The sequence below is a fragment of the Seriola aureovittata genome, chromosome 16, assembly GCF_021018895.1.
Source record: "Seriola aureovittata isolate HTS-2021-v1 ecotype China chromosome 16, ASM2101889v1, whole genome shotgun sequence".
NCBI lineage: Eukaryota > Metazoa > Chordata > Actinopteri > Carangiformes > Carangidae > Seriola > Seriola aureovittata.
In genome coordinates, this window is record NC_079379.1 from 19257210 (window position 1) to 19329298 (window position 72089).

A 72089-nucleotide genomic window follows, 5' to 3' on the forward strand; every position below is an offset into this window, starting at 1 on the left:
GTAAAAGTTTTGAAACTTTTTTTTGAAGTTATACAAAATTACATATCATTAAAAATAACCGTAAAGGGTTGTTTCAGCTCAGGAGGGCAAGTGACAAAACAGGATGATAAATGAGTAGCGTGCTGAGTGTAAATGATCAATGATCCTCCCTATCTGTCATGCTTAATGGGACCCATTGAACCAATGACATTGATTTGTTAAACCTCCCACCTTTGACCTCAGTTTGGGCTGCAGCCTAAATAATTCTTCATTATAACTGTAACATTCCTGTGCTGAAATCATATTTCTACCAAAAATATATTAAAAAACAAGGAAACAACCAAAGTCCTTGCTGGCGAGTTTTAGCTTTCTTTCTCCCTTTCATAATCTCTCTTGTGTACCGTTTTCGACTCAGAAGTTTGCTGAGTTGTGTTGTTCTGCGCGTCAAAATTATATGTTACCCACCCCTTTGACAGCCAGCATCATCTGTAGCTTTCCACCGACAGGGATGATTCACAGCCAAGACAAAGATGAAAGAAGAGAGTGACAGTAGGGAAGGAAAATGAAGGGAGGAAAAACACAAAGAAGAAAAGAGCACAGAATTACAAATCTATTCCTTTCATTTGGTGCTCATGTGCTGTTCCCATGTCACTGCCACGCCTGGTCTTAAGTTCAGGGAGTAATGCTTATTATGACAGGAGGAATATTTTCACACACTCTGTCACCAGCAATCAGTGGAAAGCAGAGGGCCGTAATCAGAGAGATGCTTGACTGCAGAGAAGCTTCTCCTCCAACAATTCAAACTCTTTCTGATGCTGAGATGGGTATATAGGTCTGGCATTTCAATGGGGACATTTACTTGAGTCAGAGTGAATGTTATGGACTGTGAGTTTCAAAGTTTTATTTATTACATTCTGCACCCACAGTTTGGTCACTGAATGATTTAAAGCAGCTATTTGTAAATTTTGCTATTGCTACATAGCCAAGATTAGCATTAAAAGCTGTTAACTTACCAGTCTAGAAGTTGCGTTGCAAGTTCAGTATCAGACTTCATTCCTTTATTCGCCAAGAGCCGTTTCCAGCTGTTGAAGGCAACACTCTTGCTTCTATTTCTATCTTTTCTTCGGCTTGTCACGTCACTTTCCGATACCGAGTCAAGGTAGCGTCCAGGCTGCCCTGAAGAAGTAATGCTGTTCAGAGGGCATATTACAACATCTTGTCTTGTAAATACATTAATGGATGATGCTTTTGGAAAGACTGTAAACAGCTGTTAATACTAACATTAGCTATTCAGCAATAGCAAAACTTTCAAAAAACTCTTTAAATGGCTCTGTAGATTAGTCTAGAAAAATACCTTGCATACTATTGTTAAATGAGGTTGCTAGCAAGAAACTTTTACACCATACTGCCATTGCGACTCCAACTCTTTCTTGATCTGTTTACTTATTATAGCATCAAAACAATAGTAGCTTTTAAATCTTATTTCTCCAGATTATAAACTTTGGATTACAAAAATCACTTTTCATCATCAGTATAAGATAAATTCATCTGTAATATTATTTCTAGTATAAAATCATGCTGCACTTTTGCATTGTGTCTTGATTACATTAGCATACATACATTATATTTTTTCATCTTTTTAATTCAGCTCCATGCTTTAGTGGTCATAGGAGATACGTAATTCTACATTTCACTTATACTTTGATCTACAATCCTCTCCGCTGCTGCTACTACCAACCTGTCCTCTCCACCCAAAAATACTAAAATAATTGTGTCCAAAGCTTGCACTTGTCTCAACCTCAGGGCAAGGATCAGCTCAGCCAAATCCTCAACTAAACCACTCCATAAAGATCTCTGATCAGTGGCAAAACGGAAAATCCCTGATGAGAAGGCATGCCAGTGGGAAAGTTAGCCAATATCTTTGAATGGTTTCAATGTAATTCAAAAGGGCTTAGCAGAAGGTGGTGTATCTTCTGATATGGCAATGGATTCAGGGTAAACACTGTAACTTTCATTTGTCTTCCCTGGTTCTTTCTTCTGCATCTTATTTACAGTAATAATGGAGACATAACAGTGAAAAAAAAAACGGGGCAGCTAATCAGTGTCCAACGAAACTGTCACTTGATCACTTCTTCACAGATGTAAGATACCGTACTTTGCTTAAGGGCATTAGAGGAGTTTGTTGTATCTGGATATTTAATGCTTTAATCAGTGAAGGTTGATGGCAGGAACTGCCACATGAACAGTTTCTCAGATACCAGAGGAGCAGATGGGAAATGTTGCCTCGTTTAGATAATTTGTTCATTTCATGGCCATCCATCCCCGAATACAAACCTATATAAATCTATTTCCTAGTGCTACAGATCCAATTTGTGAGCATGTGTTTAAAAAGGTGGATGAAAACAAACACACTGCCTGAAGTTCATAATTATCTCTAAAATACAGAGCGGCCTTAAATTATTCATAAAAGAAATAATTTCTGGGTTAATATGGTACCTGTATGCTGTCCCCACTCTTTGGTATTCAGTAAGGTTAAATCAATCCAGACTGTAGTGTAATATTCTTTGTCTACTACAGTATTTTTCTGTGCAGACGTCATGTAGCATTCACAGCATGACAGTGAGAGGCATCCTGTCAAAGTGTCCTGTATCACATGATAGTATGTTGCAATCTCTCAACCAGGACAGACACTCTCTAAATTTCTATTTTTAGAGGAGCTATTTGTAAGTTTTGCTACAGCGCCAGTGTTATCATTAACAGTTGTTTACTCACCAGTTTAGAATAAATGTTGCAGTTCAGCATCAAACTTCATTTCTTTACTCGCCAAGAAATGTCTCCAGAGGTGGGAAACATCGCCAGTGCTAACCTTTATTTTGCTCCTATTTCTTCTACTGAATGCTAAGGAGCTAGCTCCAGCCCGGCCAGACCGTCTCATCATTTCCAACACTGAGTCACTGGCAAGTAAATACAGCTGTTAATACTATCTGGCCGCCCACTGGGTCCCCCTACACAGGGTGTTTCCATACGTGTGGCTCCTGTTGCTACTCATTGCTGTGTTAAAAAAAGAGATGATGGCTGTACATCTGGCCTCTTGTAACATTGGCTATGTAGCAGTAGCAGAGCTTATGAATGGATAATAACAAAATACTTTTAAAGAATTGTAACTTTAGAGAATGCGTACACACATTCAGGTATAAAGAGACAACGGAGGCTATAGAGGCAGACAGAATGTGGACTGATATGATGCGGGTTCGAGGTGAGCACCAAGACATTGTATTACTCAAACAACACTTGTCTGACAATATTGGTGGCAGCATAAGCATGAGGCAGCATGAAGCCTTCGCTAAAAGATTGGTGATCACTGATAACTAGTATCATGAAGCTAGTTATCACCTCTCTGTTAAGATTGGGGTTTTCAGCTATGAGCGGAAGTTGTTAACCGCAATGTTACAAGCATGATCAGAAGCATGAATGAAGTGTAGAGATGAGATAAAACAGTATTCAGTAGTGATTAGTTATTATTAAATGTCAACATTACATATTAAGTTGCTGATAAGTATTATTGAAGTTACATTGAAATTAGTCTCAGTTCATGTCTACGAGTTAAAAACCTCACAAAAATGTTTTGAGCTGTTGCCTGGGCCAACACACCAGCGAGACTTGGAGTCCAAATGCTGACAGAGAAAATCGATGGCTGTCCGATGATTATTAACAGAAAAAGGAGCATGACAAAGTGTGTTTTATTTGTCAATAAACCTTTGAAATCCTAAACTAGTCTTTCTAGATTGACTGAAAAAGCCAAAAACAAACAGCAATTAGCACCAGCGGACAAAACAACACACCACACAGGGAAACCGAAAAGTGTGATGTTTGGTGTCTTGTTCCTCACTCAGTCGATGCAGCACAATTCGTCCAATCAATACAGTAATAAAAGCATTCCATGCTTTTATTACTGTAGCATGGAATGCTTTTATTATTGGAATAACCCAGTGAGCATGGCGAGGGGGTCATCACTGCCTCCATTCCCCTGCAAATTGGTCGTCCATTCCACTTATTACACATATGCATTCGGAACGCCGCATTTTGACCCCAAAACACTCCTGTCCCCCCCGCTAATCGATGAGGGATGGCTCTGCAGTTGTTTAACCTGCCTGGCTCTCCCTCTTGAGCGTGGAGCAGGTGACACATCACGTTAATAAATAAATAAGCAGGGGGGAGTGGAGCACTCATCACAGCGCCACTGATGGGCCAATTATCTCATGGCAAACAACGCTCTGCCATCACCTGCCGCAATCGAAGGAATCAATAGGGCTTGGAGGGGAGATAGAAAAAGGGAGGGGAGGGGGAGAGGGGAAGTCGGGGCTGGATGTTGGAAGACGGAGGTGAAGCAGTAAGAAGGAGCAGGAGAAATGCAAGATGGAAACGAACATAGAGGTAGAGCACTTTAAAGTGATATAACAGACCCTCTGGTGGCCATATTGGAAGTCACAGCTGTTAGCCTCTAATCAATCAATTAATTACTTAATCAATCTCGAGCTTCGACTTGAGTGTTTCCACAGAATTAAGCATAACATTTGTTTGTGCGCTGATTTTACTCAAAACTGATATTGCACTACAGATACTGTGGTGAATTCCTAACGTTATTAGCGGTATTTCATGTTTATTTCAGTTATTAGTGATTATCAGCTCTCTCCTCAATAAGAGATGTTAGATATTCAAGAGCTGTGATATTCATGAACCATTTCTGCGTGTTTATTTCAGAAACTACTATGTACTATGATGTACCAGCTTGTCACTGCCTTGTCAGTGCCTGTAATTACGTTACCACCTTACAACTTACAACCTGTAGGGGCCAATACACATCATCCAGCTACTTCAGGGTTAGTTCCCAACAGATACAAAAATTCATTTTTTGTTCATGTAACTTGACAAGTCAGTGTCAACTCAAGGTCCATTTACTAGCGTTTACTGTAGCTTTCAATTATACATACACTCATCTCCTCAACAGTAGATGGAATTTGTCAGCTGTCCCACTCAGCAACTGAAATCATTGAAAGTGTTCATAAAAGCCCGGAGAAAGGCTAATATTTGGACCTTGATTCTGGACTGCTTCGTCAAATGACTTTTTCCAGGATCAAGGAGTAGTTGATACTAATAGACAACAGTAGACACTAGTTCCTGGTATTCAGGGGTTTTTTTCTGCCTATGAAAAAGTGAAACATGATTTCATGATGTGAGAATCGTATTCAACACCTCAACAATAAAGTAGTTCTTACTTTTAAATGCCACAAAACTTGGTCGGTTTGGACACAAAGGACATTATTATTTCAGCGGGTTTCGTAAGCAGTCTGTCTGGCAAGCTTTGAGCTCAGCCAGCAGTCCACAGCAGGACTGGGATCAAATTGCTCTACTGGAGGCCCCTCCAGGCTGATCCTCATCAAGTCTTCAGCTGTGGACACTCCAAGGAAGTTTCTTGTTGAATTCTTGGTGCGGTTTTGGAAATAAAAGCTCCTTTTACAGTGGGCAGGTGAAATGGAGATAAGGGAGAAGATTTTAAATTGATTTTAACTCTCAGGTCTTTCACTAATTGAAACTAATAGGCAACTTTGTAATTTTATAATGTTGAAAGCTCAGCTTAAAAAAAATATACATACACAATGTGGTCTATTTAGGACTGCTCTGCTTTACTTGTGTAGGTTTTGTTCCTGAAGCTCTAGCTCACCAGGATGTGGAGACCTTGCAAGTCATCCTAGATTGTAATTATATTGCTCTGAAGGACAGGACAGAGCAAATGAGTTTGCACATATGCAGCAAGTATCCCAAATGACAATGCAGTGTCTTATCAAATAATGTCATACCCTGTCAGAGGCTTCAGAAAATGCCTCACTAGGTCTAGGCCATGCTGTCATCTCCGAAGGAAAGTAGGTTGGGTTTGCTCTTTGGCCACGTGTAAGGTTTGAGCACTCTGAAAGAATCCAGTTTTGTCTGGATGCCCTTGTCCTTCACCGATCCACCAGACCTCGCTTTGACAGCATCCAAACTGATGCATGCCGCATCAGCTGTGGATGTGTGAGGCCCGTGACAATCCTCCTCAGTCTTAATCCCTTCAAAAGACAAACATAAACACATGTAAACACTTAAAATATTCGCTGTGACCTCAGTTACACTGCCCTCATACTCAAACGCTTCAGCTGTGCATCCAATGCAATAATTCTTGAAGGTGCATATGGTAATCCTAAAGATGATCAATTTCTCTTAAATCCTCCACACTGACTCATCCTATACACACCTGGAATCTCATCTCATCACCCTGCTGCTGAGCAAATGAGGTCTGGATCTTCTCAAGGACACCATCTGGCTTTAGCTTTATCTTGAGTTCCTCCAGTCTGGTTACAGTTTTTTTTTCAACTCTGAGGTGACTTGAGGGACACTAGAAATTGTTCCGTAGTGTGAGGCCAATGGTAGCTAGCTAGCTAAAATGTACTGTCCATTTCCATCTTCATCTGTTGAGTAGTGAAAGTGTACTCCCTAGCCATAATTGATTATGAAAGTTATGTTTGACTCTTCAACCTACACTTCTACTACAAATATTTAAATTTTGAGAAGTGAATTTATCAACCAGATGTGGCTAATGAACATCAGCAGAAAACTGACTGTTTTTGCCATCCTTGAACTTCAATACAAGTGGATATTGAGGCTGCCAGATGCTCCATATGTTGAACAGTATGTTGTTGAGTATTGATCATGGTAACATGCGAGGTCCTACTCTCATTCATGTTACAGGAACAACTTAAAAGCTCTGTGTAGGTGGAGGATCCATCGAGTTCCCTTGACACTGCTGGGGCTGCAGATGTTCTGGTCCCAGAACACAGAGCTCTTGTTTTGACTTGTCACTGAAGTGGTAGTTTTTCCAAATTAGATGCATGAGATTGTAGACTACTGGCAGTTTCCATCTTCTGCTGCATCAGTATCACAATTTCAATCTGTGCAAGAAGCAGACAACATTTCCTATGTAAGACTGTTCCAACACAATACACTCTGTCTCACTTACTCACACACTGTGTTGCAAAACATTTATTACTAATTTGATGAGAGAATCATTATAACCATTAATTGTGATTACAAACCTGTGTGACATACAGGGGATTTGGATTATCTGGCTTCTTACCTCGCTCTGCAGGTGGGCAATCACACCCCCACAGGTGCCCATGTTGACAAAGGCCCCATCTTCTCTGAAAGATGCACTCATCTGCCCTCCGTGGCCTCATGTGGCATTAAAGCTCCCTTGAAGCAAAACATAAAATCCATAAAGATCAAAGACAAATTGACAATTAGTTCCCTAAATTACAAATACTGTTAACTTAAATACTTAAATACTGATAACTTTAAAATGTTACAATTAAAGAGAAATAACTTTCTTACCAAGGGTATGTAAGTGGTCAAGGGTCTGTTGTCCAACCAGGAGGTTTATTGGGTTTCTGTTCTCCAAGAGTCACACATACACAATTCCACATTATGTGTTTGAAATATCACCGTGTCCGTTGATCAGAACGGCCTCATAATGTGCCGCCTTCAGCTTCACCGAAAGACTTTCTTTCATTGTTGCTGCAATTTGTACAAACATTTCTGCTCACCTTTTGACACACCATTGTTGCATCCTGGATTTATTTGCACTCCATCTTCCATACGTGGGGTAATAAGTGGTCTGAACTTCACAAAGGGGGGCTTAAAGAGACAGGAGCCAAAATGGTCTGTTTCAGACAGAAGCTGAAAACAGGTGCAGCAGAAATGGACAGTATGAGAAAAGGAATGTGTTAAAATTATTGCATGTAAACCTGAAAATGAGCAGAATGTCCCTTTTAAGAATGACTATGAAGTTTGCTCTTTCAGTTAATTATTTTGGTTTCATGGCCAGCAATGTTACTGTTTTCATTCACTCTCTTGGCTCTCATCAGTGTGATGTTCTGTGGAAAATGTATAAATGGTCCTACCCTCCGTGGACTACCTGAGGGCACACAAAGGTTGTCAGACACATTTAACGTCTTGCTGGTAAAAACAGAGGAGAAGGGCTGCTAACACGCATTGAGTGTAAGACTCACGCAATTGACACAGATCTCACAATACTATGCCACACATGCCTTTTCCCAGGCTAACTTTTTGACACCCAGAATAAATCAAAGTTCATCTTTGGGAAGAGAAGAGAATCGGGACAAGAAGAGGGGAAAAGAAATAAATTGCGATGAAAAATGCTAAATGGGCTGCTTTAATATAAGTCAGCATCTTGCTCAAGGACCTGGAGACATTCTCAAACGAGGAACCTTCCGTAAATAATAAAAAATACTATATTGCTTTAAAAAATATCATGAACCCCTGTCTAGATAGATGTAGTAAACTGCACAGAATATAGAAAAATGATGATGTAGATATATGTATATATGTGTAATTTTGCGCAGATGAGTCTTTTTACTTTTGGAACAGAACCCGGAAGTTCCTGCATCACTTTGGTTCTGTATGGGCAATTTTCAGGAAATAGCAAATTAGTTCAGTGGGGAGGATGAAGGTGTGAATAAAGTTGGACATTACATACGAATATGAATGTTTGCTCAGTTTTCAAAGCAGAACATGTGTTTAAGATAAATAACCAAATGAGAAAAGAGTTTTAGTGTGAAACGAATGTTCAGATTGCACTTTTCCGCTTGTAACAGGCCTATTACTCAGCTGACCTGCACCCATACTGCAGCAAGACTTTATTAGGTATCTATTTTTCTGTCTGGTTGTTAGAAATATAAGCATTATTTTAACACAGTAAGTGTTACTCCAGGATAACGCCTACTGTGGTTGCTATGTGACACAACTGTAAAGCCTCTATATACGTACCAACATATCTGCGCGCTACATAGGGTAGAGATGGAAAGATTTACAAAGAGCAGAGCCATGACAGGGAGAAATGGATCAGAGGGGAGAAGGAAGGGAGGTTGAAAGATTGTGGTGCAAAGATAAAGGCAGACTCTGGTGGAGACTGAGAGTCAGACTGACTAACAGAGTTTAAAAGAAAATATCCTCTTAACATGGTGTGTGTGCCACAAACTATAATCTTCTCTGTAGGTGTTGAGCGCCTATAGCCACATACAGACTTTAATCCAGTTTTGATGAAGGTGAGAGGGACAGTTTTACAGGTTTCTCTTTGTTATAAATGGCTTCAAGTCGGGAACAGCTCTCTTGTAACAGGCCATTTTATGCATTGAGGCCATCGGGTGAATTTCCATCCTTTATTCTTTCAGCCTGGGAACTTGGCTGCAGTGAAGGAAAAACAGCACGGTGGTTATATTGTCCTCTTTCACTGTTGCTTCCAATATATTTTCATGAACTTGTAATATGTGTCTTGTTTCGAGCAAGCTGTTAGGAGGCATTTAATAGTCATTAGGCAAAGTGTTCAACACACCAGAGTGCATATTTCACTACACTTGGTACTGTGTTACAGTGCGTGTTCATGCTCAGACCATTTTATGCCAACATTATTACAAATGGATTCTGCAATATTACAGTGAAGATGAAGATGTGGCATAAGAGTATATTTAAGTCAATTGTATTGTAAGCTTTACATAGTATATCATAAATGTGTTTTAAACACACTAATTGTGGAATAAAACAAGTTCTAAAACATGATTTATATACAGTGACTTTCTGACAAAGGCAGAATACTAATGTCAGACACCCCCTCCAGACTAGGAGGCTGAACTTCTAAGACTTAATTGTTGACAGTGTGCTTTTATTGTTAATTTGATATTGATAAAAGCTTAAATTAAGGCTGCAGACTCGGCACTTGAGTTTGCCTTCTCAAAGTCAGGCTGATGAGCCGTGAGGACTTGTCATTGTAATGAGCGAGCCTCATTATGAACCAAATCACCCCGTTCTCTTAGGAATTCAGCATGAAGAGCACTCTTTTAGGTAATTAATCCTGTACAGTGGTTTATAAAAGCTGTTACTGCTATCAGTACACACACAATACTGTATAATGCTCCATTTGCTCACCACCTCGGTGAAGGGTCAAGAATATGTGAAATGAGACCAACGCAGCTTCTATAGGTATTACCACTTAAGGACTGAATCTATTGAAATTTCATAATAACTGTTCTGCAGATTAAAAGCAATGAGGGAAGGAAGAAAATGCACGACGGGATGGACTGAAGAAAGTTTTCTTATACAAGAGGACACCCTTGACAAAAACAAGGACAAGGAACATCATTCATTGTTTAAAAAAACATATGTACTCCAAGAAGAAGGCAAAATATTTAAGTGTCAAGCAGGAGAGCTGTCACTTTCCAAACATCCATTTTAACTTCTCCCATGCGACACCAATTCTGGGTATCATTCAAGCTGTCTTGTTTTGTTTACTCCTCCATTCTTGCCAGTTCAAATGACAAACAAGTGAAAAGCTGGAAAAGGAAAGCTCGAGAAAATCTCTGCTCAGGGAAAGCTGTCATCCAGAGTGCTGATGTGAAAGTAAAGCAGGACAGAGGGGATTGTTACATGTTACGATAAAAGACGCATTTACTCTCAACATCAATGTTTAATATGTCAGAGCTACGGCCACTCCGACTCCACTTTAGATTTAATTATTAACAGAACAGCGCTGATGACAGCTCCGCTTCCTGTCAGATGTAGGGAAGAAAAGACAGATGCAGAAAGAAAGGATTTTAAAGTCATAGCTCTCAAGTGTTCTTCTCTGATGCAAACTGTGTATGAGTGTGTTTGTGTGTGGAAATGGACGCACACCAGAGTGTGTTTAGATGAGGTTGATGACTGTGCTTGATGTGGTGGCATCTCCACACCTGCGCTGCCATCTGTGCCCCTGCACCCCCAGTGACCGCTGTGCCTCCTGGCACACGACACGTGTCGCACAGAAACCTTGATGAACACGTCTCACTCTCCTGTCCTCTGGAAGGAACAGACAAAAACTTTGGGATCCTTATGTGATTTGATAGATGGAACAAAAAAACAAAAAAGGAATAACTTGATATTTTGGCTAACGCTTATTTGTTTTCTTTCCAAGAGTTAGATGAGAAGATAAATACCTCTCTTATGTCTGTAGCAGCTAGCAGCTGTTTGGTTTAGCTCAGCATAAAAGACAAGCAGAGGGAAGAGGCTAACCCAGCTCTGTTTGAAGGTAACATAATCCACCTGCAGCAGCTCTAAATCTTACTAATTAACATGTTATATCGTCACCTTCCTAAAATAATGGCCTAAGTCATGTTTTGACAAAAATGTTTTTTTTGCCTAAATCACCCCCTCATGATGCTGGCCACCTCTGGTAAAATCGCCTGAATCCTCAGTTGAGGGGAACATGCAATTCTACCCCCGGTTGTATAATGGCCTATGTCAAAAGTGTGACTCTTTTGTTGAGTTTTTTGTGTTTCCTGAAAAACCTGAAAAAATGACTTAGGCCATTATTTTAAGAGGGTGTCGATATTTGGTTTGTTTACAGCAAAAGGAAAGGAAAAAGCTATTGTTTGCCGGGAGCATTTTCCAGGCGACCAACAGAGACTCCAGGAAATTACTGGTCATTTTCACACTTTTTTCACTTTCACTCCCCCATTCTTTATGAGACACAAAGTGTAAGGCCCAATCCCAATGTCCAACCTCGTGGACTGACAGACTTTAAGGCGCGTTCCTGATAAGTCAACGACGGCTTAAGGCTGTCCGTATTTCCGCCTGATGGAATTACTCAAAGTTGTGTTGTGATGTTAAACATGGGGTTACCATAGATGTCAGGGGATGCCCAGAAGCATTAAAAACAACCGCCATTAAAAACAAGTGCATGTAAGGATAATTTGGTCTGTTTCCCCGTGGTATAAACTCATAGGTCACTGGTGAGTCAGAGCCAGAACTGTTATTTGTCCTGTGATGGCATGATGACGAATTCCAATTATTCCTTCATTAGATCTTATCCAACATTATTTTTTCATTTACAAACAGGCAGCGAAGGGAGGGAATAAAAAAATGCAAATGTGAAAAGTGCTGTCTCATTCCTCTTTATACCATTTTAAGCCCTTGCAGCTTCTCACACTCAATCACTCACCAGGTGACGTCAATTAAGCCTGTGAGGGTTCAGGGTTTAGGCCTGGGGGGGGGGGGGGGCCTTGTTATGCTACACTTAGCTGTTCCTTTAATTGTGAGCAAAAAAACAAAAACAAAACATATTTCACAAAAATGCTGCATTGTACTCCTAATATAGAGCATGTTTTAAGCATAACAACACATTTATACACACTAACAGTACACACACATGCACTTGCATATGTAAAAGAAACAAAAGAAAAGAGGAAAAAACTGAATAAAGGAATAAGCAAAGAAAAGAGAGAAGACCCATCGTGCTGGTCAGAGTTTATTTGAGGATATTTTCTCTGAAGGAGCTAAAATCCTCCTTAGGCCCAAAGAGAAGGCTAATTAATTAGACAAACACGCAGCTCTGCCACTCACATACATAAACAAATGTGCATTTTTACACAATGACAACGCAAGCGTCTCAAGCAGCGCCACCTTTGCTGTCTAACTCTGTCCCCGCGCTATACCGTTTCATCTGCGTGGCGTGGTGTCGTCCGTGCGCGCCACGAGGAACATGGAGGGACATGGGCTGGAGCGTTTAGTGCACTGCCCACGCCTCCAATAGCAAAGAGCCACCAGAGAAGGCTGCCACCCCCCGAGGGGCACTATGCACCTCCTAAGTGGATCACTCTGCGTTGTCACAACGTTTTCACAAAGCTCAGTGGGACGGGGCTGTGTACTCCTTTCATCACCAGCAAACCTAAATGAGCTTTGTCAGGCTCGCTAATGCACGCTGGTGGCTCTGCAACTTTCGCTGAGCGTCTGCACACGTCTCTGTATGTGTGTATCATTCCTATACTGTGTGTCTGCTCTGCATGAGGAGGGGTAAAAAAAAAAAGAAAAAGAGAAAAAGTCTTTAAACATTCACCTTCATGCAAAGCACTTACATATGAGGCTATCGTTAACTCCCCTGCTGTTTGTTTGCAGTGCGGTTCACAGTGTGGTCAGAGCCGGTCAAGGGCAGAGTTCGACACTAACTCAGCAGGTCAGCGGCACTAATTGCTGCCGGTCATTGGTTAAATGTTCCCCCTGTTTCCCTCTCATGCCGAGCAGGGACATTATAATGATGAGGGTGAAAGACGGCGGGAGGGGGGGCGATGGCATTGAGGAGGAAGAAGGGAGGAGGTTAAAGTGGAGGGGGAGGCAAGGAAGGAGGTTAATCACAGAAATAGTGTGCGCTGGGAGATGTATCAGAGAGAAAACAGGTGATGACGAGATAGGGATGATGATGGTTTAAGGGCCACAAGTTCACATGTCCTGCAAAATCATCCTTTTTCAAGGCATTTTATCGTGTGTGTCTGAAAGCATCAGCTTAATGTGTGTAATGCAGAGGACTGTGATGAAGACTCGTGAGGAAGTAAAATGGTTAGGATAACAGATGAAGGCTGATAACGAGGGATATGGCAGTAATTATAACAATAGCGCTCATGCTTTCACTTCCAACCACTCAGTATTTCCTGCTCTCCGGTCTTTGAGGTTTCCTGAGGTTGACACAAATCTCGCTGACTTGAGTGCTCGACTCTCCGGAAGGCTTCGCGCATTAAACCACCTTTCTCCCCTATCCTAATCTGCAGCCTCATTACAATATGAATGTGTTAAAAGAAGCCCGTGTGGATCTTTGCTGTGATGTCAGTTTCTTCAGTCGAGGCGAAAGCAGCAGCAGAGGTGTGGGAAGAGAGGGAGCAAGGGAGAGAGAGAAGTTACAACAACAACCCAGGGATAATTAGGGATAATGTTAAGGCTTTGATGTCTTGTACCTGAGCCTGAGATGGCCCATTTAAAATCCCAACACAACATGTTTATACATACTGTCTCCCTGTTATGTGTAATTACATATTCAGCTATGCAAAACACATGTGCATTTTGTCTTAGGACTTTAAGTGCACAATCATCTTCAATACCCACTTTATCTTAGCTTATACTTTCCTCTTCTCTTTTAAAAACATCCCTCCTCTCTCGTTCTCTTTCTCTCTCGCTCTCTCATTGATATCCATCTTCCTGGTAGGTGGTTAGATGATAATCCCCACCCACCCCCCCGGTGTCTTGGCCGGATCCCTCCCGCCGCACCGCACCGCACCCACAACCCCTCGGCGTAGACTTGCACCCTTCACATGAACTTACACACATTCCCCCCTCGTGCACACACACCACTCCTCTTTTCAACTGCCTTCTTTACTCACTGCTCCCTCCTATCATCCAAATCTCATCATTTCCACTCTACCCCTCTCTGCAGCCTATTATGATACCCTTTCCCTTTTCTAGTCTCTGTACCCTGATCTGACCTCACAATCACAGCTGAAATTACGTTTTAAGACCTTAAAAATGTATTAAAATGTCTTGAATGTAGTTATTAGAGATCTCATTTCTCCCCACTCGGTGACAGGATCCTTTGTGCTGCATGCCCACACTTGGATTAATATAGAACAGTGTTAGTCCCGTCGCACAATGTGGACTTTATCTGCCTTATTAGTGTTGTAGCACATTGTGTGTTTTATCTGCTTTATTAAATACAATTGGACTTACCAATTGTCATTTTTTCTTGCTGTAAACTGTCCACTGCATTAAGCCTGCAAAAGCATCATTATATTTAATCTTAATTCTTTATTATATAGTTCTTTATTATAGTGGTGGATCCGAAGTCACACATCTGGTGCAGCCCCAGCTGCACCACTATAAAAGCATGAATCCTTTTTGCACGCTTCCCCACATAGTTCAGCCATATTTGCAACTTCCACATTATGTTTTCAGCAGGCACCCTCACCAGACTTCCCTGGATTTGAGGGATATCTAAAGGAGTTGTGGGGATTCAACTTTTTAAACAAATTTTAAGTCCCTTTTCATCTTTTCATCTACGTCAATTAGATATTCTGCTCTTAAAGGACCTTCCCTCTGACGGAAGTCGACTAACTGGAGGGCCGCAACTCATGATCATGACAGTCACGGTGATCATCGTAAAGTCCCTCGCTCTCCAACCGCACCTGCGAACCCCCTCCACCCCTCATCCTGCGGCTCTCAGCTAATGACGGTCAACGTCAGACAGAGAGTAACAGCAGAAGGACGAGTACAGGAACAAAACAGAGGCAGCCAATCCCGCATCAGGCCCGGTACAGATCTAAATATAGCGCGAACATCTTTGCTTACAATGAGTTTAACTTTCACAATCAGGACATCTGCCACTTTCAGTGATTGCATGTGCATGTGGTAACAGGGGTGCAGAGATGTAATGTCTGTTTACATACATGTTTTATTTATTTTTATATCCTTATAGGAGAATAACTGAGTCTGTGTCCTTGTCTGTGCATAATAACGCAGTTCACACATTCACATGCAGAAAGTGAGGGGACTAGATGTGCGTTTTTGTGTGTTTACATGTGTGTGTGGTCCAGGTATTGCTCATGTTGTGGGGATCTAGACCTCTTTTACACATTATTCGGACTTGTCTTCCTTATGGGGACACAAAGGTGAAGGTAATGGTTAGGCAAGTAGTGGTTATTGTTAAGGTAAGAGAATGAAAGTCAATGTAATGTTCTCTGAAGGAGACATAGTGTGCGTGTTTGTGTGTGTGGAAAGACAAAGAGAACGACAAGGAGGATATGATTACAAATATCCCTGCAATGTCATTCAAAATGAAACACTGCACGCCACGGATGATTTATGATGCCTCATGTAACCATACATATGTATCGAAGGAACAATCCTATGCAACTGCATAGGTTGCAATTTCCAATTTCACACACCGTGTCCAAAACTCCTGAGGTATAAATAAAGTCCCCTAAATAACAACCTCCTCCACACTTCACCACCTACAGATAAGGGTTTAATCTTATTTCATCACATGAAGAAATGTTTAATGCATGGTATTAAACATCTTTACATTAGAAGACTGTGGCTAACTCTTCTTTTTTGACAACACGCACACGCACACACACACACACACACACAGATACACCAGAGGATGAAAAGCAGCGAGTATAAAACAATAATAGGCAGGCGCAGAGTCACACTGTACTGTCACACAGCTCATGTTAGTCTATAACTAGGCTGCACTGAGCACGCCCAATCTCCGCAAACACACACACACACACACAACCACACACACACACACACACACACACACACACAAACACACACACACACACACACACACACACACAAACACACACACAGAGCCGGTGGGTAATTTTAGCAGACAAAAGAACTAAGCTGTGTGCGGACTACAATCTTAATGCACCCTGACACAAACGAGTGGTTTTGACACAATACCTTTCGATCACAATGTGTTTGTGTTTGCCTGAGCTCTGCCACTTCAATCAAGGCCTCTTTGTCTGTCTCCTGCCACTTTGTCAGCTCTCAGGCAGGTTTCAGCACACAACAATCTGAGGGACATTCACTGTAATAACTTGAGACAATTTCAGAGATGGGCTTGGTACCAATGCCTGTGACTTTTCTGTGGAGTTAAACTTCCTAAAATGTGCAGAAAGTGGCAGCTAAAGATCAGAAAATGAAAGTCGAGAAACTTTTTTTGCTTTTTTTTTAAGTGCCTCTTAGTTGTCACTTTAGTTTAACTTGCTGCTATTGTGTCTAACCTACTGTAAGCACACACACACACACACACACACACACACACACACACACACACACACACACGATGAACACACATAAAGGCTTTGCAGATACTTGGCTTCTGACAAACTGCTTGCACACCTCTCTGGGTGCCAATGCCTTGAGTCAAATTATCCAACACTTTTCACACAGGGAGCACTTACACAACTCTCTCCCTGCGGGGGCTACATTGAAGGTGTCCTTTTGCTAACAACACTGGATGGGTGTGCGCCTACACGGTACATACACACACGTTTCCCTGAACGCGCGCGCACACGGACACGCGACTATGTGCGCACCATTGGAGTAATTACAGACATTTTAATCACTGAACTCTACTCCTGTGGGGCACGGCAGACATAGCAGGGAGTGGGCAGAAGTAGAGGCCCTTGACTGATTTCAACCTTGGCTTAATGATCGGTGTTTGAGGCTGAATGCTTTGCTGCAGCTACCATGGCAGATGCCTCTTCTTTTCAGGGAACCACGGAAGAATCAAGGATACTCCGTCATGTGCAAGGATACTCTTTTGATGTGTAAAATGGATTTAAATGAATGGAATGCATCATGTTTCTATTCCAGGGGATAAAGAAAGACATTCGGGGGATATAATATTGGCCGGGGCGATTGTTTGGGAATTTTGGTGGATTCAGAGCATAATAATCATTACCAATATTTGAGAAGCTGGAAGGTTAGTTTTAAGCCTTGGGCATTGTGACGCGAGTAAATTTTAAAAGAAACAAATGGTACATTTAATTTGTCTAATCAGTCCCACTTTTTATTAAAAGCAATTGTGTTGTTTGTATTGTTTGCTTTCTAATCACACAGGATTTGCCAGTGAAAAAGCTTAATCCAGTTAAAACCAAACCTCCAGCTTTAACTTTTCTGCTTTTGGAAAACAACGCACAAGCACAAAATCAAGAGACGAAGTAGGAAAAAAAATGAACAAAGCCTTTAATCACTTTGTTTAACAATATTAAAAATATTTCACAGAGAGACTCATACTGCACCACTTCCCCTCACGCTGCGTACAACTCTAACTTTTCCTGACTCTCTTATCTAAGGCGGAATAGCTACTGGAAATATGAAAAACAACAGGGCTGACTTCCTGGGATCATATCACCTGCGTTTTGTTCCACACTGGTTGAGGAAGAGCAGGACGACTACACAAAGCCGCCTAGTGTGTTTTAGATTGCTGGGACGAGCTGCCCGAGAGGACAAGGCCTCTCCTTGACCCCCCCTGTGCCTTGCTGCACAGTAGATTAGCTGGAGCACAACAGAGGCCAGTGCTATCACCGGCTTGCAGCCTCCTCAGGCCCACTGGCCACACAAGATATCGCTCACACTCTCTCTCTCACACACACACACACACAAATCTGTGCGTTGCTTGCAGCCACACATGAGCCGCCACCACCAACACACACACAATATCTTTGGCCCTCATTCCTGTCACTGTGCCTGAAGGTTCATTAGTGACACTGAGGCCACTTCAATAGGGGCAGCACTTTCAGAGCACCATCCCCACACACACACACACACACACACACACACACACACACACACACACACACACACACACACACTAACTCAGACACGGTTTGCTGATTCTTTATATAAGTACACACATCTTCATGTCCGTGCTGTCTGTATATGCCTTTGAGTTAACATGTGTACAGAGATAAAAGAATATGTGTCTCTCTGACCCTTCATCACAGACTCCATGTGACTCTGCAGAGTTGTGCAGCACGGCTCTGAACTCACATTAACCAGCAGGACTCCGTACTGTAAAAACTGATGTCAGGATCAACAATTCACTACCTAATTACTTCAAGGTCAATTATAGCAGTACTACGCTTTGAAGTTTCGCAACGGAACATCAAAGGTGGGGTTTTTTTTTTTTCACCTCAGGATTTCAAAGCAGTGAGATGCCATGGAGTAATGTAACAAAAAAGGAAGGATGTGAAAATAGGGTAGACATTCTGGTAACATGATTTCAATGCACGGATAGGGAGAGAGGAACACGAGAGAGACAGACAGAACATTTGTCATATTTCTTTTATAAGATATTGCATGGGACTTGTGCATGATTCATGAGGTATTTGTCATGTTCGCACACTGGTCTCTGATATAATCCCCTTGACAACAGGCTAATATGAGGTAAATGCCTTGGTGCAAGGAAAAAAAATTCAAATACAGGTAAAAATTCTGGCTAAATTTAGGGTCATGAAGGTTTGCTGAAGGGATCCCGCTGTGATCAAATATGACACGAGTTCTTTAATTACCGTTTGCTTTTAGTCTCCTGGCTTATTTGTCAGTTTCTAATGATGTCTTGCAGTTGATTTTGAAAGGCACATTCTGAACCTCACGATTTGGAATAATTTTGAGTGGAACCTCATTACTGAACCGTGCAAATTACGGTAATTTGGAATAAGAAATCATTACGAAAGAACTATTAGAGGGCTCAATTTGTTCAAGTATTCGACTTTGGACATTTCTTCTTTTGTTAAGATGGTAATATAATTTGACAAATTATTTGTTAAAGTGGCCGCGCAGAGACTATTCCTGCTGTCAAATAAAGTGAGAGGTAGTTAGAGTGAGAGGATAAACTTCCTTTTGGAAAATGATTATGATGCCGCTGATACGCCGTAAGAAGCCTCCACAGTGCTGTGAGTTTTGATAAAGACTGGGAAATTAGACATATCACACAGCATCTGATGACACAGGTCGCTATCCTTGCAAGCTGAATTTCAATGTGCAATATTCAATTCTCCCATGTGCCCGGAAAAGCCTGAAAGTAATTGTACATCCCTGACATCTGTGCGCTGGTGACATTTCACATCTTGCTTTGGAGGGTCTCGTCTGCCAGGCTTCATGAAAAATGCTCGCTTAATGTGCGCTAAATTATTGGTGGTGTCTTACAATGTAACATTAAAAAATGAAGGGGAGGATTCAACGTTTCTCAAGCAGCACACAATGTGCTGCACAACCCATACGAACAACAAAAACATAAAGGTCCCATATTACATAATGCAGAGACTCCCATGTCTGTTTTTTATTACAAAGCAGGTCTAGGTTCTGTATTAATACTGTGAAAGTATCAAAGTACTCAGTCCACAGAGAAATGCACACAACCTGTATTCAGAAATTAACCCCTAAAATGAGCCATCAAGATTTCAGTAATTCATCTTTATTTGATCACTCACCGACCTGTTGTTACTACAGCTCCAGAAAGAAGCCTCAGAGAGGAGATGTAAAACTACATTGAGATGGTTTCTCTTACTTAAAACCACAGATATATCCTCTTATGGATCAACACTTCAAATAAAACACAGGAAGTGTAAAATATGGCACCTTTAAACACCAGCAGGTACACACAGCGGTAATTGGGTGGTTTTATGAACATGATAACAATTGATTCCCTGTGTTGGAACATCCGTCTTTGATAGGAGCCACACAGATATTTCCTCACGCAGAAGGGCTAGAAACCAGACTGTAAAAGAGGGGTGTCTGATAGGAGGTAAACGGCACAACATCTAAACAAGAATGAGAAATATGGCCACATTACTGCACAAGCAATGATCCATACTAAATTCTGTGTGAAATTCATTAAATATCAATAAGCTTTCAAAAGCCTCTCGAGTAATTGTGTGTCACTTTGTGTAACCCACTGCTCTCCTGCTTGCTAGTTAGACTGCTGCAAACCATACAGTTAGGGAAGCGCTGCTACGGCATTTCTAATGCAGAACTTGAAATATAAATGTTATTGTAGAAAAAAATTTTAAAATTCTATCAAATCTGGGCTGTAACCATATTGTGCTCAATAAGCTTTAGATCACCCAGCAGTATATTGCGTCAGATTTATTCGTGTCTTCGTATCAGATGTGGACCACGTATCTAGATATGTATTCAATTGTTTGAGACACCCCTAGTATCTTCAGAGGAGTCCATTATCCTCCATGCCTAACCCATAGTCCAGAATCCACAAAATCACATAGTTGTTTACCTCCTCATTGGGTTGATGACAGTCAGAGCCACTACTTGAGAGAGTATGTGTGTGTGTGTGTGTGTGTGTGTGTGTGTGTGTGTGAAAAAGCAAGAGAGGGTGAGGTGGGGGTGGTGGTGTGTATGATGAATCCGTCTCCCTGCACCTCTCTGCATTAGCATTGCTAATGTGAGTAAGTGGTTTAGGAGTGGTGCCATGAGGAATACCAAGTCAATCTGGCCACCAGTGAATGTGTAGGGATTGTCTGTAGTTAGATGGCTTCACGCTCACCCACACACACACTATCCTGAATGTCAATGAAGAACTGCCAACTACTCTGGTACTCCTTCATCAGGGGTCACTCTGAGACGGGGGGGGGGGGGGGGGGGGTAACAGCAGGCTGTGTGTGAGGGAGAGAGCCCCCATTTCTGTGTTTCCTTTGCTGTGGGTGTCAATGTGTGTGCATGCAGGTACTGTATGCAAGTCTACATCTGTGTGTGTGTGTGTGTGTGTGTGTGTGAGTGTGTGTGTGTGTGTGTGGGGGATAGCAATGTGTTATGGTGCTGTTTTTGGAATGTGCCTGCTAAATAGACCTGGCGGGGTGTTGCATCCTTTATAGGGAAGGGTACAGAGGAGACATGAGTGAAGCCAGCAGTGCTGTGCCGACATCCCCCTCTCGCCCTTGAGCAGGAAGCCTTCGCGAACCCGCACAACACGTTCCCTCAGCTCTTGCCATCATACCTGGTGGTGTACTGTGACACGGTCCCAGAAGGCCCAGATTGTCACCTCTCTTCTCTGACAGCCCCCGAGTTTTTCGGCATCCATCACCCCTGACCCCCCCGCTGATGCAAAGCGTCTTCCCACAATGCAGTGGGGCAAGATGAATGAGCCTATGTCATAGCACTCCATAGGGTGGCTGACAATCCCATGAGCCGCCATACTTAGGGTAGGCAGCTTCTGGACTGCTATAGGAACGTCTGAAGTGATGTATGGGATCTAAATACTGTGTGTTCTGCATAGCGCCACACAGCCACAAACGTTGCATGGATGTCAAGCTGGGTGACCTTCATGACCTGAATAAAAAAAAAAAAATGTATGAACATCCCCAAATCATGTTTTCTATTTTAAAAAGGTGAATCTTAAGACATTAAATATATCATTGGGTGCGCAATCTGCTGTATAATATTAAAGCACTTTGATAAGGAGAAAATGTGAAAGTAGCTTTTCACAAAAACCCTCGTACAAAGGATTCCCACGGGGGATCAAGTCCCATACTTCAGTAGGTGTGTTCTACATATACAGTACACGCTCTGTCTAAATTGCAGAGCAGGCATGTTTCAACATCCTTACAATATGAAATGGAAGTATGGCCTATGTTCAGCCACATGATTATGGTAATGTTGAGGATAAAACAGGTAAAAGCAGTGGTGCCTTTTTCACATCTGACAGCTTCTTTGTGATGAGAGCCATACCATGTTGTGATCACCTCAATCCACCCTGTTCCCCAAGGACAGAGCGATGTAGAGAAAGAGAGAGTCAGAGAGACATAGAAAGTGTGTGTGAGAGCGAGAGGCAGGGGAGAAGATACTGTCTGAACCTGAACTGCTCTTGTCAGCTGACAACTAATGTTTAAAATGGTGCTCCCTCTCTCTGAAGCCCGGTGAACTGCTCTGTCTGATGCTGCAGAACTACAATATGCGAGGGAGGCTAAGCTAACCTATTGTTCTGCACAGCTACAGTATGTATAGAGCTTGTTGTATGCGTTACTGTTTGAATCTGTCGTTTTCAACACGAGGCACGGTATCTCTTACACAAGCTATAACCTCTGTGACACTGTATATCTACACATTTACATGTCTGCTGCCATATACATTGACCTTCTCTCACCAAGTAGAGTGTAAGTACAAGTGATAGCTAGATACAGCGGTATGGCTGTCAGGGGGAGTCAGGGAGGTCACCAGTCTGCATGCATTATTTAACAGGGAGGGGTAGAGAGTCGGACAGCAGGTCAGGACCTGGTGGAGTTAGACCTGATGCTCAGTGAGCCTCGGCTCAGTGCCAGCAGTCGCCCTCCTCTGGCCAAAATCAAAAATGTGGGAATTCATTTTATATTCAGCCATTCCCTTATGTAAACATTAATTTATGTTCTAAAATAAAACTTGATTGATCAGCAGCTCAGAGTGTTGTCTGTACTGTTATATATTAAAGGACCCATATTTTACACTTTTTCTGTGATTTATTGCCAATCAGAAGGGAGGGTCAAAGCCTCTCTTCTGATTGGCTGACTGTTTTCTGAGTGACTGAATTAAAATATAGCAGATTTCAGGTAAACACTCAGAGAAACCAAATCTTGCAAGGTTGGGTGGTGGATATAGGTAGGCCGTGCTTGGGGCTTAGTTGAGTGCAGTGACTGTATAGTTCTGACATCACAAAGTTACCGAAGTCCTGCTGCGTGGTTTTAAGGCACAGTTTTTGATATGGGCCATGTGCGCTTTGATACAATCACAGTTTTAATATATCATCTACACCTGCTTTATAATAGAGATAGAATAGAATAGAAATTTCACTTTATGCAATATGGGACCTTTAAAAATTTTAATTAAAAAGAAAAAACGTGATTCTTCAAGATTTCTCTTCTCATTTAATTTGATCTTGCTTTTTATGATATGTGAATTATTTAGTCTCAGTGCACATATGCATATGAGAGCAGACAGATTCCCTTTCTACACCAACGCATTTTTCACCACTTTCCCTCCTGGATAATACAATGGTGGTAATCATCATACAACCATAGTAACATATGTAACTCTCATTTTAACATCTGTACTTACCCATAACAGCTTGTGTTTCACTCACTCAACTTGAAGCAGGTCCCCTGAGTCTCCACCTTCACTGAGCAGTGAGATGGTGGTTTACACCTGGAACTGGTTTGAACTGCTATCTTAGCTTAGTGAGGCTTCAGCAGGTGCAGCACAGCAGGCCTATCTCCTAGAGAATACAATTATGTACAACTAATGTGTAAACATACAGCAAATAAGTTCTGACTGAAACATAAGGCCGCCTGTATCAACATAATGAAGAAATGTTTATCAAGATACCTGCTAAGGTGCAAAACATTGACATAATACATATCAGTGAACTGTTCGATGACAACACAACATATTTCATTTGTTTTCCTGGAGTATCTGCTTGTAATACAATATACACTCATACAGCGAGTAAAGTATGAACCCTGACCAGCACTGTAGTGGTAGTATTAGTGGTTGTTGCAGCATTTCTTCTTCTACTACTCTCAGTTACATGCTTTCAATATCTTTGTGTCTTTGCAAATTAAAACTCCACTCTGATGACAGTTGATTTCTGTATTTATGTTTATGATTGTACATGTTATCTCAAAAAAATTGGATTTATTAAGTTACTCTTTAATAAAAGGCATTAATGTGTTATCCGTGCTTATACACTATGTGCACATGTAATATCCTGTGCTTGTTTTGACATTGTACGTCAAAGAGATGCCGACAGCTGATCAACAAGAGAAGCAAGAGAGCACACTCACTCACATAAACTGATGAATCAGATCCGTAAAGTCATCACAATAAATATGACGTGGGACTGTACAGCATCTGCACTTGTTGAAATTAACAAATGTGCTTTAAATGGAATAAATGAGGTCTGGATATTGCCTCCGCATGAAACGGACAATGTATCAAGTCAGGAAATGAGCAATATGCTGAAATTGGAGTTGTGAGGTTTCCGGCACAACTATTACCCAGATGGGAGGGGAAAGCAAAAATCTGTGCGCCCATGAATGATAGATTGCCATGTGACAATGGAGCAAGAAGATGAGACTGCAAAGCAAGGCGGGTATTGTCGTGTTAGGGATGGACTGGAAGGATAAGAGAGAGAGAGGGTAGAATCACAAATGAGGAGGGAAAAGGAAGAGTGGAGGAGCACAGCGGCGGGAGGGCAAGAGGGGACGAGTTGAGAGGAAGTATGTAAGCAAAGAAAAGTAATGGGTGAGACAAAAAAGTGGCGGAAGAGACAAAGGGTTGGTTCGAGGGAGGGTTGGAGGGCCTCAGGGGTTGTTAGTTTTAATTGGGCCTCAGGCTCCGGGACACGCAGCGACAACATCAAAGGTCAGATATACATCAAGCACTGCTGGGAAATGTCGACCCACGTGGGGAAGGGCCGCAGGGCAGAGAGAGGAGCAGAGACAGACAGGCACAGAAAGGCCACTGGTAGCAGATAAATTTGAGAGGGAAAAAGGGAAACAACTTTTCTAGACTTCATGAGATACAGTGTGTTCTGCAGAAGGCGAGACGGGTGATAGGATCCGCTTCCAAATAAGATTGGCGATATTGTTTATTTTTCTTATCGCCAGCAAAACCCATAAATAGAACAAAGCCATGAATGAACTGATTTTATTGCAAAGCCTGCTATTGCATACACCTTTGTGCAATTGCGCTCCATTGTTGGAGCATCATTGCACTGCAGCTAAAAATAGTTCTCAATAAGTACACTGTTTGTGACAAGCATTTGCTTCATATTTGTGAGAAGTTTTTGAAAGATTTATGTCTTCAGTAGGAGTTGGCTTGGAGCTGCCTGCATCAGACATGTCAGGGAAGTGTTAAAGTTTTTAAAACAAAGTAAAGGCACCACTGCTCTCCAAACAAAGTGCTTGTTGGATGGCTGAACGACTTCCGACACCCCCGCTGCCTGCACACCTTTACAAAGTCCTGTTTTGCTGCTTTTCACAAGGTGAGCAGGGGTGAGAAAGAAAAGCAGTGTTTGACCTTGTCTCTCAAGCTCGCGTTGTCATTCTTTACATAACTATTTCACCTTCTATGAATGCGTTCCAGGAGAGAACATCTACAACTGAATGATTATCGCATCTCGCCCAGTCTCTACAAAGGCCGCGTTTTCACCCAATCTTCGAATGCTGTGGTTCAGACTCGGTCAGATGAAGAGCATTGTTGGTCTTTTAGTCATGGGATATGTTGACAGTAAGAAAAATATAAAATACCAGCCTTGTCTTTTAAAGCCAGGAAACTACTGTACATTTAAGATATTGGAGAGCAAAAAAAAAAAAAGCCTTTCAACCCACACCTTAACAGTGGATCACATAGTACATGCCACTAAGAGCACACATTACCACTAATGAGCAGTCTTACCAGCATTTCTGAGAGTAATGACGTCCCTTATAATTTTCCAAATCTCCTGACACAGGGAGCACATTGTATTTAAAATGATTTTGATGCTGTGTATCGCTGGGAGCTGCTTAAAGACCTAAGCGACCCATTCCCGGTGAGAAGAAAATAAACTTAGCATGTCGCTGGAATGGTGATTAACTCTGTTGTAGTTGCACTGATGGAAGCAGTGACAGGTTAGCTGCTCTCAGGGAGATAGTGAAATAGTGTTAATTGACAATGGTTTCCTCAATTACTCTCATGTCAAACGCAGGAGGTGTGAGAGCATGTGTTTAGGAGGGACAGGTGGGTGTGTGTGGTCGTCTTCATAAGCTCGAAGCATTCATACTTTTTGTGCGTGTGTGTGTGTGTGACACAGTGTATACAGACAGGATAACATCAGGATTAACCCAAACTGACACCTTCTGATAGACTTCATGTCAGCCTCATCCCCTGCTTCATTACTCCCACTGACATACACATAGAAATGTACAAACACACACACACACACACACACACACACACACACACACACACACACACAACACACACACACACACACACACACACACACACACACACACACACACACACACACACACACACACACACACACACACACACACACACACACACACACACCCTGCTGCTTTCCACTGTTTAGTGTCATTGGACTGGCAGAGTGAACACAGCAGAAAGAGGGGCAGGGGTTGAGAGAAATAGAAAGACAAGGCTGATTCTGCCTTTTATTCACTGCAATGAAATCAATCATTGCTCCCAGATGGGCCTATGATTTATGATTAGTGAAGGATTTGGATTGTGTATATGAAAGAAGTGCATGTTCTACACAATCCCATGGTGCATTTGTGACAATGACATATAGTCGGTGGCTTAACCTGACATTGATGGGTTCCAATATAATTTTTTTTTTGGGGGTGGGTGGGGGGCAGTCTTCCACCATGTCATCATCATCTTAAATTTTTGGCCACGTCACTACCGCACTGTCCTAGCTTTGAAAATTTACCTTAAGTTTTATTTGAGATAATGAAAGCCTAGTTGTAGTGGGTAAATTACATGTTTCATTGTCTTGTTTTTGAAGTGAAAAGAAGTAAACACAAACCCTGCAGCAAACAGTCATTAAAAATGAGCTTCTCTCCAAATGTTAATGCTCTGTCAATATTTTTCATGGGTTTAAAAAAAATAGGAGAAAACAGTAATTATGATATGTGCACTAATGCCAGTGTTTGCACAGATCTCACAGCTTGTAAATGCTTTATGTCACCAGTTAAGAGTTTTTCTCATGGAAAACACGTAACAGTACTGACACACTTTTGGTTAGGGATGCACTTGCCGATATAATCAAGCCAATTCACATTAAAAACAGCAGTAATCAGCATGGACTTTGGGTCGTGACTGTAACAGAGATGTGACGGTTTGTCGATGTTTATGAGGTTGATGCGTTATAATGATGACATTTTATAAACCCTCTAAACCACATGAATGAAGTGTTCACAAGCCCACAATCTTGAGTTTGGTATTGGAGGCGGTATTGGAGGGATAAAAAGTCACATCGGCCCATCGCAAAGTATAACGTCCCTACGGTATAAAGGAGCACCACCTTTAGTGACTGTCCTAAATTTTGTCTTGGCACATCCCAGCACTGCGATGGTACATGTAACACCAGTGGCAGAAACAGCCTGTTTCAGGAGGACTTTTATTCTTCACTATTATTCTCTAAGTAGGAGATACTGCAGCAACACAATTGTTTCATTTCACCTTTTACAAACTGAACCTACATACATAAGGATTTACCAACAGAAGCAAAACATACAGTGTAACACTGCACATGCTGCACATTTTTACATACTGTACTATTAAGCCACTCAAATAAGTATGTGTACGTGCGTGCGTAAACATGAGTACTGCATTTCACATTATGCCCCTAATATGCCACATATTTTGAGGATGTGAAAAGCTAAAGTGGGAAACACAGAGAAACAGACGCGGGGTGTGACATATGAAAATATTTGACCGTGTTAACTCCTGAGCAGCCTGTGCAACAGACCTGCAGATCAACTGTAGTGCCCTGTGTAAAATGAGTGTACTGTCAGTGGGTGTCCAAGGTTACATACTTGACAATGATATTTCTTAATGAGCTGCTAAATGCATTTCATTATTTACATTAGCCATTAACACACCACAAACACTACGGACATGATGGTAGTGTAGTGTAAATGCTGACAACAGCTGCGGTATTTTGTCCAGCTTTTATTAAGAGTGTGGAAATAATTAATAATTAATAATAATAATGTCTGTGTGTAGTTTTCTACTGTAGCTGGAAGGGCAGTGGTCATGATCTCTGTAGCAGGTATACTGACAGGCAGGGAGCACAACGGAGGGCATGAAACCATCCATTTATATATGAGTGTGTATGTGTCTTGCTGGATTCCACCTGCTGGTCTCATCAGGCTGTAATGGAACTGAGGAGCTAAAGGTCAAGTCAAGTTGAAAAAAAATTATTTCTACAATACAATAAGCCATGTCATACATGACATGTAACAGTAGGAGCAGAAGCACAAGGGATAACATTGTTCTCGGAACAGACAGTGTCACCGCTGAACTCTAAATACCACACACTACTGAATGACAACAGTGAGTCGTGTTGCTGCATTACTCTGACTCAGTAACATTAACTGTGGCTTACACGGCAAACAGTGAAGACAAAGTTAAAGAAGTGAGTTGTTTGCTACAACAAGTGTTTGGAGGCAAGGATATGAGCATCTGTGAAATGTCAAAGCACAGGTAGTCTGTGTATTCTACTGAGGTGTGTGGACGTTTATGGATGCCGTGGATTGATGGAGTGCGCTGTGTGAAGGTAACAGTACCGAGTCTCTTATAAAAATTTTAACGGAGTTGAGCTTTTGATGGAGGGCAGACCAACACCGTCCACTGATGGACTTCATTATCCAATAAAATTTGCACAGGCGGCTTAAAAATAAAAAATAAAAAAAAACTGTTGGATACAAACCAGCAACAATTGGATTTAACTGTTAAAAATACAATGTGTAATGCAAATGTGACAGAAGCCAAATGCCCCGTGGGATTGCTGCCTTCATGTATTACATTGTTGAGTGGGAGAGGAAAACACTGCTTGCAGTAATAATTAATGTGCTAATTAATTGCAGAGGCATTGTAGACACTGACCGACAGTGCAGTGCAAATGTCACATTGACATCCGCTTCACTTAAGCAATTGAATTATTTATTTGAGATGATTTCAGGACTGGTGATCAAACGCTGGACATGTTTCTTTGAACTATTGTGATATACGATACGAGACACTTGCACCCTGAATGTTTAAGTGGAATAATCCTTAGAATATTCATTTTGATATTTTTAGATTGATGTGCAGTTTGTCCTCTACATTTTAATTAGAATTCCACTTCATTTTACAACAGAAATAGTCTTAAACATTTGTATTTTATAGACTCGAGCGATTAGTATTTCATTGCTTCCTTTTCACATATCAGTCATTAATTCAGTCACACTGTTCATTGCCCAATGACCTCAATTCCCAGACCCGTCATAAAAGCAAAATGATGTGAAAAAAAGGAGAAAAAGGGTAAATCATATGAGGGAGCGGATGTATTAAAACAAGATTCATTATTCAAAATCATTTTTTAGTAGGGTGAGGTTTCCAGAGGCCAGTGGTTTGACCTCAGCAGTGAGCAGTCATCATGACGCATGTATGATAGTCTGCAGGTCTTTGTGTGTCTGAGCGTCTCCATCCAGGGTGTCAGGATGGAGATGAGTCAACGCCCCGAGTCGTGAGTCAATACCTCAAGTGCCAGTTGGTTGCGATACTCTTGCTGCTTTCCATAGCCACCTGTTGGTCATCTGAGTACAGAGCGCTCTGCAGACGGAGGCGTCGTGGGGCTGCTGTGGCAACAAACAAAGAAGATTAGCTGCGTTCCAGCCGTCAGCCAGGCTGCAGTGATCATCAAGGGAAAAGGAAGAAAAATGTGTTTTTGAAACTAAGCACCAAAACCACATCAGGGGATGAGCTCATCTCTGAGCACAATGGTCAAAAGAACACTGATCTTAGTACATTGTGCACACTGCAAATAATGCCGCACAAATTACACACCTTTGAACACCTGACTCACTGTATTCATAAATGGTTTCCTGGCATCATTTATTATACCTCGTTAGTTACCATTTTTTTGCCAACGGGGGTTGTTTGCAGTGGTGGAACTGTAGACTCAACAGTATTTTACGAGGAACTTGAGGATAGAAACATTCTGATCATTTGTTAAGTAAGAATTTGTTTTTGTTTATTGAGCAGTGGAAATACATAAATAAATAAATAAATACATTTTTGAGACTTTAAACCTTAATCTTTATTACTTTAAATACTTTGGTTATTGGTGATGTACATAGTATGTCATGCGCTCATTCTTTAATTCATAGAAAGCATAATTAAGTTGTCTTTTACGACACTGTCGAGGATTCATGAGTTTCTTTTTTATGGTAACGCTCATTGTTTTTTGTGAGTTTGACATTTGGTACACCAAAATTTAAAAACTGTAAATGTGGTCCTCATGTGTCATCAGCAGGTCACTAAGCTCCAACGAAACCTCCAAGAATACGTCCATTATGGAGCTGAACACGAAAGTAATATCTTACAGTTACAGCACTAAATGACAATTTGAGCTGTGGTATTTTTTCATACACACTTCATTCAGAAAGAAAAAAATGGCTGTAGGTATTTTGTTAAAGACAGATTTTTGATGCATTAACAATAAGCTCATAAAATATGATGCACTGTTAAGGATGAAACTATCCAACAGTATATGGAGTAGTTAGAACACCTTTGACATTAAAAATGCATTTTACAGCTTCCTGCCTCGGTAATCTAACTCTGAACGCTACAATGTTTTTAAAAAGTGCAGGACTATATTATATCCTCTTTAAACAGACAATTTGATGAAGACAGAGCATAAATATTATTTAGTGGAAGAGAAAAGGAAGCTATTTGAGGGTGAGTTAAACAAATTAAGCTGATATTTACGTTCAAGCAAAAAGCATAAAAGACACCAGGTCCTGGACAGCAGAGGAAGCCTAAACACTCCAGGTTTGAACTCATCCAACCGAACTGAACAAGAAACGTCCTTTATGCTTTAAATGCAGTTTGACAGTTAGACACCAGGGTCATTCAACTTCCAACGCTTCAACATTTTATATCTTCTGTTATTTGACATAGAAATCTTTTCTCTCAAGTGTCAGTTTGTTACAGAGAGAAATGTTTTCCTTTTACCAATTTCTGACATCTTTCTGTAATATGAATCCTTGAACCAGAAGACCTCTGAATTCATTTGATGTATCACGTTGATATGTAAATCTGATGGAGAAATAAAAAGCTGTTCGCCTACACACATACCCCCGCCACTGACAAACACGCACACATGCAAAAACCCCATTCAGCTCCACAGACAAGACCTTGACTTTGTTGGCTGTTTATAGGAAAGACACTCACTCAGCAGCTCCCAGAGCGCATGGTCTATGTGCTGCAGTGGCTCCGGGCAAAGTAAGATGGTCAGGGCTCATACACACCCTCTCCTCCTCACAGTTTCTTTTAAGGTCGGATTTGGGGGGAAGATTTAGAGGGATTGCAGAGAGGGAACTGAGAGATCTCACTGTCCTTGGGGTTTGTTTGAAAAATGCTCTTTTCTGGGGACTGGTACTGGTTTGTTTTGGATCGTACCCCCCCCCCCACCCACCCCCCCACTCTCCCCCGCCTCCTTCTCTTCTCTCTGCTGTAAATGACTTTTCCTCTTTTTGAAAATAAATCCACAGGATTGGGTCGGTGTCCACCTATCAGCCAGTTGAGTATTTGGTCCACCATTTTATCTCAACAACTTTTGGCTCGATTGCCATAATATTTGTTACAGGTAATTACAGTTTCCTGAGGATGAAGCTCTCTGATGCTGCTGATCCCCTGACCCCTGTGATCTGGAGTGAAATATCTCAGCACATATTAGATGGACTGCTGTGAGGTTTAGTACAGACATTCATGTCCACCATAGAAAATGTAATCATGTTGGTGATCCTCTGACTTTTCTTCTAGTGGCCTCATCTGGTCAAATTTTAATTTGTCCATGTGAGCATGCCTATGTTAGCATTTAGCTCAAAGCTCTGACACTGCTAAGTACAGCCTCACAGAGCTGCTTAACGAGTTTAAAGCAGCTATAATTGATATTCATATAAAACATTGTCATTTGATACAATCTGACTATATGAAAGGTTGCTTGAAGTGATAGATGACAGAATTGTGACACAAATATGCCCTCCTCTAGGCTTCAGAGATTTATCGTGAGTCCAGCCTGAAACCTTGCTATTTGGGTTCACTCCTACGGCTTTTACAGTGTTGTTTCCAGCTGAAGCAGGCAGCTGTGTCCAGAGAAAAACATATAAAACATACATGATAGCACCTAAAAGCTAAAGCTAGTAACTAGCTACCAAATATAGCATGTAGTGGTGGTCAGAAGCACAACTCTATCTAAATGATAATGCTGCTCCATAACTGCTGGATGCATAAATAAACAATAGTTTGCTAATAACTTTGTCATATCACCTTGATGATGATATGTCCATATTGTGATTACAACTCGCTTCCGCTGCCCACAGTCACAACACACTGAAGTGTCTTAAAGTGATACAAAGAGCTCTAAATTAAAGTGTGTATTGGTATTTCACCAAAAATGAATTTACCTTTTCAGAAAGTTATAATTTGCATAAATTATTCTATGACTCACAGTTTTTAAGCCGAGCTCTCGGCACAGACTCCAACCCAGAAGCGAGTGCAGCTCAGTCTGCTTATCACATGTAGACAGCCTTACCTGTCATCTTTCCCGCTCCGTGATCCCCCCTCATGTTCTTCTGCTTCCTTCATATTACGCTGTTCTCCTCTCTCTTCCTGTTGTTTCTTCCACGGTTCCACAGCGCTGATCCACTTTGCCATTTTGTCCATCACTCTTCATTGTTTGCATGTCTGTGGAAGGTCAATTGATCTGGTTTGGGACTGTTGGAAATGTTTCAATTGATTGTTCATGACATACACGCACACTGTGTGCACACACTCCACAGAAAATGGGCCCTTCACTTTATCAAGGGCGGAAGATAAACAACACTGGATAGGGTGAGAGACAAGGTGGGGATGTTAAATGTGCTGCTCTAAATGTCTTCACACATCGTCTGTTAACTGATGCTGAATAAGGGCATCTGTCCTTCTCAGGAAGCTCCTGGGGTGTGGTGTGTGTGAACTGGTGTGTGTGCTTTATATGCGACCATTGACGACTTGCTGTGTTTGCAGTCCTTTTCATTACAACACAATCGACCAATTAATCAAGAGGTCAACTGCACAGTTTATTACAGCAATAGAGCATGTTTGATCTGAGCTGCAACAACATTGAAGCAACAGTAAAAAATGCGCAAAGACATATATGCAACGTCTATGAGGATGATATAATTTAATATACAGAACTACAGTTCTACAGTTGCTAATATCTAGATTTCTTTACTTGTTATATACAAATGGTAAATGGACTGCAATTTTCTAGTCTTAGAGACCACACAAAGTGCCTTACAATACATGCCACATTCACCCACTCATACACACATTCATACATAACACCCATACACTGATGGAACAGCCGTCAGGGGCAATTTGGGGTTCAGTATCTTGCCCAAGGACACTTCAACACGCAGACTGGAGGAACCTTGTGATTAGTTGATGACCTGCTCTATTTCCTGAGCCACCGCTGCCCCAGAGCACTAATACTATACCAAGCATTAATATTATTCCGTATTTGGAAAACGGAAGATGCCAGTCATGATGGTCTTCTGCTACGTTACTCTGGGTGAAGTGGTATCAGATGGGGCATTGCTTCTTTAGCCAAGATGAAAAAAGGTGAAATGAGAGGAAAATGTCATTTGAAATAACACGTTTCCACCAAAAGGTACCAAGTATAACTAAGTATTACTATTTAGTCACAGCCTGTGCCATACATTCAAGTTTGCACAAAGGAAGAATGGGGAGTGACAATAACAAATTGGTGCAAACTGGAATGGAGGGTGACTTCAATTCTAGGTGATAAGACGCAATGACGAATGTGGAGATGTTGCCTGAAGTACTTGACATTAAGTTTTAATCCATTAATATCAACAGAAGTATTGGTAGTAGTCCCTGGTGTAGAGGCAGGAGTAACAATAATAGTGTAGTAATACTACCAACAATGGAAAAATGGCACCAGCACTTTTGTAATAAAATATGACCTTTTGTAATAAAAAATGTTTTTCCATGGTCTTGGTATAGCCCGATAAGGGCCAACTCCTGACGGTCTCCTCCAGGGCTGCAAGCAATGATTATTTTGATTATCAATCATTCAGATATTTATTTATTTACTTTTGATGAGTTTCTACGGCTACAAAACCTCAGTAAAAAAGGTCTGTCTTAATTTTCCACAGCCCCAGGAATCACTTTTCAAAAGCTGTATTTTGTTAGACCAACAGCCCAAAGTCAAAAGAGAAAGTCAGAAAAGACAAAAAAGCAGCAAATCCTCATGTTTCCGAGGCTGGAACCAGTGAATGTTTGGTATTTTTATTGTTTTTTACTTGTAGCCTTGAATGATTTTCCAAATTTGTTGGTTAACTTTCTGTTGGTGGACCAATTAATTGCTTGACTTATCACTTCAGCTCTAGTCTCGTCCCTCAGTGCTGACTAGATATAAACATGCCAATTAAATGAGTCACTGTAGGTGCACCTCTCAGTACATTTAGCTTGTAACTGAAATCTGGATTGGTCTAACTATTACTTTCCTGTTTGGTTGCCTGTTAGATGAAAAGGTCAATATCACAATACCGGTCATAGTTGAACCAGCAGTAGTTCACTCAGAAGTGTCGTGCACATTCAATGTGAAAATAGAAATTCTGTTTACCCCTGAGAAGAAAGCCTTTTATTGTTCATTACTTTTTTGGTGTATCATCATCCAAGTAATTACATGTAAGCCCACCATCTAATCTTGAGAGATTTTGTTGCTGTAAAGCTTTTCATTAAATTGACAAAAATAAACTTACTTAGAGGCAATAGACTAAGTGTAGTATGCTGGATCTTTCAGGCTTTGTATTTTACATCCAGATCAATATTAGATTTTTTTTTTTTAAATTGGAGAACAAATAAATTAACTTCTCTGTAGATATAATCTGTGCTGCAAGTACATTCGTATGATGAATTTAAACTTTTCATGACAATGCCATGGGATTGTGAAAATGAGCTTCCTCATGAAGAGAAAAAAAAATGAATGCATGATACCCCTGGTAGCAGTATTAGTTTGAGGGGAGGTCATAGTTATAGTCCCTCTAGAGAGGCAGAGAGATGAGAGAAGAGCAAAGAGGAGGTTACAGTGGAAAAAAAGTCAGACGGGGCGAGAGGAGAGGATATCTGACGACACGGAGGGAGGAAGGGTTAAGGACGGAACAAGGGCTGAGAGCTTGTGTGTGTGTTCTTCTGCTGTACATTTGAAAAGTGTGTAGCTACAAGGTGACCTCTCTCCCACATTTTGGTAGAGAGACAGAGTGAGAGAGAATGGATATAGATGGATGGTTTCATGGCCTTTGCTGTACATTTGTCTGCAGTTTGGGGCAAGTTTTTTTTATTTTTATTCCTGGTGCTACAGAAAGGAGAGAGAGAGGACAGGCACATCACAGGGTCGTGTGAAGAGAAACAAGTCAATGCCACCCTGCATCATTGATACCTTGGTACCTACAGTGCACACATAGCTTGATAGACATGAAAGTGATGTGCAGTTACATCAAGTCCAAGCGAGGTCATGACTATAAACACAAACGTGCATGATTTTAAAAAAAATATTATCTGATAATTATCACACATCCAAAATGAAAAAGCTCGTACATTCCTGTCCAACACTGATGCTTGTTTTTTTTGTGATTTTCCAGTGAAGGACGACATCCACAGATTCCACTACCAGTGATTATACAAGTGAGACCCTGTGTCAAGGTGGCCTCTTTGCCTCTGCCTGCAATCTGTATTAGTCTAAACACAATGCTGACACCCTGCTGGATACCAGCTCCATTAAGCAATATTTTTTATACAAACATTAAATCTCACAAGTAACTGTAATGTGAAAGGTTTGTTGAGCCCAGTGACCCCCCCCCCCCACAGTCTGCAGATCTGTGCAGTTTTCAGTCACTTTCAGGTCATCGCTTCATTTGTTATTTTAAGTGCTTCTTTGTTGCCACATAGTTTGTTGTTGTAGTCGTGTACTTTTTGCTACTTAATGCAACTTTAACTGTAAAACAAAAAAACAGGAGTTCTGCATTGCTCAGGAGTTGCCAAGGCCAAGAATTCTCCTGAGAGATGGCATTTCTCACATTCTGCATTTCCCTCCCTCTCTCTCTCTCTCTCTCTTTATCTCTCTGGCTTGTCCTCATATCACTCCTTTGCACGCTCCAAACCAGCAATGGGTGTTCAAAGCTTCATCATGCAGAAAGCCCCCACCCCCCTTCCCGTCTACCCCTCCATCCTTCGACAGTCTGCAGATAACAATCCAGAGGTTCAGCGCTCTACAGATTTCAATTCTCCACCCTTCCCTTCTTCTCTCTTTTTATACCTCCGCATTTCTTGCTCCCCATTTTCTTAGTTTGCCCATTCTTTAACATTGCAAAGAAGTCATATCAGTAGTAATATTTAGGTCATCATTAGCTTTCACATTGTCTTGGCTTAGAAATGGCTTAGGAAAAGGTGAACAGGCCCGTGCGGGCAACCAAAATGGAGGAAAAGTCCAAAGGCCCAATCCCGTTCCCTCTCTCCTCTCCCTCCTCTCTTTCTGATAGCTCAGTCTTTTTGTGCTATGCATTATTCAGCCGATTCTAAAACTTCCTCTGAAGGCCAAGGGAGAAGAAAAGAGGAACAGGAGATGAGGATTATAGAGAACAAAAAAGAAAGAGTTTAAGTCCATCTACAGGGTAAAAGAAAAAAAAAGGAATCAATTCTATTCACATGAAAACAACCTAAAAATACAAATATTAGAAAGAGCGGAAATACACAAGGATTTATGACAGCCTAATTCATAGCTGGTGAACAATTTCCAACACCACAAAGGCAAAAGGGCGAGGTCACTTACTGGTCTATATACAAGGTAAACTGACCATTTCTTTCAGCCTTCTATAGCTGCTCATAAGTCTAATGGCTTTTGGAGTAAAACCAAACCTCTGATGTAAAGAAGAGGTGGGGAGCATTCTCCTCTTTTCTATTAGCTATACAGGAAGCTGGATAGCCAGACAGCAAAAAAAAAAAGAAAGAAAGAAGTGAGACAAAACAAGAATTGGTGAAGACAGGACACATGGGATCAGTGTAATACAGCTGTGCGTTGTGTGAGTTCTCACTATCCGTCAGCTTATGGTTTACACAGGCTTTTCTAATGCATCAGTGCCCTCAGCCTGTCATAGCTTAGCAACGTGCCTGCCCTTAAAGATATGAAAATCTGCTTCCTTCGAGCGTGCAAATCAGCATTTTTGGAACACACACGCAGGCAGACATGTACACATGGAAATACACACACACACACACACACACACACACACACACACACACACACACACACACACACAGCCTTCGAGAGAGCCATGCTCACCAGCATTACAACCCATGCGTGCGCGCACACACACACACAGACACACACACACACACTCACGCACACACACGCACGCACACACGCACTCTGAAAGTCACATTGCGATGGCTTGAAATGCCTTTTATGCAGATTGAGTACAAGCCCTCAGCTGATCAGAATCTAGCCTGGAATTTGATATGCGACTGAAAGAAGCAAAGTCATTCCAGCTGGGCAAGAGCACCTGTCAGTCCACACACAGCTGCCACCGAGGCCACGGCTGGGCAAACCAACTGACGTTCATTCTGTCTGAGAGTGTTACGTACTCCACATGTGTGTGTATATTCCTGCATGACCTCACATGGACTAAAAGAGGGAGAAAACACCCCAAAGTTAAGACATTTTTCGCGTGCAAAAACATCTGTATGGCTATAGGCTAACATACTCACACACACACGCACGCACACAAACACACCAGGTATGATTTCTAGCAACAGATAACATTTGCTCACACCCCTGACCTCTAAAGTTCGTCCCACAGCAGCAGATGTTGGACACATGACACAACACGCTCATGCTCTCGAACCAGACTTGATGACAAGCCCATACACGGCAATATGCAGCTCACTTGTGTGTAAGACCCTCTTTGATATTCTGTGCATTACTGCTGGCTGAGGTTAGCAAGCGGATCACATCTATTACCTTGCTAATTCTACAGCTTGGCCTTTGCATAATAAGATGCATTTTCTCCGAGAGAGTGAGTGAGAGGGATCGAAAGAGAAAAAAGGAGGAGAGGGGGAGATAAGGAGAGAACGCAGAGACAGGGTAAGTAATCAAAACATGTTGGCAATGACTTAATGAGTGAACTTCACCGTTGTATTATTGGCCTCAGATGCTAATTGAGTTAATGAAAGTGTGTCTTCATTGCCCATCTGACGACAGATATAACATTTCCACTCATTTGCACCATCCCCCACTGATACATTAATCCCTAATGCATGTGCCAAGACACAAGTTTCTTAATTAGTTTCATAATTATCATGTTATTTGATGGTTACCTTTTTTCACCATGGAGTTTCTCTACATTTCTAGAAGAAAATTGAAAACTGTAATGAAAATCAGTTGCTTCTCTTCAAAATTTGGGAGATTAACCCCCAAATTTTACATGCATCCATGAACACAAGCACAACCGTCAACAAAAGCCAGATACTTTCATGCTACCACAAGTTTTTATCCTTCATTAATCTTCCTTATTTCTAACAGACAATTACACAAATTTGTTGTCACGTTAGTCTAGATATAAAATAACAAAATACAACAATTCGTGCCAGCACAGTCTAGTGAAAAATGATTCTTTGTTACCTAGCTCTTACCTACCTTATCCACCATCAACTCATCCATTTACAGGCCACTTATTCTGATTATGGCCACAGTGCCAGGTACTTGAAACGCAGCCCAAAGTGTTCTTTTCCTCAGATAATTCTAATTCTTCTGAACTTTGGCGGTTGTGGTGGGGCGGTGGGGTGGCTTTGTGGGGTGTTCCCAAGCCAGCTGCAAGATGCAATCCTGCCAGCATTCCCTTGGTGTACCCTTGGATCTCCTCCCAGTTGGAAGTGCCCAAAAGGATCAAGACCAGGAGCCATCATTCTGCTGGTACTCAGACCACCTCAACTGAGAAGTATCAGCACCTCAAGCCAGAGGTTCTCCAGAACAGCAAGTGTGAGAACAGCCACCATGCACAAAAACTTCATCTAAGCTACTTTACTGCCACAGATCGTCTACCATACAGGATCAGAATAAAACATGGTCATTAGTTTACGCCAGATCCAAAAACACATGACAGCCTTGATGAGATGAAAGCTGGACCACTGTCCCATACAGGACAAAATCCACATGTCCTGTCTCCCTCTGGGACCTTACGGTAGGTTTTACCAGTGAAGCTACAAAGTGTAGTTGAAACACGTGCTCTAGAAAATATGGACCAACTCTGGCCAATCAAAGGACAGTGCTACCAACATCCCTGCAGCTCTGGAGCAACTTGTCAAGTAGGATAGCTCAACAACATCCAAAGCCTTCGACTGGTCGGAGTGATATAGTTACTTAGGTATCTTTCACATATATAAAACATGAGTACCACATACATATGTATTTTGAATTGACTTTGACACTCTTTGGCAGGTGCTTCCTGGTATATGAGAAGCTTCACTACCCAGTTTTCTTTGTTCTTAATACACGCATCATGTTACTGCTGCTTGGATGCATGCACTTGCATATGCACACAACAAACCAGTGCTCTATTTCCTTTGTCCATTACTATTATGCAATGTCCTTCAGTGTGGGAGTAGTTTAGAAAAACAAAATCAGTTTCAGACTACAGTTAATTACAGTCTAGTTATCACATGGTTATCACACACACTGACCCCATTTTTTGCAGGTAACTTACGCAGTAGTCGTCACTAAGGCCAACTCATCCTTCTCACTCCATCAGAAGATGAAAAGGTACAAAGAAAAGAAAAATGAATGGAAAGACACAATCTAGAGCAGCTCAGTGGCTGATGAAACATTTTGTTAAAAAAAAAAAAAAGAAAAAAGAAAAGAAACACACAGCAGGGATCAGTCTGAAGGACTCTCTCGGTGGAGTGAGTCGAGGCTGACCCCATCTAAACAGCATGATCAAAAACAAATGGAGAGCCAAACAACGTCACAGTAAAAGCAGGGACAAAGAAGCCATAACTCCTCAGTGGTGAAAGGAAAGCGTTACCACACAAGCAAGGCTGCTGAAGTGGAAAACTTGAAAAGCGAACGTTTTTTATTGACAGGACATAAAGAGAGAGAGAGAGGAGGGGGAGGGGAAGAACGGCTGCAAAGGAGAAAGGACCATCGAGAAGAGGGTAAATGAGGTCCAAATGAGCACACAGTGCTGTTTGATATTCATTTGTGTCATAGATAACTTGCACAGCGGCCCTTGTATGAGCACTAGAGTCTGGACTACATGTCTAAAAGGAATTTGTAGCTGGAGAAGGCCAATATGGATGTTGGTGTGATTGTGATGCGAAGCCTTGACACCCGCTTGGTTTGTAAGCAAGATACATTCTGCATGATGAAACCTTGGAGAAAAAAAAAAAAAAACTTCGGGAGCAAATGAAAATTTCATGGCTCGATGCCTCCATAGCAGCCCGGGTTAGCTCTTCCATTTCGAGTTCCCACCCTCAAAAAATAATCATGTTCTCAGAGAGGAAAAGGTTTGGTAACATTTTTTCTCCCTCTCTCATTCTGTCTCCAGCACACACACAGTCACACTATGATCCTCATACAAATGAAATGAAATATTACCCCACCCCCCCACCTCCCAAAATTTTTGACTGCACTGTCCAATTATGCATCTCTGAAGCACCCCGCACTTTAGAAAAGGGGATGCTTATTTGTTCTGTATCTAAATGGCTCTGTGTGAGAGCAATATTGATGCCATTTCATGCTGCAAAAAAGAATGCTGAGGGTTCAGCGCACACCCCTTTCGTGCACCCTTTCTTTTTTTAGTAAGTCAACAATTTGTTGTATTAAGTCATGGTTTGACATTAGACTGGAAAGCAGAGAGCGTGCAAAATAAATAACAGGTCGGTTATTAAAGTCTGAGTGAATTACCAACTGGTCAATCACAGAAAGTTGAAGAAAGAAGCCTGAGAAACAAAGACTAAATAATAATAATAAAAGAGACCAAGTGAAATAAAAAGAAAAGTTATTGGAGGAACATGGGTTTATCTGAGGGTAAATGCTTTAAAATGCACTACTGTAAATAGTGGGATCACTACACACTAGATAATGGTATTTTAAAATGAGCACACAGCAGCCATTTACCAAACCCTGCAACCAGAAGTGTAGGTGACAGGAGGCCCCTCCGCTACATGCAGTGCAGTCTATATCCTGTACTGAACATGGACAGTGAATTTGAAGTATAAAGGGCAGAATCATCTAATATAGACGTATTTTGTATGATACTGGGCAGATTTACCAACAACCACACATGCTCAGTAGAGATAAATAACAATCAAACCCTCTATGCAGAAAATTATTTTATATATATATATATATATATATATATATATATATATATAGTACATGATGTTTGTCTAACAATTTTTCATATAGATTTTGGGTTTGTTTCAACCCATGTACATTTAAATACTCTTAAAGCTAAAAGTTAGCACTTTAACATTAGTTGTTGTTTCAGTTGAAATCCAGTGTGCCGGAGTATAGCACTGGGCCCATGATACAGTAGCTTAGACAAGCTCAGATTTAATCACTTTTAGTAAACATGACAGTCCTGATCATGACTGAGGAATGTGGTAATGTACTGACATTTTTATGACAACCACATTAAAGAGAGACTATGTATGTTTGAGTGTGCGAGTACATGTGGATAAACCATACATTAAACGTCACTGATTAGAAGAATGATACAGCCAGACGAAAGGCTTAGCACATCTACAAGGTCTGAAATGGGCTTTACTGGCAGTTGTGGAGGACAATATAGACTGAGAGAGCATAAAAAACAGGACAAAGAAGACAAAGGAAACATGTCAATACATGAACCAAAGCAAACAGGCTACTGCATAATCCCATCAAGACCTTGGAAAATGCATAAAAGAGAAAAAAAAAAATCACATAAGTGTTAGCATAAAATGCCCGATTTAAACATCTTCACATTTTACCAAGGCATACTCTTGCCAGTAAGTACAAATAATGCATGGTCAGACAAAAACCCCAGAATCCTGCTATTTCTTAAATCATCCCTTTCCACAGTGGAATCATGTTAACTGCAGCGAAGTCATGCATTTGTCCTTGACTTATCAAGTGAGGCTGACTGATTCCAAGCAATCATTGGCTCCTATTGATCACATTGATCTGATGCTCACCTCACTTACATTCTCTGACCTCTTACGAGTTTTAGTCCGAGCTTCCTGTCTGCTTCTGTAACTGCTTCTCTGCGAGACGCGCCAACTGCAGCCATAAACACTTGCAGCGACTATGACTACAGCAGTAGCCATGGGAGGCCTGTAGTGTCACTTTGTCGGCTCTCGTCCTTTGTGTTTCCATTCCTCCGTTTAAAAGGAAAAAAAAAACGCTAAGAAGCAGTAAAAAAAAAAAAAAAAAAAAAAGGGGCGACATGGAGAGAGGACTACTGACTACACAAGAAACAACAAAAGAAGACAAGACACGACAAGAGAGGAGAACAGGAAAAGAGAAACTGAGAGAATAAGACAGTCTGCAAGAACAAATCAATTCAGATCTCCTCCTTGTCTCTTTAAAGCCAGCTAAATCTCTACAGCGAGGCAAGCGGGGGACATCAGGGAGACAGACACAGTGATCAACTCAGCCTGAAAATGACCAGCAAGACAGTCCTGGCAGAACCAGTGAAACAAAATAGCAAAGAGTCAATATGGGGCCAGATGTACATAAGATTGACATTTAGGCCGGAGAAAAACTGAAATGTAACTCTGAGACGGAGAGAATGAAGGATCTCTCCTTGTCTCAACAGTATATTAGACTATTTAGTGAGCCATGATGAAGCAATGCTTATCACCAAAGGAGGTGCAGGTGTCTGTGAGACTACTTGGGAGTCTGGAGTGTTCGGAGCACACGGAGGATCTGTAAATTATACAATTACTCGCTACCTTTTACAAATCGTGGAAGTAATAACATCGCTACTAGCTCAACAGCAAATAGTAAGCACGTTACTCATTACATTATTTTACATTTCTCAGCCCAGCTCCATGAGTGCTTTCCAATGTCAAACCACCACGCACACATGCCACCTTCTTTGTATTCGATGAGCAGAAATACAGTGTGGTATAACAGAAGGGCAGCCTGTTATACCACATTGTTTGGTGGTATTTACTTACCATCTACCACCAGCAAACTTCAGTAACTCCAGATGTCCAGTCCTGACAGGGTTCAGCCAACTCTGAACAAAACCCAGGCCAATCCTAAATGAAGTGGTTAGCTAACCAACTACAATTAACTTACAATTTATACTGCATGGTATACTCCTCCTCTTTTGCAGGCGGCTAACCGACTCCCCATCACTTCCGGTCCTTGTGCTAAACTAACACGAAATGGATCGGCCATCTCTCACAGACACAAACATTGATATCACTTTTCCCATCCAACTCCTGGGAAGACAGCAAACACACCTTCCCTCCAAACAATCAAAGTAATGGAGCGTTACTGGGATTAATAACTGTAGTATAATTAATGAATTTCAAATTGTTGCTCCTTGTTACTGACAAAAGCTACATTACTACTGCTGACTGTAATGTTCAGACCGACATTAGCCTACCACAGGGGTTGTAAAAGTTTGACAACTGTATCTCGAATTGACTTTGAGCAGCTCCTCCGGCCACAATTAATCATCACTGGATTACTTAAATACAGAGGAAAAACATAATGATTCTCAGGCAAGTGCTTGAGTTCTATGCTGCGTCTTTTTTCCAATGATTTCTATACAGATTTATAATCGATTATTCATGAGGGACAATCAGGTAATTTTTGTGTAAGTCACATTGAATATAAAAATATGTGTCTGTGTTCACACTTGACTGAGATAGGAAGAGTAGAATTAAGCAGCGGGACAAACTGTGACAAGTAACACCTCCTTGTTTTTAGCAGCCAGCATGTACATGTCCCTTTAACCTCACACAGTATCTTCGCCTCACACCTCTCTTTCTGCACCTCCTCTTCAACTCTCCTGCATCCCCCTGGGGAGGGGAGAAAAAAAAAAAAAAAACCTCTGGCCTAGTGTAATGCAGCACAGCCTCCTCATTCATACTAATGAGATCACTCAGTGTGCCAACGCAGAATAATTGCATGGTCATCCAGCAAAAAAAAAAGAAAAAAAAAAAAAAGAAAAAAAAGTTGAACCTGGCTCAAATTTTACAAAGCCGAATGCAGCAAGCGCACAGATTACTGTGTAACTCAAACACTGTATTATGCTTACCTTGTGATCATTGTCACAAAAGATAGAATAACTGCTGCCATGGTAACAGCAAATTCCTTCCTCAAAATACAAGTTGCTGTGCAGTTTTTTGGTGTATCGTAAACTTTCAAACTCATAAATTTGTCACTCAAACCGGACTTTTTGGATTAGAAATCAACACATGCCCACCTGTGCAGCCCTCTCTTTCACTGACGTATGGCATCTTTTCGGTTTTGAATGGCCACAATGGAAGTTTCACCAGCTGCTGTCCTCCATGAAGGAGAAAACTACAAACTTTTTACAGCCTCAAGTCTACAGGGGGTGACTGTTTGATGCTCACAGGATTACTGCTTTAAGATTTGGAGTTTCCTTTAGCTATAAGTTGAGCACATTTTGATTAGATGTTTTGGTGGCAAAATAATGAGCGACACAGGGGCCTTGGCATACCTAAGTGTCGGGCTACGTGACGCCCCTCTGTGAAACCGCTCAATGGGAAGAAATAGCTTGGGAAATTTGGATAGATGGAAGGGAAACAGGGCATTTCTACAAAGGCAACCAACCACTGTATCATTACAACATGAAAGCTAGAGCCTTGTTAAAAGGTTGCCGTCTGCCACATGCCCCACTAGTCCGCGTGCTCTTTAATCCCCCCTGCTGGGCTAATAAATTCCCCTTTAATTAGAATGCAAATACCACTAATAAGATTAATATACCAAGACTTGTTTTCCTCTGACCAAGGCCCAGAATAGGAAGGAAATGAAATGATCCCAAGAAATTGAGTGTAGGTTTACAAATGTCACGTATAAGGCAGAAGTGGATGTCTCTCTATAGTCATTGTCAACAATCCTCTCTATTGTTCTCTTATTGGAGATTAAAGTGAGAATAACAAAGATGGAGAGAATAGGAGAGGGAGAGAGAGAGAGAGAGAGAGAGAGAGAGAGACAATGAGAGGAAACAAAAAGAGAATAAGAGGCCAATAGGAAGCGAAGGGAGAAATTTGAACATCACTCATGATTAGAGGCAATAAAACCAATAGTGGGCTGTCAGCAATAAAATATAGCCCACAGGAAGGTTATGCTCATTTTCTTCTGAGTCTGTATGTCTGCATACATGTGCGAGTGTGTGCGTGTTTGTGTGGTTTCTGACACAAAATAAAGGCTCATCAGGCTCCTGAAGTGTGATGGGATGTCATATTAGGATGTTTTGGCGCAGATGGAGGAGGTTTAGAAGCGCTGATGGGAAGAGAGAAAGTGTTAAGTGATGCTTTGAGAGCCATTACGAGTGTTTGCTGTAGGAAACATGGGAGGCACAAGTATAAGCAGAATGGCACCTGTGAAATAAGTGTCGACAGGGTAAACACTAACTCAGGGCTCATGGAGTAACAATTGCGAACAAGTCGCTTAAACAGAGTACATATAGTGCCACAAGGTTACCCTCACCTTCATGAAACTTTAAGGAGGCATCAATGCTTAAAATACGGCAAGCGATGGCCCCTAAATAAATGCAAAGCTTTGTCAGCCAAATGTTGCACCAATCAAAGCTAATGCCATCAAGTTGCCAGATTGTTTCCCCACTCCTTAGCCTTCTTGTCTGCTTGACACTTTTCCCCCAGATTGATGTGTGTGTTGCAAGGTAATATCTTTTAATCGTGGGTCGGATATATAACCCAGCCAATCCTTTTTTTTATTTGATATCCTTGTCATGATTGATAGATATCATCAAAATTAAAGGCTCAACTTTGAGGTCAGGAAGAGTGATTTGCTGTCAGCGCTTCTTTAATAGTGAAAGGAGAGCCGACGAGTCGTTTCTCTTTGGGGACAGTGAGAGACAGAAGATGAGGAGGAGGAGGAGGAGGAACAGGGGGTGTTGGATGAGAAAGGAGAGCGTGGAGGAGAACGTCTTATGAGGTTATTAGGTTTTAATCAATATGGTATATGGCCAGAAGATGATTGGAAAACAAACCTAATCTGGGAAGCAATACATCTCTCGTTCATCTCCCTGACTTGTCTCTCTGGTGGATCTGCCTGGCTCCTATTGTCACCTTTTTCCAACCTATGCACATCACAGTGAACGTCTAGTTCCCGTACATAACCACCTGAACAAAGCAAACAAGCATCTTTGACATCTGAGAACCCCGCAGTTCATGTGAACTTCTGGCTTGCGTAGATTTTATTTTAATCTACATAGAGTGCTTCAAATCCCACAGAAGTTCTGACTGGGTGGAGGTTTAGGACCGGATTACTAAAATCAAATGAATCTGTCAGGTGAAAAACAAGCCCATTGGTCGTTTGTGCCGCAGGTTATTATGACCCATAGTTATATTTTGTTACTAAGCGACATCTAGCAACAGGAGCAAAGCGAAAAGTGCGGTGATGTAGATCATTTTCAGCAAATAAAAGGTGGAGAAATACTAATAGAAACAATATATTCCACTGAACTTACTAATGTCAAGCAGTTTTCTTATTGTCCTATATTTTTTCTTCTTCTTGCGATATATCTGAGCAATAACCTTGTTTGCATTTATGCCATTTTTTTCAAGGGTGTACTTCATCTCCTTTCCTGTTTTTAACAATCAAAGGTGGGGTGACACAGTGGCTTGGAGAGCAGGTGATTCAGTGTCATTTCTAAATATCAACCCTCTAGCTTCAATTGACTGTCCAAATGATTTGAGATTGTTCATTAGTCATTTGCACTAGCTGCAGGTTGTAAACATCTAAAACATCTTTGTGTGTTAGATGATAAAAAGCACATCAGCCAAAAAACTAAATGATGGATTCTATTATATTCATAAAGATACAAGCTCATCAGGGATACAACCATCCTGGACTTATTTTCATTGTTGCCCTGATGTTTACACGGTCCATTAATCCTCATCAAAACATAACAAAACAAGAACTAAAACACGACAAAATATGAATTCTTTCTGAGAGCAGCCAAGGGAAAAAGTATCATAGATACAGCTTGTGTGACATATAGTTCAAGATGCAATTATCAGTGATTTAATATTAATGTTTAATGGTAAAGTTATTAAGTTACTGAATTTGCTGAAGGTGATGTTTTCACCTTCTATATGACCATTTGTTCTGAGTCGCGATGGAACCAACAAGATGTTGGACATAAGATGAGGTTTCTTAGCATTTCAGCTGCTGATGAGGACTCCCACACTGAGAGGAGCCGGCTGAGGAGCTCTGCTGACAAGTATGCCCGCTGGGTAGCTCCCTTTGGATATGTAGTGGACATGACCAGCTGGGAGACAACCGCAGGGCAGATCCAGGACACGCTGCAGGGACTACATCTCCCATCTGGTCAGGGAGCACTTGGGGTTCCCCTAGTAGAAGCTGGAGGTAATTGCTCGAGAAAATAATATCTGGGCTGCTCTGCTCACCTTTTTTGCAACCGTGGCCTCGATGAATATTCAAAATGGATAATCAAGTGGAAGCGCAAATCGCTAACCACTGCTTGCAGGATCTATAATTATACCTTCAAAATGATCATTTTGACACACAAACACTTGTTGCTAATTAGCAATAACAAGTAATTTTGCAAAGCTGTGTTTGCATACCACTTGCAATTTTAACATGGGCGTCAGAAACTATATTTATATGATGTGGAGTTGATATGCTACAGTTATTATAGAGCTCTGACAGCACGGAATGATTGGGTTTTCTTGTGTGAATGTTTTCTGAAAATATAAATGACACCAAGTTCAAATGAAACCGTCAGGTTGGTTCTCAGAACTTTTGCATAGTCACACACACCCACACATGCTTGAGTGGATAGAGTCGCTCATGCATAAACACAGCGGACACTGCTGCATGTACATTAATCAGTTTTGCTCAACACGTCTATAGATCACACAGGATGTATTTCCACACAGCATGAAATGGCATCATGTTGTACAGGACATTTGCGAAAGGCATAATGCTGCAAGAAATCTGGTGTCTGGTGTGTGTGTGTGTAGACATGTGTTTAACATTTATTTAACATTTATTTGTCCTAGGCAGGTGGGCTAAACACACAAGCTCCTTGCTATCAGCACTTTGCTTTAAATGTATGCAGTCATACTCCATTCACACCTGGCTGGTACAATGCTAACAGTCACAGTGGAGCAGTTGGGGGGTACAGTGCCTTGCCTAAGGGCTCCTCAGTGGGGGTTATTTAGGGACGGGCGAGTGTTCAGTAACTTTAACCCAGCTATTTTTCCACTGTATACCAGTGTGTTACATCAGCATATTATTGTGCACAGATGCGGATGTGACAGTGCCCTTTTCCTTGCAAACTGCCACCACATCACCCCTTGGTCTTTCCACATCGTTACAGAGCCCAAGAGAGGGATGCTGCAACAGAGCATGACTAAATATTTCAGCAGAGCAGATGGCCAGGACTTTGTTAGTACTCATGGCAAAATGGAGGAATATCTAGACACTGCAGCTCCCAGCAAGTTTAATGTAATTTCAGGTTTATTGTAACATTTTGACCAACAGGATCTTGGTCAGTATAACGTTGTAGGATACAGCTGATGTTTATATTAGATATTTAAGCTCATTTAACATTCAGTCTGCTGACCTGGCAGCCACACCTCAATTTAGATGACGATGACAACACGAATTTTAAAATAAAAATTTGTTTTGTGCTCTGAACAGTAGTTTTATTCTTCACATTAGACAAACTCCTTTTAGGATAAAAGACTAATATGTTTGGTGAATGTCACACTTGGTTGCTGGAGCATAAACATCCCCAAATCCAATTAAAAGCAAGACAGAGTTGCTAACATGAGCTTAAAATGATTCAGAAAAAGCTCCTTGGCCTTGGAAGTAATGCTAGGTTACTACTGTAGGTAGTTTGACGAACATGCTAACAACTGCATCTTAAAGTGAAACTTCTGACCCAACATACGCCTGAGTCCCCAAGCCGAATCTGGCCCATATAGACTTCCACATCTGGGCAGAGTCCTGCTGTTATCCTCTGTTATTGACTGACAACTGGAATATTTTCTGTGTGGAAGTAGCATTTACAGTGATGCTGTATGTTTCCCAGATTCTGGCTGTGGGAGTGGGCGTATACTGGGCCAGAAGAAAACAAGCATGTCGCCCAAGTATGAGCCGGATTTATTTTAGTATCTGGGAATAAACACACTGTTAAATTCATTGCTTACACTTTGCTCTTGTATTTTTGTTTCTGCCATGAATTCTCACTATTGCTAAGCCGTGGCTGCACAATCACTATTCCAGCGAGGGATTTAGTGAATGCTCAATTGTTTGATCTACTTACACTGATGTAGAACAAAATACCTCTAACCCATGCAAATGACTTGTGAGCCTGGCCAGACCACAATGAGTGATGACACCACTGAGACCACAATGGGCTGGCCTTGCAGTACCAGTTAATCAGTTTGTGTGTTACATGAGGTAAAGACAGAAAATTACTTCACAATTAGTCAAAAAACATCACTGTTATACAGCCATTTTTTAAAACACTGAGCGGTGACCTACAAACAAAAAATATAGTAGTTTAAATATCGTTCCATTTTGCTGTAATGTTTGTCTCTTCCTGCACCGTGGACGCGAGGTACACAAGTCGACTAGTATTTTGCAGCACTTTGTCGATGCCTCTCCATTTAACCAAGAAATGAAATATTCATTACACAAACACATGACCTCTTTTATTCATCTGAAAGCCCTGGATAACGAGTATGTGGAGAGAGAATGAGTATATTACGGCGCTAGAGCAGTGATTTAGCATCAAGTTGAAAGCTTTTTTTTTTTTCTTTTACTCCTCCTCAGTCTTTAAGTAGGAAAACAATGGGACACAAAAATGGTTGTTTGTGCCCAGTTGTGGTCGAGATGGCACTAAATTATGTAATGGTTTCCTCCTGTTCTACTCTTTAGAGGTGCTAATGCAATAATTACAGAACAGGATGTTCAATTGCACTGAAGTTACATCTGAGAATCTTACATCTCATTATGTGAAAAACTACGAGGAAGGACAACTCATTGATGAGCTTAATTAAAGAGTTGGTGTTGGTGTGCAACCCACATGATAATGCCAACAAGTCCTGAACAACCATAAAAGTTTTTTTTCAACCCTCTGATACGACCCATAGGAGTGTCTCCTGAAAGAGCGCCCCTACAGTGGCAGGCGTGCTGGACTATGATTGTCGTGGTTACAATAATAAACCCATGGGACTGTACAGTGGTGTACCTACCTTCATCGCCATGGTTACTTTAATAACAATCATTGCTTTGTTAGGTTTAGGCACAAAAACAACTTGGTTAAGTTGAGGAAAACTTTGTGATTTGGGTTGAAATATGTACTTCCTCAACATTAGATAATGTTCGTTGTCATGGTTACAATAATTACAATGTTATTGTCAAATGGTCATGGATAATAGAAGCAACATCAACTGATACTGTCACATGGGAACTGAACACCGCTCTCTGGTGTGTCATATTCCTGTTTTGTTGACCCATCCGTCCAACACAACCTCCTCCACATGGACTTTGTCACTCTACAAACTACAGCACCACACTTTTCCCTTTGCTCCTGTCATAATTATTACTACTACTACTATTACTGCTACATGTTGCCTAGCAACAAAACATAACTACTGGTCATAATAACCTGCTGCACAAATGACCTATGGGCTGTTTTTTTTTTTGTTTTTTTTACACACAGGAGTACAGTCTTGATAATGCATATAAGTGAAGAGTGGAAAGGTATGTGCCATATATTTATAATGAAATCATTTTTGAAAATAGTGGATGTCCTCAGTGCCGAATGAAAGCTTTTCATGGGTGTATCAAACTATGTCTGTTAAACTGCAGGAATGCTCTCTGTTTTTTTCTCAGACATACACACACACACACACACACACACACACACACACACACACACACACACACACATTCACAAGTGATGGACACCCCAAGTGATGGAGCCTTCTGTATTTGGAGGAGACCCAACTCATTAGGGTGATTGTCTGAGAAGCGCCTTTGACCGCCGATCATGAAGTGCATAATTGGCCCTGGATTTGCAGTGAAGTTGGAGAATATATGTGTGAGTGTGTGTGAGTGTGTGAGTGTGTGTGAGTGTGTCTGTCAGAGTGAGTATTTCCGTATGAAAGCAGGATTGAGATGTAAGTAAACGTAATTTTTCTGCCATAATACAAAATCATATTGGGTCAGTGATCTTTAATCTACATTTTAAGTCAGAGAAGTTTCATATCAAGGTTGTCAACATTTGAACTAATGAGGAATATATTATTGATCATTATTTTGAGTAAGTTACTTATTGAATACCAAATTCCAGATAGATAGATAGATAGATAGATAGATAGATAGATAGATCCCCTAGGGGAAATCCATGTAGGAAGGAGGATGACATACTATAAAATGCTGCATTGGCTTTATTGGACAAATGACTGATGATTCTGTGCATTATAGGACAAAAGAAAACTTGGAGCAAATTGTTGACACTTTTGTGTATGATGCCAAAATTCATAATGCATTTTCCTCATTGGCGGAGATAGATCTATAATGCATTAGCGTTAGGCAGTGGGTCAATGAATCATAAATAAGACTTTGAAGATCAGCATCAGCAAGAGGGATCAGTCTGTTTGCCACCATATCTTTCCCTCTCTCTTTATCTCATTCAAAAAAAAAAAAAAAAAAGGACACAAAAACATCGCTATCTTCCGCTTTTAAAAGATGTACTGGATAGCGATGGGAGAGAAGAAAGGAGGAAGAGGAGCAGGAACTGTCTAAGTGGTTCGATAGAAAAGGGATGGGGGCAGACAGAGATGTAAGCAGAAGAAAAATAGGGAGACGGAAAGAGAGATGGGGAGGAGGAGTTAATAAAACTGCATTAACACTACCGTGATGCTGCTTTACACCCGAGTGGGCACCTCTGAACCTTGATACATTTATGTTCTAATTATCTGCATCATTGAGGTTGATTGATTGGCCTAATATGATACGCATGGCACCAATTTAGCAAAGAAACCAATCTGTGACAGCTTTTGTTGGCACATGCATCCTCCTTCACAATGCTAGAACCTCTGTTTACGTCTTGTGCTCAAAGTCGTATTCGACTCGAGCCAACTTGTGCTGCTTCACGAGTGCTGATGACTGAACATCATCAATCACATGAGAACAAAGCACTTGTTCTGTTTTAAGGATGAACAATGATAAGGTTTGTAACAAGTAATTAAACGGCAGCGAGACTATTTATTAGAGGAGAAAGGACTTCAGTGGTGTTCACTCGTGTATGAAGTGATCTCACATTTGCGGCATTCATTGTGGGGTTGACAAACAACAGGTGACAGGAATCAAATGGCAGATGTTTGTAATTAAATGGGAGCATGCCAGTTGGAAATTGTGTCTCCATCCTGGCAAGAAAATTGTCTTTGGAAAATTCAGGAATGCTCTTTCAGCATTACCGTCAAGGACAATATTACAAGTAGTGCATAATGAGGCAAGTCCAGACAGATTTAATGAAAACAGTTACTATATATAATCCTGTATAAATGTGATAGTGCACACATAGTGATTCCTCCAAGAAAAACCAAGCCCCAAGAGAGAGGGCCGAGGCTATACATTATCCTCACCTGAGTTAAACTTATATTTATTCCAAACCTAAGGCAAACTAATGGCTATGTGCAATGACACCCATCTAAATGTATGCAGTGCCTGACTATGGTGCAGGAGAATATGCATTTTGTATTTCCACCACATCCCCTCGCCCTCTACCAACTCTCTCCGGAAACTCATCACATTGCAGCACATTAAAGGAAGGTTGCATCCAGCATACTGCAAGCCTAAACAGCAAATCATTAGCATTAGATGGACCATATACCTGGGTTCATGCCAAAGTGACCTTGGCCAGAGGAAATTATAGGAAGTGTGTTTAAATTCATGGAAACGAACACATAAATGAGCACGTACGCGAGCACATGCACTTGCTCATGCACACACACACACACACGCCTGGAAACACGCCGCACTATAGCGAAGTGGCAGCTCTATTTGACCGAGCACCAGTCACCTGTAGAGAATGAACCACTTTGCAGGCGATCAACGCCGCCATAAAACACGACGAGCACGTGTATTGTAAGACCCAACCTTTACTGTGATTGCATCAAAGACAAAGCATTGAGTACAACAATGCGAAGGGCAAACGGGTCACAGATTACCTCTAGTGACCAATAAAACGTGTTACAGCAACGGAAGCCTATGTGGTGTCTCCATCGGACACAGTAACATTGGACGCTTCAAAACCCCCCCCACCCCCCTCCTGCTCAGCCAAGATTGACGAGGAACATGAAAATATATTTGCTGTGATTTTGTACGCCATAAAAATGCTTTGTGAGAATTAACCAAAATGCTTGTACAGCAGTTTTTCAGCGGCTGGATGGAGAGAAGTTGAATGGAGTGGACATGTGGTCATGCATGGAGGAGGGCCAATCTTGAGAGACCTCGCCACTGGAGAGTAAATCATTTAATAGGCGTAGACACACATACTCAAACATGCTCAGAGAGAGGGGTAAAGAAAGGGAATGGGAGTCTGAGACGACTGGGAGGAAGAAGAGCTTAAAAAAAGTGAGTACACTGAAGGAGTTTCAAGCAGATGGTGAGAGAGGAAATTGACGCTAAAAAGCAGAAACATCCAAAATCAACACCGTAGGAAGAACTTATTAGAAGAAAAATGTTTTCATCCATGCATACTTCAAAATATGAAATCATGCAGACACTGGTGTACACAAACTTTGATGTTCTGAGACTCAAAACTGTTCAAGTCATTGCTGGGTATGGAAACTCATGGGGGACTATTTTGTCAAATATACTTGACTAAAAATGTCAAATGCTGTTTTGATTTTCAAATTATTAGAAAATTGCATTTTCATTGTGACCCCAAAAAAACATAAGTGATACATAAATGTGAATAAATGTTTCACTTACTGAATTTGAACATTGTCCACTGTGCAGCAGAGTATGACTTTGAAAATTGAATTTCAAACAGATAAACGTGAAACGCCCATACAAGTATGTGAAATTGAAAATGCAAATTAAATTATTATTTGGATATAGTCCCCTATCGGCTTTCATAAATAACACATATGTTACATATATATGAGGATAATGGTAATACTATTGTGGAATTACATTTTCATTTACATGTTCACATTATCATTTGAATATAGTCCCCTATAGGCTTCCATACCATGATGATAAATGCGGGTACTGAATTCCAATCTCACCTATTCAGACATAAATGCTCCACAAATCAAAACTAATGGAAAAGAGGAGCGAGCAAAACTCACAACACGTACATCATAGAGCTTCATCCACTTTGTGCATGTGTCCAAAAAATCCCCAGATGAACAGAGCCCCCTGATGCATCTCTAATTTCGTGAAGGGCATGGCTACAATAGAATCAGATGTGCCACATCAATGCTGCACCCCAGTCATCTGTCGATGTGTAATTGTCGTTGGTGTACTCAGAGCAATTGGACATTAGCAGCACAAAAGCACCTCTTGTGGTAAACACATTAGACTCCAGTCAGCCTACACCAGTTTTCTTTCTTGGTGACAGACTGCTCTGTGAGTTCACAAGATGAAATAAGATGATGTGCGTTAAGGGGTTTTTGTTTTTAGCAAAGGAAGAAATAAAAAATGTTGGCATGCACAGATGAATGTAAATGCATTGGACAAAATAATGTTAAACATGGCGAGAGTTTAGTTTTAGTATTACACGGACATGGCATTAGCATGGTAGCACATTTGCCAATTAGCATTTAACACAGTACAATTAGGGCTAATGGAGTTGGGAATAGTTTTGAAGGTATTTCATTTTAAACAAAATAGTATTGGACAAACGGAAATTTTGACCACATGGGGTTGCCTGAGGAAAAGTCAGGGGATGCCCACAGTCATTAGAAAACATCATCTGGAAACCATAATTGTAAAAATTTGGTGCCCATCCATCAAGTTGATGTCAAGATACTATGCTGAATATATAAAAACTTCCTCGCCCCTGCACTGAACTCTTGCAATCTGGCCTCCCATCATCCAGTCTTGCTGAAAACCCTTTCAGTTCACCCAGAATGCTGCAGCACAGCTTGACTTCACCTTCCCCAAATTTTCCCACTTTACCGCCTTTCAGTCTGCACTCCAGTGGCTCCCGGTTGGTGCTATAAGTCATTTCAAAACACTGGTGTTAGCCTACGAAACATCCGGGGGCACAGTAACTCAGTATCACCAGATCAAGATTCAGACCTGCACTCCGACTCAGTCCCTGCACTCAAACACACGTCACCTTCTATCCATCGCTCTGCTTGGTCCCCATCTTCTCACTTTCTCAGTCATGGAATGATTTTCTGACCTGAGAAACAGAGCATCCTTCTCCTTTCCAGTTCATCTGTTATGTTTCCTCTGCATATTGCAACCTATTCTCCACCCAAAACTGACCGTGACTCAAACCATGGTTTGTATAAAGGGTCAGCTCTCAACCAACCATGACATACAAATACAGTAGCAGTAGCCGAACATTTATTGTGAAGGAATTTTTCTCCCTTTACTGTTTATTTTTTTGTTGGCATCACTAACACTCCAAGAGTTCAGATCATGATGACCCCGCACTGTTAGACAGTGGTTAGCTGTTAAGCTTTTCTTATGACTGAGAGTGTCTAGATGGAGCCATTCTTATCCTCTGTAACTAGGGTAACCAGGGTCTTTATAAATAAGAATGTAGGCAGAAGCATAACTTAGAGGAGACTGTCCAATTCCAGTTTCAGAAAAGTATAAGAGAAGAACGTCAAAAGGTAAGACACACAACAATGTGGACATGCAGCATCTGGGTTATATATGCCATGCTGGACAAGGAAACACTGGTGTGGCGCTACTCTGGTTCACATGCTGGCTTTGTACGGTTCTCCAGCACACAAAATTTCGGCCACACTTAATACTATTTACCTGAACTCTTTTTTTTTCTTAATGTTTCTCAATGTATGTTTTTTCACTTTTTGTAGCCCTCTGAAATATCTGTTTTTCATGCTGACGCATGAGGAAAATTTATGTATTGTACTTACGGAGTGATGCCATTTTTAAGAAACATGAGGCAATAACAATTCCAATGAGGACAAATTGTCAACCAGTGAAAAGGAGAGAAAAATCATCAATACTCTAAGAGCTGTGATCCAACACCAACACCAATCTAAATATAAATGACAGAGCAAAATGGAGTCATCATATCTGTGGCAACACTACACATACGCTCAACGAGTGTTTTATTAGCAACACCACCTGTACACCTACTTACTCATGCAGTCAGCCAATAATGTGCAAGCAGAGTGATGCATAAAACCGTGCACGTACAGGTCAGGAGATTCAGTTAATGTTCAGAATGGGGGAAAAAATGTAATCTCTGTGACTTTGACTGTGTCATGATTGTTGGTGTCAGACAGGCTGGTCCGAGTATTTTCACACACAGTCTCTAGAGTTTCCTCAGAGTGATGTGAAACACAAAAAACATCCAGTGAGCGGCAAGTCTTAGTGTGAAAACTTCTGGTTGATGACAGAAGTCTGTGCAGAATGGCCACACTGGTTGGATTTGATAGAAAGGCTATGGTAACTCAGACAACCACTCTTTCCAGCTGTGGTGAGCAGAAAAGCATCTGAGAATGCACAACCTCCAACCTTGCGGTAGATGAGCTATAACAGCAGACAACCACATCAGGTTCCACTCCTGTCGGCCAGGAACGGAAACCTGAGGCTACAGTGATTGAAGACTGGAAAAACATAGCCTGGACTGGTTAATCTGGATTTCTGCTGAGGCAGCAGATGGTAGGGTCAGAATTTAGCGTCAACAGCATGAATCCATGGACCAAACCTGCCTTGTGTCAATAGTCCAGTCTAGTGGTGGTGATATAATGGCATGGGGAATGATTTCTTGTCTTATCTGAGTATTGTTACTGACCATGTGCATCCCTTTACGGCCCCAATCTACCATCTTGTAATGGCTACTTTCAGCATGATAATGCATTATTTCACAAAGCAGAAATCATCTTAAACTGTTTTCATTAACACGTAGTTCAGCGGCTTCCTCAGTCACCAGATCTGAATCCATTAGAATAACTTTGGGATGTGGTCGAACAGGAGATTGGCAGCATGAATGTAAAGCTGACAGATCTGCAGAAATGATATGATGCAATCATTTCAGCGTGGAGCAGAATCTTGGAATGTTTCTAACATGTCATGAAAAATGGAGGCTGTTTTGAGAGCAAAAGCAAGGAACTACACAGTGTTAGTACGCTGTTCCTAATAATGTGCACAGTTGTTGCATTTACTAGAGTTGCTATTCACAAATTGCATGTATTCCATGTATCCAGGAACAATTCATCAAGATGCATGAGCACAAGAGTGAGAATGGAGAAGAAGACTGATCTACTGAGTGACTCATCTCATTTTTTGCCTTTTATTTAAATGTTTTTATGCTTGAGGAAAACCAAAGGAAACTTTCCCTCCAAAGGATCCATGATGGAGTCAGTAGGTTCATTGCTTGCTTTGTGCAGCAAGTGTCTGCACAGTATTTCCACATTAAGAAATGATAATGCTGCTATAAAGTCAAAATTATTAAAGTGGGATTTCCAATGTACCAGGAAGAAATGAATCGCCTGTCTAGGATTCCCCAGTCACTACAATTAATTCTTATTGAACTTTGATGGTGCATTTTCTTTAAAAGAACAGGGGATTTTCCTTACAGGGTCCTTACAAGGAGAAGTGAAGATAATCTGCACATAAACTTCACTGTAGCACTTATCAAATCAAAATCAAAACACCTTTCTTTTTTTCTTTTTTTTTGCACTCAGTGGCAGTTTGTCTTCAGCTTTTATAACAATCAAGGCCAGATATTCCATCACACATCACATGGCAATAAGTAAAAACATATACATTATATCATTAGCAATATGGAATCAATCCCTAAAAATTATTTTAAATTATTTATGTGTTTGTATTTGTATGAGATTGTCATTATCTGGTGTGCCTCCGTATCAGTGCTTGTGTTATTTATGCATTACAACTACAAAAAAACAAACAAAGGGAAAAGTAAGTGCAACACAGTAAAGTGCAAAGTAGTATAGAATCTAAAATAGTACAGCACAAACAGTATATCTAAAAAAGTTGCTGAGACCTGTTAGAATTAAAAATCTTTTTACTCTTCAGAATATAAATTTTGTTATCCGCTATGCTGTGTATCACACAATTATTATTATATATGTTAGACCTAAAACTCTGTGTCCTAGATAAACTGCATTTGAGTGTAGAGCTCCAAAAGTCTGCCAGGGGACAGATGCCAAACTGAATAAATAAAAACTCCCTTTTTCATTTGTTTACAATAATTTTGTGAGAGCACATGATAGATTGCTTGATTAAAGACAGTTTGCCTTTTCATCTGCAGACTGCGCAGAGTTGTGACATTTGGTAACAACAGACTCCTAGGGTGTCCATTTTGTCACCCCCCCCCTCCCCTTTTAGCAGAAATCATTTTCTCCGGCAGAATGTCACCCTGATGGGCAGCTTCAGTGAATAAACCTCAACCACAGAGCCACAGCCATCAAACCTGGGTAAACATCTCTCCGACACTCAGCTCTGGAAACACATCTTTCATTTTTGAATGGTATAATTGAATTGGTAGTCGGCAGGAGCTGCTTGTGAGAATTATTTTAAGCTATAGGGAAGGAATATTTCCTATAAATGCAAAGCTGTTTGGCTGTTGATGGCATCTCTACAAAGCCTCCTTTGATGATGGTGGATTGGGAGTGAAAACAGATACACAGTATGGAAGTGGATGGAAATCTGATCACTTATGTCCAAAGTACAACTACTTAAAAATAAAATAAAATACACACGCAGGGTGTTTACAATCAAAAGCATACACTCACTCACAGTTATATCACTTATTCAATTTACACAAAGCCAAATAAGCAAGAACCTTATTCCTGCATTCTGTGCATCCACATGTTCAGAGCTCCCAATAGAGCTCAAGCCAATGACATATATGTAACTGATCAATTACCATACTCAGAGGATCAAGGGTTATTTTAGCACATAGAGAGAGAGAACCTTGGGCCGACAGAAAAAGGATTCCTCCTCAAGGAAATGTTGTTGGCTCTCCATCACCTGCAGCTTCTTATTTTCATTCCCATCACTCTACTTCAAAAGAAGACTGGGAGCTTGCTTCATTGGCAGCCTGTTTACCATAGTGAATGAAAAGAGCTTCATCCATTTTGGACTTGGGTGACAGTAGACTGCAATGAACTAATGCTAAAAGTCCATCCATCCATTTGCTACTCCACTCGGCTTTTGAGGGGTTCCTGGCAGGGGCTGGAGCCAGTGCCAGTTGACATTGGGCGAGGAGGGTGGTGGTGGTGGTGGTGGTGGGGGGGGGGGGGGTACACCCTGGACAGGTTACCACAGGACGGACATATGGTGAAGTTAAAAAAAGCTATAATCCAGATGGGTCGTGGTTACAGCAGAGTGATAGTAATGGTATACTGTAGAAGTCTCCCTTCATGTACTTGTTGTATAGAGAACAGTGTGACCAGTGTGAGAAAACCCAGTCAAAAACCTGTGCACCCAGGTTCCACAGATCTAGTCGAGTCAATTTTATGAATACAGCCCAAACCCACACTTCACAAATTTGCCTCAAAAGGGGATTATAAGTGCAGGATACGCTACCTGCAATCCTTAGACCCTCAGTTCTGACGAGGAAATCTCTAACAGTTTATCCTCTTGTTAAGAAAAGCTCTCTGACTTGTATCTCCAACAGAAAAAAAGAAGGTTGAGAGATGGATATTGCCATAAAGGTAGGCCAAGGGCAAAGTATGAAATCCTCATTCATATAACATCTAAAAAAAAAACATCCAACAATGTGATCTCAGAGATGGGAAAAATCTCTGCTCGAGTCCGCAGCTGCTTTTTAATCACATTTTGAAGTACATCTAAAGATATGGAGATTTAAGGGTGTTTGCTTTTTAATCAGTGTAAATTGTATTGTAGGATTAATCTGCTTGATCAGTAGAATTTCATAGAAAGTGTTTGTCTCATGTCAATGACACAAACAATCAGTAATTGCACATATCTAAAAAATTGCATACTGTATTTGGCGGTACTGTTACTAAGCTGTCAATGGCGTGGCCACGCAGCATCTGTCGATTAATTATTGACTGAGCATTAGGCAGATTAGCACACATTCACATTAGGAGATGAACCATCGACAAGAAGAGAGATTTTGTTCATCTAATTTGGAAAAAAAAGCATGACATCAAAATGAATAATAGATAAAAAAAGGAAAAAAATTCCCCTCAGATGTGAATACTTTTCCAAAGGGATTCCTTCATTATTATCTCTCTAATCAGAAACTACAAACACAAAGTAATTTGAAGCCAATGGCAAATCACTCATTCCCTCCTGATTGGAAGGTGAGGCAGCTACTGTCTGCCTGCAGATGATAAGATATTGATCAACGTCACATCTCTGTCACTCGGACTATTGGACCTGTGATGAAGTTCCAACAGATAACGGAAAGGGATTATTGTGACTGGTAATAACATTTTTATTAACAATTATTCGTTGGCTGTGTTACTACGTCGTTGGAAAAGCTACAGTGAGGGGCATGAAAGTAACAGAAAAAAGTGTTCAACACTAAGAACGACAGAGAGGGATTTTCTGTGTTGAAACACATAGCTTAGCATTGGTGTTTAATATCCATGACAGCAACAGGGACATGAGCAGTGGGGGAGTGTTTCGTCTCTTTGCCAGTGCCCTCCCTCCACAGCTTGTTAAAGGCAGCCCCGTGTAAGCACCCCGCCAGCCTGTTAGGGGAGGGATAATGAAGTAATCCATAGTCATTACTCAACCATCACCCTTGGTGTGCACAGGCCGCCATGGACCACTTAGTTGGAGGTGTGTCGGTGTGTGTGTGTGTGTGTGTGTGTGTGTGTGTGTGTGTGTGTGTGTGTGTGTGTGTGTGTGTGTGTGTGTGTGTGTGGAGGAAGGCATCGAGGGAAGGCATCAGTAGCGCGGAGGGTTAGAGGAGGTCGGTGCGGGACATAGGGACTGCGTCTGCAGGATGTGTGTTATGAAAAGGGTGAGGTACAGGGAGCCCGGCAGGGTGCAAGTGTGCCTGTTGCGGTATACTTTAATTACAGCTGAAGTATAATTTGAGCAGTTATCGATCCCCCCTGCTATGGCTGTGGAGGAGGATTTCTCTCTGCTGTTATGACCTGCTGGCCCACGGGGGAGGCACGGGTGAGGAAGGTGGCGAGAAGAAGGGAGGAAAGTTCAGGAGGAGAACAGGTAGAGGTGGAGGCAGGCAAGCGAGGAGGCTTTATGTCGCTCATAAAGTTCAATATTATCACCCTGAGCAGCCGTGCGGAGACTAAACCTGTAAATAAGCAAGGCAGCACCTGCTACAATGCTAAGGATGCTGATTTAAGACTATTTGTTTTGACCGCCTGTTTATTTTGCATGATGGCACAATTTACAAGAGGCAAGCAGGGCAAGGCATGCAGGCCTGATACAACATCAAACACAACGGCATGACTCACAGCCGGACCCAAAGCCAATTCCCAGGTATTAGAGTGCTTTAAGTTTTATGATCCCCTATCACCAAACCTAACATAATTACCCCGCAAGGGCACTCTGTCTTTCAGCTATGGGGGGCGAAATGGGATGCTTGAAGAAAGGGGGTGGATGCAACGGTTGCAGCAGTGGACGGATGAGTGGCTATGAAGAGAGGGCATATGAAGAGAAGAGATACACATCATTTGCAGTGAGTTTTTTTATGCATACCTGCATCGCTCACCAACACACACACACACGGGCACCAAGCCTCTCAGATGGTGTTAAGTGGTAGTCCACCATTGTATGGGCAGTGACCTTAGCCGTGTTGTTATTAATTGCCTCATTATTTTAATTAAGAAGTAACACCCAGTGTGAAGTGGAATTGACAGAGCCGCCTCAGAGTCAGTGTAATTAATAGAGTCCATTCTGAAGGTCAATCCTTAGTACATCTGGTAGAATCAAGACGTGTGTGTGTGTGTGTGTGTGTGTGTGTGTGTGTGTGTGTGTGTGTGGTTTCTCCTCTCCGCTATTTTATTATCCTGCATGTTGTTGTATGAGACTCGTATGATTAGCTCCTGTCACGCCGACCTATAAGTCATTCCCTCCCTGACGCCTCAATCTCTGCTCGCTCCGTCCAAATGTGAAATGTGTCACTGTGGCCACCAGTGATATACACCGCCATTATGAATAAAATAACTATCGTTAGAATGTCCAATACTGCATTATCTCCGTCCCCGTCTCTCCTGCTCTCGCTGTAAGACTCCACATCTCTACCGCCACAAGGTCAAGCTGCGAGTTCAGAGTTTATGTTTTGTTCCGTGTTCATCCTGCAGAGGTCGAGCAGCACTTTCAACAATTACTCCTCAGGCTGGAAATTGGAGCATCCCTCGTCTCTCTATCATTTTGTGCGTCTATCGTGGATTCGGTGCTTGTTTCAGCCACGTTTGTCTACCTCGCAGCTCGGGGCTGACATGTGAGGGGCACATGAAAAATTCATGCTGAGGAAGAGCCACCGAGATAGACAGGAGCATGAGGAGCAATGCCTGGGAGAGTGACAGAGAGAGATGGAGAGAGAAGGTTAATGTGGCGAGCGAAAAAGGGAGTCACAAATGAGAAAGTCTGGGAGAAAAAGCGTGTATGACGCGTGACGGATGGTGAGTCACAACGCGAAACAGAGGGGAAAGCTGTGGCAGCGGAGTAAACAGTTAATGGCTGGCCGGCATTCTTCTTTTAAAAGGTTAATTACATCTAATCTGTGCACGAGGAGCTGTGTCAGAGAAAGAGACATTAATAAGGCATGACAAGGCAGAGGGACAGGTAGGGCAGCAGTCTGGGGATCGGAGGGATACTGCCAACCACTCCGCCTCTACCAGCCAGCTAACAGGCCTAGATAAAAAAAAACACTAATCAGTCATCAGAGAGGTGGAAGAGGAGGAGAGAGGAGAAGTTGATGAGAGAGGATGCTTAGACCTTAAAAAAAATAAAGTCGCTATTGGTTATATAATTGCAGCACTTGCTTAGCAGGATGAAAATACCATTTCTAATTTAGAGTCTATCTGCAGCATGATCGCAAAGAGAATTTTCTGTAACAAAGACATTTTTGTCTTTGAAACATCTAACTCAATTCCCTGTACCTACTCTGAAAAGACAGTCATCTGATAATGTTGCATCCCTTTGGGGTAAAATATTGCTGGGAAGTGAAATCCAAGAAAAGAATGCTGAAAATAATCTCTTAGAAAAATCAAAGCAAAAATAAAGGGAACAAAGGAGTCTGGGCTCAAACACAGCATCAACACAGGATTGAGTATTTTGTCCATGTAAGAAAGCAGCAACCTGCGCACACACACACACACACACACCACACACACACACACACACACACACACACACACACACACACACACACACACACACACACACACACACACACACACACACACACACACACACACACACACACACACACACACACACACACACACACGCACACGTGGACCTCTGTGTACTCACAAATGTATACATTCAAATAAAACCAGCAGCAGGCACAGCAAGACCTGGTTCTGTCAGTGTCACCGAGTCAAGTCTTATATCAAAGAAAACAAGATGTGAGTCATCTGCTCCGCGGTGAGGCTTTGTTTTAACTTCAGACAGAGTGGAAGTGATGGGTGTGAGACAACAGCCAGCAAGACCGCTCTCTGCAGAAGACACTAATCCTCGTGATGGCATTATCATCCACACATCAGCCCACTATAGAGTAGGCAGACGCAAGTGTAGGACGCGCTGCTCGCCGTGACAGCTGGGGTCTTTATGCTTGGGAGGGAGGAACAGCTCATTACTGGAGATGTTTCTCGGTGTTTTGATGGGTAAATAGAAAAACTGCTATCAAAAGCCAGCGCTGACAGCCAGTGCATTTCCTCCCACTTAATCTGGATACGCATGAATGAGAAATAGGATAATATCATCAGCATACTGTCATCTTTTTTTTTCTTTTTTTTTTTTTTATAAAAGGAAGTGAAAATATCAGCTGCCACGTTTTCAATCAGCGATTTGTGTATCAATGGGCAGCTGTCAATGGGGGTACTTTGAAGTGGCGGTAGGGAGATAAGGATTATAATTAGCTGCTCGCTGCTGAGGAGGTGAATGGAGCTGCAGGTAAGGAGAGGCCGACTGTGTCTCGTCCCTCTCCCTCCTCCTCGTCCTCCTCCTTTGCTGCCCACTTCAAAGATTGAGATGAGAAATCAGTGGGTGTAAAAGTCAATTGCCTCCCAACAAAACTCACGGCAAATGGCTGCAATCTGACTGTGGCGCAGTGATTGCGTTTTATTGTCCAAGTGCTTCGGTCTTAATGCGTCTCGCCGTATCATGAGCTGGCAACTCACCCCTGTAGCCGTTTGCAGATGCTCCCGGCAAAATTCATTGCTCATCAATCCATCACGTGGATTTTTTATTTGCCTTTTTATTTGCAGAAGGATTCGGCAGGAGGGGAAGGTATTGTGTTGTTTTTCTCTCCCGACATGGGAGTGAGGGGGAAGGACTGCATCTCACTCTAATCAGACATTTGGATGAGAAGACTGTCGATACACTGCAGAATATAGTCAATGTGCTTCACTTTAACCATACCATAAAATATAGATATATTGAGTTAATTCATAATGAAGCCATAATTATAAAAGGAATGTGGGCTCCCCTGCTGTGTGTGTTTTCTTTGTTACTTGCATCTTTGTTTTTTTTTGTCAAAATAGTCTGTGTCAGATCTGAAAAAAGTACATCTTTCATTTACAAATACTGATAACATTCTTCTTTTTTTTATATGAAAAACAAAAGTTGAAAGCAGCTTCATTTCTTTTATCTAACGTGAACACAATGGGACAGAAACCCTGGGCAGCACATCAGATCTTAACAAATGAATCACTCAACTTTGTCATCTCTGACTGTGCCGCCATCACTGGAGAGCTAAGGAAAAGTGCACGGGCAGAAAAGTCATGGCTGCCCTTTTATAAGGGGTAACCCTCAGAGGCTTGATCAGGCTCATCTGGATTGGCTGAGTGGATAGATGCAGATCTGGGAAATGCCTGAAGGCCAGACATCCCCCATTAAAGAGTGAAGACTGTGTGGAATTTTTTTCTCAGACTTTGTGTGTTTAAGGTGAAACTACTGCTGGCATCTAAAGCAGACAAAAGAGGAGAACGTTTTTGAGGATTTGGTCTGGTTTTGCATTAATTTATCTAAACACTGACAGTGTCGCGATCCTTGGTACGTGTATGTCTATGTGTCCGTGTTTGTGTGTGTGCTTTGCTCGCAAGTTTGTGTGTGTTTTTCACTTGGCAACCGAGTGTAGGTCAGACAGGCTTGACACTATGCACTTTGTTCTTGGCTGAATGACAGAGATCCCATTTGCTGGATGCAAATTAGGAGCATTGTCAGTGCTCCTAATTCAACACAGCTCCTTTAAAAAGTGTGTTGTTTTTTTAACGAAAGTGTTAATAGATGGGTAGTTCTCCACAGAGGAGGCGATCCTATTGTGGATAAGAATGAGTAATGTCGCTAAGAGTAAGTTCCACTCAGCGGGTGAGCATGAACTTTAACTCACACGCTGTAGTGTCGACTCATGAAATTGTAACTCATTTTGAAAAAGCTTGTTGCCAGCAAAAGTGAACGGCCTCATACGAATTCATACAATCCATTTGCTTTCTGGCAAAGAGATGTACAGCAGAGAGAAGAAAAAAAATCTGCAAATGAAACAAAACAGACAAGCTGCAGTGTCTTTCTGTTGAGTAATCAAATAACTGAGTAAAAGTAGGAATAATGTACAGTATAATGTGTCCTACACAAATGTAACAAATCCACCGAGTGCACAAGTGGGAGCTGCAACGTAACTTAGAAAATAGTGAACCACAGCAGAATTCTGCAGATCTCAAGTGATTTGATGCAAAAATAAATCTTAGAGACAGCACATCAGTAAGAAACAACACATATCCATTTGCAAGGCATATTTTTTTCCCTCTAGAGAAGTAGCCTAATGTACATTACAGCAACTTGATGCTTTTTTGTTCAAAGTGAAAAATGACACAGCTAAAGGGTGCTGCAGGATTCAGACAAAGTGTTGCTCAAAATGTTAGATGGCTTCCAATTTGTGACTGTACGAGGTTCTGTTTGTGCCAGAATGGGTTGATGCTTACTGTTGTTGGATTTTCAAGCATGCATTACTGTTTTGTTCATTGTCTTGACTTTGTACATCTGTTCTGTCACTTCACTTTTTTCCATTTCTTTTATTTAAGATTGCATATCACAAGTTAACTGCATAATGATGAGGCGAAGCACGTCCCAGACCCAGACGTATAACCTATAAATTACTGAGAATAATTACATTTTGTTGGCACGTTTCTATCTTAAGCCCCTTAACCGGTCACATGACACTACTCAGCCAATCGCTGTGACTGGAGCCAATCAACGAGATACACAAACACGGTCAAAGACAATGTCAAAAAATAAGTGGAGGGAGTGAGATGGAGGGATAAAAAAAAAAAGGAAATGTTAATGCTGTTCAAATGTTAAGACGTGTTCAGTTTGTTTATTATATAAATGGTTGAGATTGCTGGTTAACTGTTGGAGTTAACCATAAAAAATAAAAATGGAAGTCAAGCTACACTTTTTATTTCATTTTGTAAAATTAAGCACTTTATTATATTTTTTCATAAGTTCTGTTATGTAGTTATCACTTATTACAGTCTTTATTATCTTTGAAATGCTAAAACAACATACAGTTACTATTATATTATTATATACAGAAGGTATTATTACTATTTCATTATAATTATTAGTATATTTATGTAGTTGAGAACAGAAACACTTACTATAACACTATAACATCAGGGTCAGTATAGTTATCTGTTGCTTAGAGGCAGGTCAGAGGAAAAACAAGATCACAGCTCGACAATGTGACCAGTGGATATGGGGCATTAGTGTTCAAACTATCGAACATTTTTTAACAGATTATTAGGTAAATTGAGTCACTGTAAACCATGTAAATGCTTTAATCTCAGTATACCTGGCTACTCTGAATAACCAGATTAATGTAATACCGAGTTTTGGCTGACTTATTCCAGCAAATTCTCTCCCCCATCATGTTCATGAGGCACTTTTCAATATAACCTATAATATTATGACTGGACTCGTGGAACAAGAACAGGCTTAACGATGACTGGCCCCGTACACTATTATGGCCCATAATCCCTAGGGGGACAGTGCTTGGCAGGTAGCACAATGTCTGTTTTTTTTTTGTCTCCACTACATTAACAGAACCACACTTGTTGTTTCTTGTCAGTGTGACAGGTGTGACATATTGTGTACAGATTACATGAAAAAGGCAGAGCGATACTGTGGGAACACAAGTCCATTCACTGTGAATGATGTGCCGCTGCGTCTGGTGCCGTTTCTGTCATGATGGATAGCTTCCTGTAACATGTACTTTCCCCCTTTATGAGACGTGTTTCTGCAATTTTAATAAAACAGCTGATGTTGAGTCGAGCTCATTTTATGAATAATTTTGTTGCATCTAAAACTCAGCAGTAAGCAGGGGGAATTAAAGATGAATAAACTCAAACCATATTTACAGCAGGCTATTTCTTGACTGTAGCCCTGCTTTGTGATTTAGCCTACTCAAACAAATGTGTTTTTACATGAAACTATTGCATGCTGTTGCTTTGATGCAAAACAACTATGTATAAATGTATAAATTCATTCTAAATTTAGCAGGTGTCCTGCATTGTGAATTGCACTGAACATCATACAATGTAATCCTTGGTCATATTTTTTCCAAGTGAATATATTTGTTTACCAGCACCATGTGCAGTCAGCCTAATGAAAAACAACTTAAAAAATGATCTTGATTGACTGTTTAATAGTCTGTGAATGATTAGATTGTTTATCATGTGACGTGGGTCTATTCTTATGCAGGCTTCCTTGGCAAACAACAACGTTTTCATAAGCGCCTATTGTGTCCCCCCCTGTTGCTTAGACAGATGCGTATTACAGAAATCAATTTTAATTTGGATGTAATTCAGCATATCAAAACCATCAAATATATGCAGATGTGTGAACAACAAATTCATTTATTCTTATTATTTTGTACAAACAGGATCTAAATGCGTACATTGAAGCCGTCAGATGAATCAGTCTTTATGTAGTCTACATACATATGCATCTTGATAAATGTGCAAGGTTTAACAATTGGTGCTGAGACTGGGTGGTTTCTTTAGTATGCATACATGAGAGCAAGTCTCACAAAGCATCAGCCAGGCACTTTCTCTGTGTTATTTCTCACGTTCAGAGAGACAGATAGGGTGACATGACTAAAACCCCTGCCTTGCTCCCCATAGGCAGCACATGTCAACCACCTTCTGGGGCCTTGTCAGCAGCCAAAAGGTTTTAATGGAACTGTGTTTTGGGATTTGCGCATGTCGTCGGTCTTGTTCGAGAGACGGAGAGTGTCAGGGGGGAAGGAGAGAGAGGAGAGACCTCTTTGAGTATAAAGCCGTTGAAAGGAGACATGGCGTCCGCCGAGAGAATAGCTGCTTCAGTCCTCTTATCCTTCCCCGCCGACACACACAGATGCAAACTCACTTCGTCAGCCCCTCTCCCCGAGATGTTCTCTGTGAGCGTCTAAGTTAGAGATAGGCCCGAGTGTTAGGTGATTGAACTGCCGGGTGCCTATTCTGCACTACACATCTTCATTTAGCCAGAGTGAACACCTGCCAAGATTGGGATGTTGGGATGTGATTCACTTTTGTCTTCTTCCCTCTATGCTGCTACTATCTGTGTTCCACAGTTTGACTGGGAGTCAAAAACTGGGAGAAAAAAAACATTTACAACTGGTTGCTAACCACTTCTGTTTCCATTAAAGTAACATTCATTTAAATTGTCAAAATTAAATTGTGAAGTATCACATGAAAATGCAGCCAGTCTTCCATCTGTTTATATTGCCTTAATTGCATCTGCTAATGTCTGTCCTTCCTGCCCTGCTGACATTTGCGTCATTAAATTTGAATGATAACTTTTCGGCAAATAACTCCCCACTGAAAAACAGATGTTTGTCATATTTGGCACATTTGTTCTAAGGTCTGATTTTGCCTTACTTTTATCATTTAAGCAGAACTCATACTGAGTGTTAATTGAGCAACAAGCAACATTTTAAAAAGTCTTTTAAGAAAAATCAAATGCCACAGTTCTCCTGCAGGCTTTTATTGTGAAATCTCCCATGCAATTACAACTATTATTTCATTAATGCATTCGTGTTTGAATTTCGTAGCAATTATTTAACTATAAACCTTAATAATTGCAGACTTCTTTACATACTGTATCCAGGAATAACCACGACAGATTGTCAATTTCACGTAAATAATTAAACACATTGCACAATACATGAAAAAAAGACATGGATTTACTGAATTACCCGTTATGATTTTCTCTTTTTCTTTACTCCTCCTTCCTGGTTGTGTATCTCACATGCTGTTCACTGCATGACAGCTGAATCACAGCTACAGTAAAAGAACCTGCATTTGTTGTCAGTTTGTGAGACTTGTAAGATAAAGTTAGGCCCCCTCATCCCTATGTGACCCCAGAGCTGTTGCCACAAAGCACTACATGGTGTTGGCCCCAATGGATACTAATTGCAAGGCAATTACACAGCAGGATTGACCCGTGTTGGCCGTCAGACCTCTGCCCAGAGTGACTATTGCCGCAGAGAACGCCTGTGGGTTACATCATGAACGCAAAAGCAAGATGATGGCAGTTAATTCAGCATAATCACTACTGATTTATGTTGAAACTCTACAGGGACATGCCTACACTGGTTTGTCATCCCATGGAGGCATTTGAGTCATTTGAGATACCGTATGTGGTTATACAGTACTTATTACCAAGGTTGATGTTTATCCAGGGCTACGTTTTCTGAAACAATTAATCCATTATTCAGATATTGCAGATAGGGGTATCAGATCACAAATTACTTCTAAGCATCCTTTTAAAGGGCAGTTACAAACGTATTTTATTCATATTTTAGTTAAAACATATTTATCTTTATATGTCCCTGACAGGTGATTATTTGTTTTTGTTGCAGTGTGAATAATGATGGTCCTCATTTAGACGCAAATACAGCAGCAGTGTGACATTGTTGTAGTGCTGCCAAAACTGTTAGGGAGGAGGGGCTGGGTGTGTGGAGTCTGACTTTGACACTGGAGATGATATATCCCATCTCCAAAAGTCAACAGTGATTTCTTTTAACTATGACGACAAGTGCATTTATAAATTGTTTTTGTAACACTCAAATGGGTCGTTGTGAAAGGCAACAAAGATTTATGCATGTCGTTTAGGGATGAGGACTCTTAATTATTTTACGTGACCTTGTGACCTTTTCTCAATCTCTTCAACAGCCACTCTTCATAACAATAAATAACCAAATATTCATTGTCCCCAGAGCATGAATACTAATGTTTTTGATGACCTTCTGACTTATCCTCAGGCACAACCATCAGACTAAAACCCCACTTGAACACAAGAAATACAGTATCCAAATCCAAACGTTGTAATGAAGCCTCTCGGGGCCGCTAACAGAGGTTCAAATTTAATCAGAGCTGCAAAATGCAAAAGCCCTATCACTGGGCTGTAAATACTGACCAGACAATGCTGGATATTAAATCAAAAGGTATACCAAAGGGATAAATATCGGTCTGTCCCTATTCTGGATCAGAGAGAGCACACATACTTAATGCTACAGCACCGAACCTCCTTCAAAAATCAGAGACGCTTACCCAACTTAATGTCATAATCCCTTCCACTTCATCAGAGCTGCAGAACTACCACCATGACGGCTCAGCTCACTTAGCCCGTGGAGAGAACACTCAACCATCCAGCCTCATCAAGTCTATTTATCAGAATGATCTCTTTAAAGTCAGCTCTCCCCATCCCGTCGCCCTACTTAAAGCCATGTCGTGTTAGCGCCCATAGATCGTCTCCCTCATTCACGTCGTCACATCACTGTGCTTATTCTCTCATTACAGAGAGCGGGGCATCAACTCTGTCTTCCCTGGGATTAATGTAACTGGATACTTTGTCAACATGTATGAACATCTCCATTGGACAAACTTTGCTGTCATTACATAACCCTCATTTATCAAGCGAGGGTACTTTTCCGCTTCTGAAAAATGGGGTTAAAATGATTTTTTTCAGTGGTTTCAGTCAATTCCTGATATAACTGTCAAGACCGCACTCCTATGTTGTATAATTCAGGCTCGTTTCATGATGGTTGATTGTCACTCTGGCAGTTCCACTAAATGTTTCTCAATTCTCTTGTGTGAGATTCTGACTTTTAATTCATTTGCAGCCCATGTGACTCCGTTGTCCCTTGACAATAACCATTTACCTTTCCTGCCTGTAAGTCTCAGGCATTCCTAAATGTATT

The 72089-nt window shown here is 41.2% G+C and overlaps 1 long non-coding RNA gene across 2 annotated transcripts; it reads right to left on the reverse strand.

Moving 5' to 3' along the window:
- Positions 1-7635: 7635 nt before the first annotated feature.
- On the reverse strand, positions 7636-40954 carry LOC130183372 (uncharacterized). Of its 2 annotated transcripts, XR_008829825.1 has the most exons (4): positions 39981-40954; positions 32750-32901; positions 29690-29789; positions 7636-7746 (listed from the first exon to the last, which is right to left on the reverse strand). It is a non-coding gene; the product is annotated as an uncharacterized LOC130183372 (long non-coding RNA). The 2 variants fall into 2 exon arrangements; XR_008829826.1 differs by lacking the exon at positions 7636-7746 and having other exon boundaries at positions 28480-29789.
- Between the last annotated feature and the right edge of the window lie 31135 nt (positions 40955-72089).